The sequence below is a fragment of the Glycine soja genome, chromosome 20 (genome assembly GCF_004193775.1).
Source record: "Glycine soja cultivar W05 chromosome 20, ASM419377v2, whole genome shotgun sequence".
NCBI lineage: Eukaryota > Viridiplantae > Streptophyta > Magnoliopsida > Fabales > Fabaceae > Glycine > Glycine soja.
Window position 1 is genome coordinate 42,441,462 of NC_041021.1, and position 68,059 is coordinate 42,509,520.

Genomic DNA, 68,059 nt, shown 5'->3' on the forward strand with positions numbered 1-68,059 from the left:
TCTCCTCTAAAACATACCATATGCCAAATACCATTGTTGGATGATTATTTTTCGAAAATTTAAGTACAGAGAGCAAATGATATTTGTTTCAAAGATATACGTTCTTCCCTAATTAAAGATTATCTCTTGCCCCAATTGAACGGCCATTTGAAACGGTTGTTTCATCTCTGAAAAGAAAAAGACAAGGAACAAGAGTTTGGAAAAATGGATTTACCTCCTTTAAAGAAGGGGAACGCATTTAAAAAATATATAAAGTATACTTATAAATTTATTAAAATATTTGAACAATTATATGATTAGTTATATATGTAATTAAGTATATGGTTTAATTGTAATTGCTGATTTTCTAATCAACACTTATAATTTTACTTTAATTATCTTTTAAATTACTCTATCTTAAAAGTAAAAAGAAAAAAAAAACAAGAAGAAGATGCGGCTAGGAGAAGAAACTTAACTGTGAATCAACCATCATAAATTCATAGACTTTTTGATTGAAACACTTCTGTCAACATTTTGATTTGGGAATTGACAAAACGAAGGAAGATACAAATTAAAAGAACGAATAAAATATTTCAAGAGAAATTAAAGAAGTTTTAAATTTTAATACTGATATTAGTTTTGAATTCATGGATACATCTTTTCTATCATGGTTAAATTTATTACATTATAAATTAAAATATTGAAGAGTAAAACTTCATTTTCTCAATTAGATATTTTCAATGCTTTTTATCATTAATTATACACTCATTCACTGTTTTTTTTTAATCCAATAAGGATTTAAGATGAAAAATATGGGTAGCCTAAGATTATATGCACATTCCTAAAAAATATTATATGCAAAATAAATAGAAATTAAATATATATTACGTAAATTAATGACTCGCACACACAAATTTTAAATGATTTTTTTAAAAATCACATCAATAAGGTTTGAATGAAAGGAAATTTTGACAAATTAAGTAAAAGGTTAATTTAAAGACTAATTTCAGGTAGACCACATTGATAGGTTGTCCATGATGATCTTCAACCATTAGATCAATCTTTTTATCACATATTTGATCACACCAAACCCTCATCGCAATTTCTTTGGTCATCATCCACAGTTGCTAGAAGCGATTTCTAACCATGACAACATTATAAGATTTGTCATTAACATTGTATGAATATAAATTATATATTTTCTTTTGTGAAATGACAAGGTTTGTCCTTTAAAGGACCTAGAACGGCACATTTCACTTGATTAAAGTTAGTAGAGTTGGGTGATTTTTGTTATACATATAAGGAATTAAGTTGTTGAATAACTTGTAACCATCATGACCCAATCATTTCAATAAAATTAAGGATGGTGGCTTGGTAATTTCAATGTATGATGCTCATTTATAGTTTGAATATTCATGTCATCAGATGAACTAAGTGCAAAAATATTAAATTATTTTAATCTAATAATAATTTGTGCAAGTAATTGTGAAATGACTTTTAAAATAAATTAATAGTGCCTAATGTGATGATTGTTAGAGTTAAAATTGTATTCAAGTCATTGGGGTTATTTAGATTTATTAAAATTAATTTCCTCTCTTCTCACTCCATAAAAAGAGATAATTTGGCAATTACAAATAAAAGTTTAATTTTCTTATTTACGGAAAAGATTGCTGAAGAGGCTCAACCTAGATAATACCTAAGCAGAATGGACTCTAAGTTAGGGGAGGAAGCAGGCAAAAATATCAAATGGGGTTCTTTTTAAAAATTATTTACCTAAATGGGTCTGTTTTGAAATTATTTACCCCATAGGTCTGTTTTATTATTACAAAGCGTCTTCCTGAAGGACGCGTTCCCCGTAAAGCTGACACGTGACAGACTTGGGACATGCCCTACGTACAGGCGCGACGGGTCGTGTTGGGGATCCAGGTGCGACCCAGTTGGGTCACACTTTATTTAATATTTTTTGTATTTTATATATTATTTTTATTTAATATATTTTTATATTATTTTATTTATTTTTTATATTTTATTTAATAATTTCTATATTAAATAAATTCTTAACATTAGTATGATTTTAAAGTCATAAATAATTTTTATATTGTTTTTATTTACTATATTTTTTATATTTTATTTAATATTTATATATTAAATAAATCCTTAATATTAGAAAAAAAATAAAGAAAATATTAAATAAAATATAAAGTATAAAAAGTAAAAAATATTAAATAAAATAATATAAAAAATATTATAAAAACATTCAAGCTAGTAAGAGTGGGATTATAGTTGAGGGAAATTTGGTTTGAGATACATCATCAATTTGACAACTGGAACATTCAAGCTATTATAATTTTTTCTACTCCTGGCAAGGATGACCAAACGATCTTTTAGGATATTTTTTTCTTCTAAATTAACAAATGGGGTAAATTATAAATAAATAGCCAGAAAGAATATGTGTAAGATATTTTCATTAATAAATCATTTTATGATTTTTATTTTTTTTTACTAAAATCCTAAAAAAGTTATATTTTTTTAAAATTCAACTTTGGAGTTTAAAGTCATAAATAATTTTATTTAAAATAATATTTTTTTATTATTTTATTAAATATTTTTTATATTTTTGTATATTATTTTATTTAATATTTTTTACTTTTTTATATTTTATATTTTATTTAATATTTTCTTTATTTTTTTCTAATATTAATGATTTATTTAATATATAAATATTATATAAAATATAAAAAATATAGCAAATAAAAACAATATAAAAAATTATTTATGACTTTAAAATCATACATAATGTTAAGAATTTATTTAATATAGAAACTATTAAATAAAATATAAAAAATAAATAAAATAATATAAAAATATATTAAATAAAAACAATATATAAAATATAAAAAATATTAAATGAAGTGCGACTCAACTGGGTCGCGCCTGGGTCCCCAACACGACCCGTCGCGCCTGTACGCAGGGCGCTTCCCAAGTCTGCCACGTGTCAACTTTACGGGAAACGCGTCCTTCGGGGAGACGCTTTGTAATAAAAAAACAGATTCACGGAGTAAATAATTTCAAAATAGACCCATTTAAGTAAATAATTTGTAAAAAGAATCCCATTTGGTATTTTTGCCGGAGGAAGCATCCCAAACTAACGTAGACTGTGTTTGATGAGCCCCAATGTAGTAACCAGAAAATAAGCACATCTTGTCTTCCCTATCAATAAGAGAAAAAAAAAACTAACAAATTAACAACTATATTTGTTGATAAGAAGAGAAGAATAAGAGAAAAGGAAATAAAAAGTTAATTTGAAAGAGAGGTAAGCTATTTTTCACAACTAATTTTCATTTAAAATGTAACTCACTACTTGTCTCTCTCCCCTCCTAAAATTCTTTTTTTTTTCTAGGGTGGAAACTGAATATATTATTCATTTCTAAAAGCAGAAATTACATCAGATAAAAGAAAAGATGCCACCTGAGGTGGGGCATCCTCTATCCATAAAATTTCTATATCATAAAAAGTCATATTTGCAAGAGTATCAACTAACCTATTTCCTTGTTTTTTTTACAAAATGAATATCAAAATTTCTAACCCCTATACTGAGTGTTCTGCAATCCTCAATAATGTTGCGAAAGTAAGAGTTTAGATACTTCTTTTTGGACTGCTACACCTGAACTAGTTGAAGACAATCAGATTCAATGACAAAATTGGTAAAGGAGAGATCTTTTGCTATTCGAAGAGTCCATCTCACAGCAATAACTTCAGCAACAGGGCAATTCCCCTCAGCATCTCGGCAAACCAGCCCCAGACCAATGCCACACCCTTTTCTGACTGTTGCATCAAAATTTATTTTAATTTCCTCAGTGTCCGTGGGTGGCCTCCAATTGAAAGGGTGATTTTGAGAACTTCTATTATCTCCATTCTTATTCAGGAAAATGACTCAAAAGGTTTTGCTAATGACCAAATGGATGGGAGTTCTCTTGTGTGTTCAAAGGTCCAAGAGTTTCTCCTTCTCCAAATAGATCACAACAAAGCAAAAATCTGTTGCATGAATTCCATATCCTTTGTCTCAAAACAATCTTACATCCATTGATTAAAACCAGAATGACAATTTACCTTTCCATCAAGTTGACTTGAAGACCAGATGGGCCTCACCTCATTGCAGTGTAGGAAAGTATGCTCCACGGTTTCCTCATCTTCTCCACAGCAAGGGCACATGAGGTCAATGCTTTGGATCTTCCTTTGTAAGTTTTTCCTAACTATAAGGATATTTTTGCAAGTCTTCCAAACCATATTTTTACACTTTGGTGCCACATTCACATTCCAAATATTCTGCCAAAACCTCCCCAAAATGGCACTAGTGGATGCCTCATTTGAAGCTTCTTCACAGCCACATGATATCCTGATTTCACTGAATAAGCACCATCTTCAAAATGTTTCCAAACAACCCTATCATCACCTGGAAATTCACTGAGGGGAATAGCCATAATGTTTATGATATCAGATCTGGGGAAAAGCACCAAGAGTGCCCCTTCATCCCAGGTTCTGTCCCTATGGTTTATAAGCTCGAAAGCACGCATGTGCTCCTCTACCTCATCTCTGGGATGGGTTGAGACTTGTTATTTGGGGATGATGGAATCCACTTCTCATTCCAAATATTCAGCTAGAGTCCATTGCCCATTCTCCCAAAAACACTCCATGATGTCCTTTGCCGAGAAGATACTGGTCAACGTGTAGCTGGGATGGGGCCTCTTGTGGCATGAAGAGCCTTTTTGGGAGGGAAGTATTTTGCTTTCAGAACCTTTCTAATGAGGGATTGTGGGTTGTTGAGCAAGCGCCACCATTGTTTAGCCAAAAGAGCCTTTTTGAAACTAGATATCATTCTAAAACCCATGCCACCTTGTTTTTTGGACTTCGCCATTTTCTCCCAAGACTTTCAGTGGATCTCCCTTTCATCTACATTGCCACTCCAAAAAAATTTCACAGTGAGAGCTTCAATCTGGTTACAAACAGAATTCAGAAGCCTAAAACATTCCATGACATAGGAGGGAATGGCTTGGACCACTGCTAAACCCCTACCCGCTGGAGAAAAGAACTTTTCCTTCCACCCTTTAAGCTTCTTCCACACCTTATTCTTGACAAATTGAAACACTTGGGACTTGGACCTACCAATGATGGTGGGGAGGCCCTAGTAAGTCATAGAACCGTTCATCGTCTTTACACCAAGGAGAGTTTGTAGCTCAATCTATTTGGGACTGGGGACATTTTGGCTATAGGACAATTCAGATTTGCCAACATTTACTTTATGACCCGGTGCTACTTCGTAGGTCTTTAGAATGTTGGCCAGAGATAGGATGCCTTCTCCACAGTAGCTCTAATAAAGATGATGTTGTCATTTGCAAAAAACAGATGAGAGATTATTAGAGCTTTGGGACAGATTTGATACCATGGAGATGCTTTCTCTCAATAGCTCTATTAATGAGGGCAGATAAAGTTTCAGAGCAGAGGATAAACAAATAGGGGGAAGGGGGGTCCCTTTGTCTGAGGCCCCTTTGTGGTTCGAAGTCCTTCTGAGGCTGTCCATTGATCATCACCGAAAAGGAAACCTTGGAGACACACACTTTAAGATCAGATATCTCATTTGGGCAAGCATTTGCCTCAAGACACATTCAAGGAAAAATCATTCAATCCAGTTATAGGCCTTGGCTATGTCCACCTTTAGTGCCATCACACCTTTACGACCCCTTCTTTAATTCTTCATGTAGTGGAAAGCTTCAAAAACTACAATAGCATTGCCTGTAATCTGACAATCATGGACAAACACCGCTTGGGTCTCATCAATCAACTCTGGAAGGACTAGTTTCAGCCTATTAGCTATGATTTTTGTGATGATTTGAAACATCACATTGCATAGACTAATAGGTCTGAATTCGGTGGCATGTGATGGTTGTTTCCACTTTGGAATGAGAACAATGTGTGTTTTGTTTATGCCTGAAGGATCTTTGTTGCCGTTGAGGATTTCCAAGGCCAAGCGAGTCACTTCAGCTCCTACAATGTCCCAAAACTGCAGATATAACAAAGCTGGAGTTCCATCCGAACCCGAGCCTTTGTAGAGTGCATCTGGAATAGAGCTGCTTTAACTTCTGCTGCCTGGAAATATGCTTGCCGAGCTTATCTTGCTTGGGGGTCATTTTGTCCTTTAGTACTAAACCTGCCACCTCATCCATCTGTTGGGGATTTGAAGAAGTAAACAGATCATGAAAATAGTGAGAATTATTTTAATTATTTTTTAATCTCTATAGTTTGAAAGTGATATTTTTAGTTTTTATAATTTGTATTTTAATTATCTTTTAATTCTTATTAAAAAAAATATAAAAATAATTAACTATAAATTAATTATAAATTATTTTTTTATTACAAATTATCTTATGATAAATTAGTTATGTATTACTTGTTAATATTTTTGTAGTTAATTATAAATGATAATATTACTCATATAATAAGAATTAAAATGAAATTAAAATATAAAATATAGGACTAAAAAGATCACTTTCAAACTAAAGGAACTTAAAGAAAATTAAAATATAAATTATAAGAACTAAAAAAATCACTTCGAAAATTATAGGAATTAAAAGAGAATTAAAATGTAAATTATAAAAACTAAAAACTATTTTTAAACAATAGGAACCAAAATTGTAAAAATCATGAAATTATAAAGATCAACTGAATAATTTAACTTTAAATTTTTAAGATATTTTATTTTTTGATTGATAATTCTTATAAAAATTTTATAATTAAATGAAATTTAAATTTAAATTTAAAATGTTTTAATTTAACGAGTGAGAGTAATTTTTATTTTCACTTGAGATATCATTCTTCCATGATACGTTATATATATATATATATATTTAAATGGAATCAGTGGTTAGATTTACATTAAATTACATTTATGGCACAGTGTTGTGTTTGGAACTCGGCTAGTTGGCTCGTTGACTTGCTCTGTTCTAATTTTCTTCTCATGTGCCTTTATTCTTCTTATAATCCTATGATAGTTAACCATGTCACACTCAAGGTAATTTTTTTTGCAGATGGCTAGAAAACATACGTGATTGGTGCATTTCACGACAACTATGGTGGGGTCACCAAATACCTGCATGGTATGTCACTTTGGAGGATGATGTGCTTCGGGAATTTGGTGCATATAATGATCATTGGGTAGTGGCAAAAAATGAAGAGGAAGCTCAGAAAGAGGCTAGCCAGAAGTATAATGGAAAGCAGTTCATTTAAGCCAGGATCCTGACGTTCTTGATACATGGTTTTCTGCTGGTCTGTTCCCATTGTCTGTGCTGGGATGGCCTGATGACACAGAGGACCTGAAGACATTCTATCCAACTTCTGTTCTGGAAACTGGCCATGATATCATCTTTTTCTGGGTTGCCCGAATGGTGATGCAAGGATTGAAGTTGGGTGGTGATGTGCCTTTTACAAAGGTGAGGTTACTATCTCATGCAGATCATTTGGTGAGAACTTTATCCTTGTTTGAGCGTAAGGAATGATGTGTTGTTACTTTGTGTTCTCACATGTGAAGTGTGAATTCTGGTCATGCATGCCTAAGAATTTTCTTTTTCTTGTTTTTTTTATGAAAGAAACTTCATTAAGACAGAGGAAGATTACAAAGAGATATAAGAGATCCTCTGCGGGAGAGAGAGAGAGTAAAGAATTAAATCATCATTTAAGGAAAGCTAACCAAGCACTTATGTATAACTTAAAAAATTTGATCAATGACCTTCTCATGGATGTACTTACAAATCCTATGCAGATTTATTTGCATCCCATGGTTCGTGATGCACATGGACGCAAGATGTCCAAGTCCTTAGGGAATGTTGTTGATCCCATTGAAGTGATAAATGGGATATCACTTGAAGGTCTACATAAGAGGTTAGAGGCTGGTAACCTGGACCCCAAAGAACTAGCCATTGCTATAGAGGGTCAGAAGAAGGACTTTCCAAATGGTATTGATGAATGTGGTGTTGATGCTCTCCGTTTTGCACTGGTTTCATACACAGCTCAGGTGTCAATCTCTTTTCAATGTTTTATATGGCTGATTTTTTCACCAAGTATGTCAACTATTGTGATTTAATTGTGCTGTTTTCCTTCATTTCAGTCTGACAAAATTAACCTAGATATTCAAAGGGTGGTTGGGTATCGCCAATGGTGTAATAAACTGTGGAATGCAGTACGATTTGCTATGAGCAAGCTTGGGGATGATTACATCCCTCCTGCCAATTTGATTCCAGATGTTCTCCCATTTAGCTGCAAGTGGATACTCTCAGTGTTAAATAAAACCATATTCAAAACAGTGAAGTCGCTAGAATCATTTGAATTCTCACAAGCTACCACTGCTGTGTATTCTTGGTGGCAGTATCAATTGTGTGATGTATTCATCGAAGTGATTAAGCCTTACTTTACTGGTAATGATCCTAAGTTTGCTTCCGAAAGACGCTTTGCACAAGATACTTTGTGGATGAATTATGGCAGCGCCTTCCTTCAACCAGGGAATGCGAGAGAGCAGAATCTATCATGATATGTGATTATCCATCAACTGTAGAGGTTAGTTTTGCTCTTCAAAATATTATAATATTCAGGCTTTTTGTCTGTTGAAAGTGTCAATCATGACTCAGCTTATTGTACCTCCTATGTTTTTATAATGTGCTATATTTAACTAACATGCTTTGGCTATTCAATAATATGATTTTTTTTTTTTTACATCAGGGCTGGAATAATGAAAAGGTGGAGAATGATATGGACATTATTGAGTCTACTGTTAAGTCTCTCAGGTCAATAGCAAAAGAAAGTTGTGACAGGTATGTGTTAGCAACATTTGCTGTTGTACTAGTCTTAGATTTTCTGCTCTGCTTTGTCTAAATATATCTGGAACTCTCACAAATGAGAAAATATTTTCCAGTAAAATAAGAGTTGCATAAATCTCCCTAAAATAATCAAAGCAAACAAAACATGAAACATTTTTGGTGACTATGGCCTCTGCATGGTACTTTGTTTATCTGTTTCTGTCAATATTAACTTCTCATCTAGTATTGTTATTCGAACTAACTTGCTATGCTGATTTTAAAAATGATGCATATATTGCTAGGTGACCGGCTTTTGTTCTCTGCCTAGCACCGGTGGTTACTGAGATTATTAACAGCCACCAACTAGATATTGCAACATTAGCTAATCTATCCTCTTTGACAGTAAGTTTCTCAGTTGCTCTTGTTTTCTCTTCTCATATCCCCCCTCCTATTTTGTTTCCACTATTTTTTAATTAATCGTATAGCCTGTTTTCAATTCATTTAATTGCCATACTTTTCACTTTTAATGATGATTATATGATTCACAGGTAATCACTGAAAAAGATGCTGTTTCATCTGGATATGCTGATGCTGTTGTAAATGAAAACCTTTCTGTTTATTTAGAGTTTCAAGGAGCTAATTCTGCAGAAGCAGAGGGGAAGATCAAGAAGATAGATGAGCTGCAAAAGTATGTTTTATCTCCAATTATTTTTTAGAATACATTTTAACATGTCAAGTCTTTAGGTATCAATGAAAAGGGGTAGGTGGAAGGAGACCAAATCATTACGTTGAAGGAAATTATTAAAAGGGATTTCATAATGAATAGTATTCCTAAAAATTTGGTTTTTAGCCATTGTGTTGTCTATTATGTGGCCACCTCACTTTGTTTTTGAAGTCTTAAAGTATCATGTTGCAACTAACGCATGTCATTTGCATTTTGACTAATATCCCACCTCGTTGCAAAATATTTGTTAAAAGCTTCAGTTTTTTTTCTTAATGGCTTTCAACTAAAAGACTGGAGTTTCTTTCTATGCAGGCAAATAGAAAGGCTAGAGAAGATGATGAACGCTAAAGGTTATGAAGAGAAGGTTTTGCCAAATATTCGAGAAAAGAACCAGGAGAAGCTAGATTCCCTTAAGCTATTGCTCAAGGAAATGGCTGGTCTGACTCTCTAGCTTCAAAGTATGAACTTTGATTAATTACATGCTTATATATTATTATGGATCTTCAGTTACAGTTCGAACTTGGTATTTTTGTGGCCAAACTAAATATTAATTTTTCCAAATCAATACAAATTTTGATTATCTTTGCCACTGGATTCGGGGAATTGTTTGATCATCGTTGGACCTTAGTCCTGACTAAGAATTTTACAAACTTTTTTTTATGGTTGACAAAGGACTCGAACGTATTGCGGGTTAGGAAACTTCTTTTGTTTCAATAGAATGTTTGAAATTGGTCTTATTCAAACAGAACTACTGTTGGAACGGATAATGCCCCCCCCCCCCCCCAAAAAAAAAATATCTCAATTACGACTATATTTGAATAAATGTTGAAAAAGTTTTGTTGCGAATTCTAATGTTCAAAAAGAATAATAAAGATGGTTGCTTTGAACTAAAAGTTCTTTTAAGAAACTTATTTTTTTAAAATAAGTGTTTTTTTAATAAACTAAGTAGTTTTTTTTTTATGTGCTTTTGTTTAAAATGAGCATTTCTTGTTTTTTTTTTTAAAATCAACTCCTATTTATTTCTCAAAAGTATTTTTTTAAAAAAATACTTATTTTTAAAAAGCACTTGATAAGTTTATTTAAGCTTATTTTTTTAAAAGAAACACTTATTTATAAGATCAAAAAATTATATTTTTTTGATATATTTGTCTAAATTATTTTTAAAGTTTTTGTTTTCTTTTAAGAAATAAATCCTATCTGTTTATGAAAAATATTTTTCTTAAAAGTCTTTATTTTAAATTATTTTTTTAAGTATAAAGGTTCCAGTTATATTTTTAATGTGTTAAGAATGATAATTTTTTATTTATTAAAATTAAACTTTAGAAGACCAATTCTTGTGGCATGAAAAATGAATATGCTTCACATCTGTTTCGTTGGTTAATTAAATCTATTATATAAATAAAAGAATATTTGATTTTATGGGATGTTAATTTCATATTTATTTCTTTCAAATAATTCAATTAATTAATGTGGATTTTATATTTATTCTATTAAATTGATTTAATCATTTCATTAAATCTTAAATTAATTCCTATAATAAAAATATTAATTGATTGACTAAAAAATATATGTTTAATTTTTTATTTAAAAATATTTATATTTACATATTCAATATTATTAATGCATTATTGGAAATATCAATTCAAAAAGGCAATAAATGAATAAATTAAAGCATAATCAAAATTGATAATTAGAGCAATTCTAATTCACAAAATAATATATAAAATTGATACTTCGTCAAAAGTGATATTAAGTAACAGGGGAACAAATTATGTTATTAATACCAAGTATCTACATTAAATGACTATAAACAAAATAATGTAAAATTCACAACACAGGTATATTCTAATTCAAATTATATTAACATCATTTTCAAAATTGAAAAGTTTATGAGTTGCATTACTTGATTTTGAGATTTTTTCTAATAAACATTTTTTTAACTTAAATCAACAATTAATATTAATAATTAAAATAAAACATGTCTTAATCATAAAAAATGATATTTCTAAGTTTGTGGATGAGTTGATTTTATTTTAAAATAATGAATATTAAAAATAATATAATATAGTTGTAGATTAAAATCAGACACTAATAAAGTAATAAATTTAAAATAATAAATAAATCATACTAAAAATATAAAAAACTATTCTTATAAATTATAAAATGTAAATTTAATGTTCATGCTAGACACATGACACTAAGCTAGTTAAATTTATTCAGTATATTAGAGAAATAAGTTAATCAATATAAAATAACATTAAAAGATATCTTGAATTACTTAATTCTAATTTAAAATCTGTTCATTATATATAATTTGTAAATAATTGTCACTTTACATATTTTAATTCATTTCAAATAATTTATCACTTTAAAAAAATAGATAGTAAATTTAAAGGTATTCACCTTTTAAAATGAAATGAGATAATATTGATTGATTTATATTATAATCTTGTTCACTATAAATAAATTGTATTTGAATCGATAAAATTGAGTATGGATAGTATTGGTTTTTGAATAAAAGAGGAATATAGGAGAAGTTCTATTAAAATAGTGAAGATAAAAAAATAAGTTAAAAGCTTTAAAATCAAATTTTCACGTGAAGTGTTTTTTCAAAAATAAGTTATTAAAATACCATTTTTTAAATATGCTATAACTAGTGAAACAAACTCCTATGTTACATAACTAATTTAATCAAACAAACATATAAGATAATCAAATAAGTCATAAATTAATTTACAGTAATACATGTACAACTGTTCCAGCAGAAACATTTGTCTATCTTTTTTCTTTCTCTATCTTGGACTATATGAACACAAGGTGTTTATGGATTATTTTTATTAATTTATTTCTTCTGTCAGACACATGCATAATTAAGTTGGAAAAGTATTTATAATTAATAAAATAATTACAAATATTTATTTTGAAATATCAAATATACACACAAAAAAAACTCTCTTAACATCTTTTTGATCTAATATTTTTTTATGGTCCTTTCTGCTCTAATCTATTTTGGACACCTAAAATGAGCAACCGTACTAGTAAAAAATTATAAGTACGGACACTATTCTACTTGTCCCATACGAACAATCTCTACATTACCCAAAATAGTAAAAAAAAAATCCAATAATTGAGTTAAATTAAATGGAGTAACTCCACAGAGAAACTTCAGCATCGTCAAATTCCACGTCAGCACTTCCATACTCATCACTCCCGAAGCAATGCGTCGGCGACATGAGCACCATGTTCCTCAGATACTCCGGCACCATCCCTTCTTCTTGTTCTTCTTCACGCTCCGTCGCCGTCGCTGCCACCCTCTCCGCCACCGCATCATCATCCTTCCCAGGGCGAAACGCCTCTGCGGCCTCCGCCGCAGCCTTCTGAATGTCCCTGGCCTCCGCCGTCGCCGGCACCGGGAGCCGAGACGCGGAGTCGGCGAAGTTGAGGCAGGCTGACCTTCCCCTCAGCGCGATCGCCGCCACGTCATGCGCACGCGCCGCCATCTCCGCCGTGGGAAAGGTCCCGAGCCAAATCCTGGACTTCTTGTTGGGCTCGCGCACCTCGCACACCCACTTGCCGGAGTCCCGCCTTCTCACGCCGCGGTACACCGGGTGGCGCGTCTCCCGGAACTTCTTCCTCCCGGCGCGTTTCTTGGGATTGCTTGCCGCCAGAAAAAAATCCTCGTCCGACAGCGCCGGTCGGGAGCTTCCTCCCGACCCCGGCGAGGTGGCATCTGGGTCGGAGAAATGATTGATGGAAAACATGTTACTTGGTGAAAAGCTTCGTTCTTTGAAGTTGTTTGAGTGAATGAGACAACGTGTGCAAAAGGGGTAGTTAGTAGTAACTAACGTTGTGCGTGGTTGTTGTTTTGGGAGGGAAAGTGAGTTTAAGGATGTATGAGAGGGTGAGGTTGTGTTTCAAGGAAAGTGTCAACACTATGTGTGTGTCCAGCTAAGTTTATTAGCCAATTCGGATTTGGGGGGCGTGGGAGGTTTGGTCCCACGGTATGGACTATGGTTAAGGAATTGAAAGTGGCGCATGGGTGGGGATTGGTTTGTCTGGAACTGTGGTTTTGACACGTGTGGCTTTGTTTCCAAAATGGGTATTTGTTTTGTTTTTCTAGAACTTGAAATTGGATAAGGATGTTTTGACTGAAAGGGAAAGGGGAAGGTGAAGAGAAGGAGAGTGAGGGAGTGACCATGTATGTGTCTAGCTCGAATCTATTTTTGTCATGGTCAAAGGGTTGGGCTTAGATTCTTTCTGGATTCTGAGGACTAGTAGGGGTTTCTTGCTTGTTTGGTTTTGGGCCTTTTTGTGTGACGTAAAAGGAGGGAAAGTGTTTTTATGTAGCAGGAGACAACTCACGCTACTAGCTATGACTGTTTGATTGAAAATGTTTTATTTTATTGCATGAGATTGTTTTCACAAGCTGGATTTGCGTAGAGAGGTGGTGATGTTTTTGGATCATGGACAGCTCACGCTTGGTGCTCAAACTTCACAACACACATGTTAAAAAAGAGTGAAAACCTAGTTTCTTTATTGGTATTTTATTCAAGTACTACATGCATATGTAACTGCCCAAGTGGCTTTTTCTTGTTTCTTTTTTTGTTGGTCTTTGTGGTTACTAGTTGTTTTTTTCCTTTTCAATTACTTGCTGAAGAGTTTTAATTTTAAATATTACAATCGTTTAAAACAATTCACCTCAAGCTAATATACTGATTAATTTAATGACAAAATCCTTTTTATTACCTTCTTTTTTTGTAGATGCACTGATAACTCATTCATCCCTAATGAAAGAAATCAGGAAAAATAACTCAGGTTTTAAATGGCTTGACCTAGTTTTCACTTTTGGCTAAATCTAAAGAAAATATATAAAAAAATTGAGATGACTATTTGATTTTATCAATACATTTTTTGTATGATTCATACGGGTTATATTTATTTTACAAAAACCACTTGATAGAATAACCAATAGTTGTTGCTCTGAGAAGGGAAAAAAATTATGCTTGATTTCTAAATTGTATATAATTAATAAAATTACTATTAAGAAACGTCTTTTCCTTTAATTTCTTTGGTGAAATTTAAAATACTATAAAAGCAACAAAAAAAAAACGATAAACTAAAATCCTAAATTTATATTATTTACAAGTAGTATTTACCAGCACTTCTTTTTCTGAGTTTGTTTTTGAAGTTAGAAGACCTTATTTGACAATTTTAAAACATGTCATAACGCTACATTATATTTTTCAGAAAAATATTAATGTCAGTCCTTAAAATTAATTTTAAAACATTTAAAATATTAATGTTTTACTTAAAAATATTTAAATAAAATAAATTATTTTAATTTTTTTCACTAAATTTTTATTAATTTTTTTTACTGGACTATTTTAAATATTTTAAAATAATTATAAGGACTAATTTTAACAAACCAAATTTGAATTAGATTTTACGTTCAGGATCATGCATTAAATTTGTGAGATTGACCCAAACACAAGCCCAAACAATGGGAAAATAATAGGAATATTAATTAGTATAAGTTGAAAAAAGAAAAATAAGATTGACTTATAAGAAGAAGAAAAAAAAGTTATGGATAATGCGATTGAGACTAATAAGAAAAAGAGAAGTGAATGACCTTCCAAGCTTTGTTTGACTTGTGCTTCTTTTCCGGATGACATCGCACGCGTCCAAAACACGGTTGACAGTTAATAACCGTTGTTTCATTTTCGAGAACTATTTTATAATAGTAGTACTACTGTTTTGTGTTTTTAAACTGTTACTTTTTTTAAAAAAATAATATTAATAATTATTTTCTTAATCACACCTTATATGTTACAAGTATTTTAAATAAATCCTATGAATAAGTATTTTAAAAATATTTAATAAAATATATTAATATTGAACCATTCAAAATATATGTCACAAATAATGAATAATCTCATAAAAGTCATTCTACACGTGGAAAATATCCATTAACTGTTAGTATGTTATAACTTAATGTATGCACCAATACGGATTAAAAAACTCAAAAACAATATTAGTAAACAAGTAGCGTAATAATTGCAAATGGATATTCTCTTAATTAGTAGATTTTGGATTCTAAAAGAGAGGGAAAGGAGGTAGTATCAAAAAATAAAAAAAGAGTGAGTGAGAGTGACATAATCGGCGGCATTCATTTCCGTTTCCGCGGAAACGCGTAGATTACGTGGATTTGTCTTTACTTTCCTAATCCGAAGCAAACCCATACCAATGGGCTCCCACAATATTTTCTTAGTGGGCCATCGCAAAAACAATTAATTAGATATTTGGGTCCATGCAGCTTCTAGTCGTGTCTCTTCAATTCCTATTAATGGAAGATTACCATTTGACTTTGCAAAGTACGAGATAATGTCTGGTTGTTTATTTCCAATTGCTAACTTTACTTTTAATAAACATCACTGTTTTTTCAAAAAGATGACGTAGAACAGAAGTAAAACAGGTAATTTATTTAAAATGGGGAAATTCTTGATATATTATGAATATAAGTTTATTTTTCATTTTCTTTTTTACTCAATTAAATACTAAAGAGAAATTTTATTCATTTTTCTTATTAGCAAGGCCTATTATATTCCCATATTTATCTACAAATTGGTTGGTAATTAATTGGCTTGGTTGGGTTGGGTTGAGTTGAGTTGGGAAAGATACGATCCAGATTCCAATCACCATCATCTCATTTGGCACTGAGTTTCTATCAAGAACAGGGTGATTATCTATCAGGGTAATAAAACACATATCAGAGTGTGACAGTGACTGGTGGAAAACAAAGCACAAAGCTGAGCATAGGGCCCGGGGAGACCATTTAATTGCGGCTTTTTACCATAAGAAAATTAATTGGGGAGCTACGACCCAATCCTACTATTAATTATCCCAAAACCAAAAGACCATGACCATGCCACTGCCCAATGGCCAACAAGCAAATAAAGGAAAGTCTCTCTTTAGTTGTTCAAGTATCTCTCAATCAACAATTAGAGATTTATTAATTTTTCAAAATGAAAAAATATATATATTTAAAAATTATTCTCTTTTAATATAATCCTTAATCGCATATTTAAACATGATTGTTTATCGATCATATTATATTATTGTTTGTATCTTTTCTATCTTTTGCTTCATGCACTACACTTTTCTTTTTTTGATCGAAAGGGACTTGACAATCCACGTGGCCCTCGTTTCTCAAAGAGTATCAAACTATCAATTACCAATTGTACTGTAACAAACTAATTTTACACATCGAAATTTTATTAAAATTTAAAATAAACACATGCATGTTCGGTTTGATCCTTTCCTTTTCCCAGCCCTTTCCACCCAATATCTACAATACAAGCATTCCGTTATGGCGTAATCTCATAACCAAAGTAACAATCGAAACATGTTCAGCGAAGGCGAAACATGCATTTTACATTGAAATGTAGTTAGTTTTGAAGAGGACAGGGTATTGACTATTCATATATATCATACGTTCAAGAAGCCTGTAAAGATTAAAGCAGCTATTATGGAAGTGTCATAGAATCTCTCTAACTTTATTCTTAGGGTTTGTTTGGTAGTTAAGATATTATAAAAGTGATTAAGATGTAGCATGATAACAACATAATAAAATAAGAAAAGAATAAACTTCAATGAATTCAATTTTATCAAAGGTTTAATCCGCATCATGATACATATCAAATAATAATAGGTGTTGGTGGTAGTAGTGTTGACAATAATAATGGTGATAATGATAACGGTGATAGTGATTATATTGTGGTGCCGACAATAATAAAAACAATGTAAGTGATGGTGACAAGAATGATGCTTGTTGGTGAAGATGCATGGAAGTAGAAGTGACTCCAATAACAACAATAAAGATAAAGATAATAATGAGACTAACCGTTGTGCTGACAACAATAATATAATCAATCTAACCATTCGTGTATTATCATATGCACAATTATTCACTAAAATCATTAAAATCTTTTCATTATCATTGTTGTGGTTGCTACCAACACCAATCCAATATTATTGCTTTAGTTGTAACTAATTTCAAATTGGTTACCGAGTAATCGAATGAAAGTGATAATTAATATGAAAACTAGCACAATAACTTACAAGTAAAGCTTCGATATCATTCAACTTGTTGGGTGATTTGTGGATCACTAGCTATAGTTGGGCTCTTGATTCCAAGTATGGGTCGGTTCTCCAAAGGACGGAGTGGATCGGACGGTCCAATATTAATAATTATCTGGATCTCTTGTATCTTTCTTCCTTGATATCTAATAATATTGTGTTCATTTTGGTGCAATTGATTTCTTGAATTTGGAAGAACCTCTCATATGTCCCTTCAATTGACGCACAGTCTCATATGTCCCGTTAGATTTTTCTAGCACACGAATTAAAAAGAAGAAGACGACAAAATCCATTAAGTAGAAAAATAAAAACTGATCATTATTAAAAATAGAGAGAGAGAGAGCCGGTTGAAGAACAGTTATTACTGTTATCCTTGTGTTAAGTGGTAGGTGAAGGTAGTGGGGGGTGGGTGCAGTGAACCAAATCTATATACATAGCCGTGATATGAGCAGCGCAGTCCTTATCTAGATCTTTTATTTTCGTTTCTTCAATTATGTGTCGTCAGGTCGGCCAAACATCTAATCAACAACGAATAATTCTTAGGAATTGTTAAAAACCAGTCTAGTCAAGGACCCTTTTCAATGCATTTCATTTGTTATAATGAATAATCAAATTCCCAAATATCTTTTCAAAGAGAACGACAAACTCTATGTTTGAATATTGCAGTGAAAAATAAATGATTTTTTTTATCTTGCTTCCCACGGTTGGTTTGCATATAAAATGTGGGTTTGGATTTTAGTTGAAAATATAAGACAAAATTGTAAATTTAATTTTATATTTATCTCAAAATTTAATTATAATCTTCTTATAATTTAATTTACGAATTTGATTCTCAATTTTTTTACTTAAATTTATAACTTTTTACCTACATACAAAATAGAGGAAAGAATAAAATAGTTACCCAAAATGCAATAAGAATATTTATCATTTATCATTTTAAAATTTTAAAATTTTCTTAATAAATATTTTAATCCATCTTTTATAGTTAATTAATGTTATCAAAAAATAGAATAAGATTTTTTATTAGAAAAATAAGAATATCATAATCAATTCTAAAGTACAATTTCAATCGTTGTATAACTAAGTTTGTTCTCTTATTTTTTAAATCTGTCATTCCTATTACATTTCTCTGTTTGTTATAGTTTTTCGTAAAAGAATCACTTCTTTTAAAAATTATTATTTTAAATTTTTTTCATGGGTATGTTTGATAATTTTTTAATAATTAGAAATTTAAAAAATTGATCAAAACCAAGACCTATTTTGAATAATTTCTTACAAAATCACTTGTTTTTTTTATAAAAAAATTTGTTTTTACGACTGTAAATAAACATAAATTAAATTCTATTTTTTTAAAATATCTTTAAAATAATCTTATTATAATTTTTTAAGTATGCCATAAAAGAGAAGTGAGACAATCATTATTCTATCAAGTTTTTCAAGACAAAAGGTTATTACACACATACGGACAAGGTGACTTTACAAAACTCATAAAGACATTGTTTTACTTTTTTCGTTATTTCAACCTGACGAAAAAGAAGTGGGACACACCATAACGTTAAACAAATAAGTGAATGATGTTTGTGTAATTTTCGTTCTATGCAGGTGACACTGCCAATTATACGAGTTTCATGTTCATCAACCACCTTTGCTTTGCCTCCTTTTCTTGTCTTTCTTTACAGAAAAATGACATATACACGTATTAGAAATTTTACATTTTTATCACATAAGATAATTAACTTTATAAAAGTCATTACCAATTCCAAATGTGTACAACTGGGAAATCACGAATGCTGATGAACAGAAAATGTCATCAGAGCATGTAATTAAGACTACGAAAAATTTTAGTATGTGCAAATATTATTTCACTTTCTTGTGTAATTTCTTCCATTTTTTTTATTTTATAAAAGCAATTATACATCATTTATTGAATGACAGGTACATTTTACAGCATCCCTCTCAAATGGAAAACATAAACAGGGTATCAGAATGTAGAATAACAAGTAATAAGACCTCAATCCATACAGTTATTACGTGGAGAAAGTTTTTTTATTTTTTATTTTTAAAGACTTTTAAATAGATTTTGGTTATTTTTTATTTTAATTTTTTCCCTCAATTTTCAAAAAGACAATTTTGTTTTTGTTTTTTTTGGGATTATGAAATTGCTCCTGTATTTTTATTCAGTCTAATTTCAAGTTTTATTTTAAAGAGTAAATAGCATATTCACTTATATTAAAGAAATTTTACATTATGATCTAAACACAAATTAAAATATATAGTGAGACTATTGCTTTCCCATAAAGGCTATAGGAGTTGTAGAGAACCCAAAGGAAACACTGTTTGTATTGATTTTTTGCATGAAGTATATATGCTACCAATTTATCATGAAGACAGGGCATAACATCAATGAGGGTCCGCCATGAGTGAAGCTCGAGAATCTTCCTCAAACAAGTGCGTCATTGTTCCGTCATTAACTAAAACATGAGAACCCTTTTACACCATTGCATCTTTCTTGCAACTAAGTTCTGTTTTACGGCGAGTCTGCGATGGAAAAAAAAATGTCAACATTGAGCTTACAACTATCTTGTAAAGAGTTAGGGATTATAGACTCGATCGATTCATTCAATGCAAAAATATAAAGATTAAATCGAGTGAAATAAATAAATCGAAAAGAGAGAAAACTGAAAACTACCAAAAAACTTATTTAACTGAAAATACATGAAAGTTAAACTGTTCATTTTTTGAACTCCCAGCAAAAGTTATAAATAGTGGTCTTCTTTCGCATAAAAATAAAGGTTATATTGATATTAGAGAATTATAAATTTTATATATTGGGAATGGAAGGGATAATATCAAAATCAAATTTAAGAATAAGTTTTAATGAATTTCTATTTTTGGGGCAAACTTTTTAATTACTTGTTTTCTATATGTACTTAAAAATATTAAAACTGAGTAATAAATATTTTTTGACGTAATATAATGAGGAGCAAGCAGATCTTATTTTTATCATACAGTACTTGTGTATCCATTTATTAAGAAGTAGTTGCTTAACTTTGGAATGCTTGAGTACATTAGTAATTCATTATCAAACACGTACGGTATGAGTTGATTAAGTATTGTATTATATTATTGTTGTATTATTAATTTATTGATCTTAGGATACTTAATTTAAGTCAACTAAATGTATTGGTCTATATCCATTGTATTAATCCTAGTTTTATAATTAAAAGGAAAAGAAAAGATGGGACAGATGAACATTAGAATCCCATATAAATCTAGATAGTAGAATAATCCTCAATTCATCCCTCACTCGACCCCACGATCTGTCACACCCTTCCCTTTTAAGTGGCTAATCTAAACCCAATACAGATTATAACCCTTTAATTAGTGGCTTTAGGGAAAAAATGGAAAAGGGAATAGTTGCCTCTAAGCATCCTTAATTATAAATTAAGAATGTTTTTTTTTTCCTTTCTCAGTTACCTCCAAAGTTTAATAGGTTTTTAGATGCAATCTTGTAAACTAGATTTTAATTTCGGGGAATTAATTTTATTTTAAAATAAATTTTAGTAATTGTATTTTTTGAATATGTTGATAAAAATTACTTTTAAGTGTGTAATTATTAAAATGATATGTTATTAGAGTAATATATTATATATGAAAGGTTTAATTAAGTTTTTCATATTTAAAAAATAGGTCATTTTAGGATTATAATCTAACATTTATTTTTTCAATTAAGTACATGAAAGAAAAAATTTTATATTTCAATTTATTACATGTTGTTGGTCTTCTTTCACCAAGTGACAATATGATCGATGGAGTGTCCGTCACCACGTTTTATTACTAACATCTCATTCCTATCATTACCTTTAATGACGTGATAATGACATGTCAGCAATTAAGCTTAATTACGTGACACTTCGTCTGCTGCATTATTACTTAACAAAAAGAGAGCTTAACTAAGTGACATTTCGTCAATAAAAAATGATAACTGTAAATTTAAGTTATGTTTAAAAGCAAATCTTATAAGTCAATAAAAAATTTTATCCTATTTATTTTTTAAAGATAATTTCTCATTCAAAATAAGAAATACATTAAATTAATAAGATTTTTTTATTGGTAGGAATAAAAAATACTATTTGAAATTTACAATAATCCACCTATCAATTTATCTTGTTTAACCAACTAAACTAGATTAATAAGAAAATATTAAAGTTGAATTAAAAAGTTAATATGCATATATTTAATATTTTTGACAAAGCTAAAAGAGAATCAAACAAGATCAAATGATGAGATATATATTTTGAGTTTAAATGAAGGAAGAGTGAAGAAATACATGACATGTTGTATGTCTACATTGATCATAGATCGTAAAACACCAATTATATATGATTTAAATATGTTTTTCAAATATGAAAAATAGTTTATTTTCAGATTACTTCTTAAAAATTTATTTTTTTTATCAAATAAGTACTTGAAATTTTTTTATGTTTTAATTCATTATCTGTTATTAGTTTCATTCCATTAAGTGATGACGTGACAGACAATGAAGTATCATAAGGAATGTAATGATGTAACACTTGGTCTAAAATGAATCTTAAATAATAATTTGATTAGTTATGAAAAACTTATTTAAGCCTAAAATTAGGAATATATTTTTGTCAGTGAAATTGGTTTTGATTTTTTCACCACATAGCAATAGAATACTGCTTCTATTTTTGGGAATAAATTTTTTTTTTCCTATTCATCAAACATGGGCACAATAATTAGACCCGTTTGCACTCACTGAATATGTGATTAATTCCACTTAATTGGTTTTTGAAAAACGTTGCGATAATTAGTAGGATTGTATTATCTGCTTTCGAATCATGTAATTAACCCAAACAAACCTTGCATAGATTAGCCTAAATAACTCAATTGATGCCTTTAATTATTTTATTATTAAAAAAATTAGACTTAATTGTAAAAATAATCCCCTTATTTTTTCAACTTACTAAATTGATCTTCTTATTTTTTATTTTTTTTTTTCAAATTGATTAGTTAAGTCCTCGAAACAAAATTTGAATGTTGATTATTAGGGAAAAATATTGACCGTTATATATCATTATCTAATTGATCGTTCAATTAATGTATGTTGATTAAACAATTTTTGCTTCGAATCTCAAGAAAAATAGTAGAAAGATTGCAATTTTAACAAAATCTAGGATAACATACAGCATAGTGCTTGCCAAAGCACATATGGTATTGGTGAAAAGGTTCAGAGGCATACCTTTTACATAGATAACTTCTGACAGTAACACCCAGTTAAGAAATTCCAGCCCTTGAGATTCAATCTCTGATAAAGAAACCACTATAGCAGTTTTTACATTAGTCAATGGATCTCGGATTGAATTTCAGGAAAACTGAGAAGAAGGATAGGTCCATCATATACATGTGGTTTCAACGCAGGTAATTTTTTATCAGCTCATGTGAGATTCAAACCATTTAAAAATTTGGTCAGAATGCACACTAGTCATCTCATGGTAAGCAAATTCAAGGTCTAACTCCTCTTGGATGTGAGGCACCGGATTCTTATCCAGCAGAAGAGCTTTCTTCTCCTGAAGAGCCTTTTTCCATTTGATTTGACACCCATCTTTTCCATTTAATTTTCATACACCAATTTAATGACCAATTAGATACTAACACCTAGTTCAATTTTTCTCTAAGGATTTAAATAGTCAATTTAAAAGAAAAAAATTCTAATAATTAATTAAAAAATAGAAAAGTGAGTTGGAAAAATCAGAAAGATTATTTTTACTATTAAGCCAAAAAATTAATGTTCAGGGAGTTGGGAAACTTGAAACTACTCATTATACACACACTGGATGTGCCACAAAATTGATATTGTAAGAGTACTTCGCTACCTGCATCAGATGGCTTACCAACCAAGTCTGTCGTTGCCTTTCAAATTAGTAATCAAAATTGAATGTTCTAAATTTTGGATTTCTTAATAATCGAATATCAATCCTATGCCATATCAATATAGTATCCGTAGATATTATTGTAAAGGATTATCCCATTTGGTCGTCAATATTTTTTTTCAAAATGTTATCATTGTTAACAAATAATGGATATTAAAAAAAATGATTTATAGTTATAATTATATCTTCCTTTTTATATTAAGGCATCTAACTCATTTAATTGAATAAAATGTGAGTTATTATAAATTCTTTAATATTTATTTTTGATTCCCACGAAAATAAATTGTAAGTTATGATGGATTCCTTAATATTTATCTTGACCAAAAATTAAAAAATAGAACGAAAAAAAAACTTAATACACATTCAAACGCTGATTCTTGGTATACTTTATGAACTCATTACGGTGTGCTTTTAGAGGGAAAATAGTGGAAGCAATTCGTTGTATGGAAAAATAGGTGATAGAGGGACAATTGCTCTTTGACTCTCACCTTCCAACCTTTTCCATTTCGCTTCAGCAAAGTTCAACGGGTTAGACCTTCTGCGCATATCAAAACAAAATAGGTAAAGTGTGACAATGAATCTTCCTATCTACGTCTTCCACTAGATTTAAGACATGCAGTCAAATATCTCACCTTTCAACAAGACTGATGAATATATATGAACAAATAAAATAAGAAAAGGCCCTAAAAACTCAACTGTAATAATACTGGTTGAAAAAAATAGCCTTTACATAATCCGGAATGAAACTAATCCTTTCATAAGTCTTGATCATGCATAAAAATAAGATTCTGAAAACATTAAAAGAAGGGAGAGGGAGGGAGGCGGGGCCACACTGCTATTTCCTGCAATTTGACATTCTTATTTAGATTCAATCATTGTGAGTGAAACTTAATTATTCATCCTTTTAAATGAATGTTTGAATTGCACTTAAATATTTTTTTAAAATTTAAATAAGAATTATCTTGAACATTTATTTTTTGTTGAAATCAAACAAGTTAGTTAACTTTTAACTCACCCCAAACCCCTCTTTCAAGTGTTACAGTTATCTCAATGTAACTTAATAAAGTTAAGACTTTTTTTTTTTATATCGAAACTATATAAAATAGTCAACCAATTAAAATCCCTTTTAGATATGAAATTTAAAGTACTAATTACAAAAATAAAAAATATAACAATTTATGATTAAATTATAATATAAAAATATCTATATCATCAATGTATTTTAATTCAACTTTAAATTAATGTTAGGCACAATACAATTGTCTGAGTGAGTTTTTCATCATATGATCTTTTTGTGTAAAAAGTTTCTCACAATATGAAAATAGTATGCTCTTTCTGGATAAAAGAAGAAAAATTGCCAATGTCATTATATCTTATGTAAATATTAAATTACAAATAAGTTTTTCCCCACAGAAGAACATGACAGTCATATCATAATGAGATTGCCATTTTTCTGACCTAATATTCTCTTTTCTTTTCTTTTCTTTTCTTTTCTTCCTAGACGTCTTCTGTGCATTATTAATCATCATTTCATTTACACATATCAATTCTACAAACTTCCCACAATAAAAACATCTCAATTCTACAAACAACATTGATTCTATATTCATGTATCTAAAGTACGGAGTAACAAATTTTCATTTCAACAAAAATATCCTTCCTGCTAATTAATGTCCACCAAATATCCTTTCTAAATTATAAATCCGAAACCAGCATTCTCAGATTATATTGTCATAAAAGAAGATCTAAAGATGCAGCGAAAATTAAGAGAGAAAAAAACTAAACCAAATTAATTAATCTTACATGTAGACAGTTGTATATAAGAGCAATCTTCTTCAAAGTTTCGAGTAAGGTAAAAATTAGATAACTTTCATTGGTTAATCATCTGTTATAATTTCTTTATCGATTTCTAATAACTTCATCAACAATGTACATTGATACCATACCATAAGGAGGAAATTTTCTTCTCACACTCAAACAAACATAATGTTATAACTTGGTGAATTTGGTATACTGACATTTCGTCCTTATCCCAATCAATTTTATTTTATTTTTCGATAATGAGTCAAATAAAAATACTATATCCTAATCAAACATATGAATAGGTAAATATAACAATTGCAGAGGAAAAAAAAAGCCACTGTTCAAATAGAGGCGCCTTGGTCAGATCATCAATATTATCTAACATTCTGTCATAACCGTCGGCAGAAACTTTGCATCATGTCGGCAAATATTGACAATGGAAGGCCTCCAAAAGGTAAATGTCTATGATAGACCAGAGTGCTCTATCTTAATCCATGTTCCAATTTCCACAGCATTTATAAACCTTGTTCTAATTCAAGAAAATCCTTATAGTTGTACACATGGTAGTGGTCACATGTCAATGAGAAGGGATCCATAACCAAAAGAAAAGGAGTGATTGTCATTTTTCAACCGTCGTTGATGCATACCAAAGTTCTTTTTCTTATAATTGTCTGCTCATTGGTCAAGTTTCGGTGAACCCAGAACATTTAGGGATTGAATCCTACTAATAATTAAAAGCAGAAACATATACTATAAATATATCAGGCTACCGACATGAACGTGATGGATATCTTGCTAGAGTAGTAAAATATCTTGTTCCACCAACACACACCCGAAAGAACCTCTAGAATTACATCGATATTTAATGCCAACAAAATCTCTCTTGATTGCACACTGCTGAATGAAAAAGAGAACAATCATTGATTCTTCTAATCTAGCTAATAGAAAAGCATCAAAAGAGAGACGTGTCACTTTGGAATTAATCATTTCCTAATATCTGTTTAAAGAGAAATTCTATAATACCCTCAGAAATTTAAGGGTTTTGATACTATTTTTGAGAAACTCTTCCTTTCTTCCTTGATGTGTTCAAACTCATCCAACTATCGATTCAGAAAACAACTGTAATAAAACTGTTAGATTTCTCTATCGCTCTCTTACGGTATGCCTAATTAATGTCTCCATTAACTTATTTAACTAGTGGCTCAAAAAACAATTGTACCAAAACCCTTACATTTCTCTTCCTAGCATAGCAACTCTCCTGTTTAATGCTGATGCATCAGTTTATAATTTGATATATATGAAGCAAGTTATGATAAGCAGAAACATTGCTGTGTACGGAAACTTTTGGCTCCAGCCTCCAGCCTCCAGGTATATATACATATAACACAAGAGAATAGATACAAGAGTCATTTGTCATATACTATATATCATTCTCCAAAAGGGCTTAGTTAATAGTTACATACACACGAAAGATCCTGAAACTTCTACAAACCGCTAGCACCATCTCAGCAACAAACAAACAGACAAACTGCCAGAAATAGTACTTATTCATTCAATACAAATCTGTCGAAAAAGTACCCAAAAGGGCAATACAAAACCCACACATAAAATCGTCTATGTAATGTATTACCAGGGACTAGGGAGAAAGAAAGAAAGACCCATGACCAAAAGTAGAATCCTTCTAGCTAGCTAGGTTCCCCAAACTGATTAGACCGTACGGAAACTACGAAACTAAGGATCTAAGACACAATGGATCACATAAACCAGCGATGGCATCTCTCACCAAATCCAGCGACGATGAAAGTAACGTCATCTCATCCCTTCACCTTATCGCATTCCATATACACCGCAGCCACCAAAACCGAAATCAGCTTCAAGCCTTCAACCAAGAAAGAGGGCAAACCAAACACAAACACAACCACACACACACAAACAATTTTCTTTTGGACGAGACCACAAGTATTCCCACAATCCCATTAGAGCTCTCCTTCTAAATATTTGACAAGGTTGAACATACATACTCAGGACTCAAACTTAATACTACGTCACACACACTCAAACAAACACAACAGAAATTACCATACACTCACTCACACAAACAAACAACAAACCAGTGATCAAAGGGTATAACTCCAAAGGTTATCTCCATCAGAATTCCCAGGCGAATCATCTGAAGAATAGGAAGTGATCCTAAGGGGACTAACCTGCATTCCCCTGGCCATATCATCGAGCAAATTCGGCATGTTCAACAACTCATCCTCATCAATGTACTCCTCACGCCTCTCCGACATCCCTTGCCCCCCGCCATCATCAGGGTTTACCGTTTCCCCACACTCCTGCGGCGCCCTCACGATCCTAGCCTGCGCGGCGGCCGCGGCCGCGGCGCGAATATCCGTGGCGGACAATGACGCAGGAATCGGGTACGAGAGTATCGAATTGGGGAAGTTAAGGGGCGTGTCGGGACCCTTCAACGCGAGGGCCGCGACATCATAAGCCGCCGCAGCCATTTCGGCTGTCGGGTAAGTCCCCAGCCAAATGCGCTTCGTTTTACGTGGCTCCCTTATCTCCGACACCCACTTTCCGCTCCGGCACCGCGTCCCGCGGTACCGGACGCCTCCGGAGGGTGTCGGAGACGGAGACGACGTCGTAGGAGTTGGCGAAGACGAGGAAGAGATAGCCAAGTTATCAGGGACTTGTATTGGAGGGGGTGGCACGTTTCCAAAAGGGTTGCCATCCATGTAGAATTAGTAGTAGTATTGTAGGCACATAGAAGGAAAGAATGAATGTGGTGGCGTTAGTTCGTTGTTGTGTGGAGATTAAGGAAATTGATAAAAGTGACTGTGGTGTGCGGTCGTTGATAATAATTAAGGGTTTTTGCTTTAAGAGGTGAGAGAGAGAGAGAGAGAGGGAGTTGAAATGAAACCTGAAAGCAATGTTTCTTTTTTTTTTTCTTTCTGTGTTGGGAGGGGTTAATAATAAGTAGTAACAAAAGGGGAACTAAACTGAAACTGAACCAATGGGATAAAGCGTGGGAAACTCGCGGAAGGGACTTTAATTAACGGGTTTTGCTATGCTACACTCTTTTGTATATACGGATGTTGGCATGGTATACTACGAACGTCAAGTTGAGGAGAGGCCACACTATGAACACGTATTAGGCACACAATTTGCAGCAACAAATTAATATATAGCTGTTTACTTGCTGGTCATTGGGAGGATCATGGATTTCACTCATTTTGTACACATGGGGATGGGGTCTCTCTTTATGAGTATTAAATATTAATGACCACATTTTGTGTACGTACTGCAAAAAGAGTGTCACTACTATACCTTTTCTTACCCTTTTCTATCATACACTTCATTGGATTGGATGAGTAAACATCTGATCGAGTGTGTTATGTGATGGATCAGTTAAAGGCACCCGTAGAAAATAAAATACTATTAGTATATTTTTATTGCAAGAAGTATTTAATATATGTATTTATCGTTTTTTAATTGATATTTTTAAGAAACTGATCAGTAGTCATTAGCTTGTGTTTTTCCTCTGTACGTTAAGACTAAATCAAACGTGACCAAGCCTAGCTATTTAAAATACTATCTAGGTCAAGATTTTTTTTAAGACTATAATTAAACACGTTAGGCATCAACTGACAACTATTGAAATGCTTATTCTAACCATAGGTTGTAGGCACAAATGCTATTTTATATATTAAAAGATAGAATTTTGGTTTTGGTAAAGTAAACCCAAAGATATAATTAACTTCTTAATATATTCTTTCTAAAACAATTAAGTGACGTATGTGAAAACTTATTATTGATAATATACACTGCCTTTTTTTTAATAAATATCTTTGTACAATTGCATGTGTTATATTTGATTTTTTTATAAAATATATTTGAATGTGTAGCTTGTTAAAATACCATTTCTAAATAATAAATGAGTGTATATTAACATACACATGTGTATATGTAATACATATATGAAATGTATTATGAAATATGAGATACTTAAACTTTAGCAATATTTTTTAGTCTAACACTTAATAAAATATTGTTAAAAGCTTTAACAATATTTAAAAAATATCATCCCATATGAATAAATATTACTCATAAATATGTTTTTGCGACATTTAAATCTTGGAATAGTGAATTGGTTGGTTTTGTATCCCTATTAACATGGGTTATACACAATATTTTATAAAATAGTATAAAAATATATTAATAACATTATTCATATTTGATAATATTTTTTAATATTGTCAAAAGTATTTAGCAACATTTTTATTAAGTATTAGACAAAAAAATATTATTAAAGTTCATATGTTAATAAATAACATGTTAGGCAAACAAATTAATTTGTGGATTGAAATTGTAAAAAGAATTTTTAATATGACAAATCAATTTTTTTTTGCAGAAATATTAACTTAGCCAATGACAATGGATAATGGAATTCTATCACCATGGCAAAATTAATTAATAAATTTTATATCCCAAGATTTTATTAAAAAATGACGATATCTCAAAATGTAATGAAAAGTATATAGGAGAATTTTATAAATTTTCAATATAGACATTACATTTATTTGATCATAATTGATCATTCTCTTATTATAAGTATTTATCTGCATAATATTAAAACTTATATTCCACTTTGGAGGAACGTATAATAGAAATACTTTCATATTGGATGAGAAATTAAAATAATGAATTTACATTTTTAATATAAAATTTTAATATGAATATGTTTTCACCTATAGTAACAATGAATTACTATTTTCACTATTATAAGTAACAATGAATATGTTTTCACCAATAGTAATTCGTACCCCAATTGATTTGATCGGACTCATTCTCTACCTCAAAAGAACCAAGACATCAAATCCTGATTAAGAAAAATAAAATATAAAATAAACAGAAACATATAAAGACAAAAATTATTGACATAATAACTTTACCAATAATTATGTAAGCTAAACTTTCTCTCAGAACTTCTTTTAAAAGTTAGGAGGTCATTTGTGTCTTTGGTCAAATTAATTTTAACTTTATTTCCAAATTCAAGATTTTTTTTCTTTATTTACCTCAAAGAAGCAAGGCAACAAATTTTTTTAAAGAAATAAAATTAACTATTAAGATAAGTACAAAAGTTTACTTTAAAAACTCTATATATTAATATAATGAGGAATGCTGACAACATTCAACTAATTATGAACATGAAATGTAAGTTTAGTGTAATTCATTGATGCATCACCACGACAAATATATATCTCGATAATAATATATTTATCATTTAACATCCTTAAGTTATTATATAATTATTCATCTACGACATGGCACTCTTCCATTCCATCCACCGCTTAATTATCGTAGAATAGATTGATTATTATTCTATATGAAGTATATTCAAAACTCTGTTTTCTAATGGTGGCATTTTCTCGAAAATCTTAGTTGCAACAAAAAGACATTAACGACGACAGCTTCTCGCAGGCAACTAAATTCAACCCATATTGGTATTCTCATTATTGATTGATGGAAAAGGAAAGATCAGTCACTAGAAGTTCAATTGAGAGTTCGAAGAAGAAATGGCCTTCGAACTCAGGACTGGAGCCAGTTAGAAAGTATAGAAATCAAAAAAGGAGAAATATCTTTATTCGAATTCCGACAATGAACGACACTTGCCGATGCTTTCCATGCCAAAGATGATACCCAATGCGTAGTTGAAGGAAAAGAGAAAAAGTAAAAACTAAACAAATAAAACCAAACAAGATTATAATATTTTTTTTTCATGCCCTGAATTTTTAATAAAAGACTATAAAACCCTTAATATATATTTGATGAATACCTCTTTTCCATTTTGTTTTCTGTATAAGATTTGTAACTAGAAGTCTAGAATTGTAGAGGCTATTTTTAGAAGATTTTAAACCTTACAGGATACGGAGAAAACCTTGAGATAAATTAAGTAGAGGCGACTATTGAAATTTAGTTTTTTTTTCCAATGATATTTAGAAAAAAAGAGGTATAGTTATTAATTAAAAATTAATAACTGGATTCAGTATTTCTCACATTTGTAACATATCTTGAAAGATTTACTATTAAAATAAATAGACATTTTATTTAATTATTTATTCAATTGAATGAAATCTTTCATTTTTATTTTTAATTAATATATAGTTTTTTTTACCAACATTAAATACAATAAGATATTTTTTAAATTGTTATAAAATAATAATATTATGCTTATTAATATAATTTTGAAGAATTTTAAAATTAAAATACTCAATTGAATTACCCAGACCCAAAATTGAATTACCCTAACATCTATAACTCATCCAGTTTTTTTTCCATGGAATTACTAACTATGAAGTGTTAAGTCTGCTTTAAATGGTTAGTATATATGTGAAATTTACTTTGAGTTCTCTGTGAATTGCACTAAACTTAAAAATAAAATAAAAAAGACATACAGAAAAAACTTACTTAAGTTGAAGAAGAGTTCACATGCAAACCATATTCATGCACTGGGCTTAATTTGTATTTGTGTTAGTTGTAGGAAGATTTGTTTACTTGAATTATTGTTCAAAGTCTATAGACTATGTGTAACAAGCTTAATCTGTATTTGTATTAGTTTTAGAAAGAAAAAAAGTGTACACTTGGATTGCAAAATATCTTGTTGTTAAATTAACATATTTTGTTATACACTTGGATTTGTTGAATTTAAAAGAGTTAAAAAAAAAGACACCAAATAGAGATTTTTCTAGAAAAGTGCTATTTGAGTGCAACTTAGATAGGACTTGTTTAGGAAAACTCTTTCTAAATGTTATTTCATTTAATGGTTATTCAATTAAGTGTTTTCAAATTTAATAATTCAAATAGTGCTTCCAAAATAAGCACTTTCTGAGGACAACTTAGATAACACTTTCTCAGAAACTATATATTTCAGATAACACTTAATAACTATCTTGTTAAGAAAGAAAAAAAAATTGTATGAATGCATTTATAGTGTTGAGCCTCTTGTTATAATTAGGAGACTAAAGGATTGAGCTAGGCTTTTGACCCTTGTGAGTTAGGCGAGATTTACGTAGGTGTAATTGAGTCTAGGAAAAGAACTTGGTGCTAATGGATGATTGACCTACATGTAAATCGTGGTGCAGTAACTCATATGGCTAGCTATCGGAGAATTATATGTGTGTGTTGAGCTTCTGTTGAACTTATAGCCTGTTTGGAAATCCATTCATCCATCTCTAAAAGTACATTTATTGCAAAAGTTACAAAGGAGTTGCTTCTTCTTATGGAAGTTCGACAAACATCTACTCATTCTAAACCGTTATGTAAACAAGCTATTAATGGGATAAATATCCAATTTAGTCTTTAAATTTGTAAAATAGTAACATTTGGGTCCTTAAATTTTGAAAAAATAAAATTATCTTTCAATTTGTAAAAAGACCGATAAATTCGTCCCATCGTCTATTTCTTCTGTTAACACAAATGGGGCAGCCTACGTGATATTATTGGACTACTTTGATATTGAGAAATTATGCTAAGTGAGCTTGGATGGATGATTTTGTCAATTTGGACAAATTTTCCTTTTTTTTTTTACAACAACAAAGTAACCATTAATTGATATCCATCAACGGTTGCTTGAGTACCATCTTCAGCATCAACAACCAACATTATTCAAATCATCAGACATTTGTAACATTATTCAAATCATCAGACATTTCAATTTCCTTGTTAAGGTTAGTATCAATACCTTCAACTTCATCCTTAGTTTGATTCACCACAACCTTGTTAAGCACACCACCTACTATATTCAAAAAAATCATCCACTATATGCTCATAGTAGACATGCACATATTTGTCAGGATGAGCCATACCTATGTGGCACATGTGTAAGATATCTCTGTCATTCTCCAATTGAAGCAACACACCATCCCCATTACTGCTAGGATCCAAAAAATACACATGGAAAATCGTTGATAACCTCCACAACATTTCCACAAGTAAAAAACAATCCACATTGTTACCAAATCCACTTCACAATTCTCCCAAACATAGAACTCAACATCCTCATATTTCAATGCACCATGATCATCCCTTCTAAATCTACCCTTGTGGTGCATAATAAGATTGATGGGATCAGACATCCAACAAACCATGAAAAGATTAACATGATTAATTTCTTTACATACAAGACCATTTACTTAAGCACCAACACAAAGACACAATTTTTATAAGCAACAACATGATGATTTCAATATCTAAACTAATATCAATACCAATTGTCAAATTTTTATATCGAAAACAAAGTGCACCCACACTTTAATAGGAACATATCAATACAAACCTTAAACCCTAATTATGTTATAGAAATGAAAAATAATAGCTTTTTCAACATCATAAATGTATTCTTGTACAAACAACCACGAAAAAAGTTCAAGACACAGCCATGCACTGCCAAACAACTTCCAAAAAAAATATGAATAGTCTAGTATCAAATGCTTATCTTTTGATCAAATTGACGAAGAACGATTGGTTTCATCTTCAAATGTAGGTCAAAGCACAATTGTCAACGACAACTTTCCACTCATTTGAGGGTTTGTCTCTCCCTCTAACTCTCACTCTCACTCAAAGAAGACATGAACACCAAAAGATAGAACTAGTAGGCATTGGTGAGAATGCATGAGTAACAAAGGTTTATTTCATTTTGTATTATCCATGCTTTAAAAAAATGAAAATTTGTCCAAATTGACAAATTAGTCCATCGAAATTTCAACTGACAATTTCATCCATCAAAGTCAACAATTCACTCAACACAATTTCTCATTATCAAAATTGTCCAATAATATCACATAAAATTGTGTCATTTGTGTTAACAGAAAAAATAGACGGTAGAACGAATTTTTTGATCTTTTTACAAATTAAGGGATACAATTTTATTTTTAAAAAAATTTAAGGATCCAAGTTTCAATGTCTTATGAACTCAATAAGTTAAGCATTTATCCAAAACAATTGACATACAATACCTTAGGGTGTGTTTGGTTTGTATTTTCATTTTCTGTTTTCATTTCATGTTTTCATTTTTTAAAAACTGTTTTCATTTTCAAAAGATTATAATTCTGAAAACATGTTTGGTTTGACTTCTTGTTTTCTGTTTTCATGAAACAAAAATACTGAAAATTTATGGTATATTGACTTCTTGTCTTTTTGTATTTTTAGATTTGCTTAAAATTATATTCATTGTCATCGCAATTTCATTTTACCCGAAATGAGGTTTCTGTTCTCAACTAAAAACACTGAAAATGAGAATTTATTGTTTTCATTTTCTAGTTGTTTCCTGTTTTCATTTTCACTGAAAATGTTTTTAGAAATCCAACCAAACGCGTTTTCATCACCATTTCCTGTTTTCAGTGAAAATGAAAATAGAAAATAATCAAACCAAACACCCCCTTAATTTTTCGTGAATCTTTAATGGTCTTAAAGGCGATCCTAGATGATAAGTTTAACTCATCAAATTTTGAATTAATAATTACAACTTTATATTTTCCTTTAATATACATCTCTTATTTTAAATAAATGAAAATTTAAAAACAATTTACGAAGCATCGAGTGAAAATTGCTCATCGACATATTCTCGTAGTCAATAGGCTCATATTTTAATTTAATCATAAAAATGGACTCCCCTGTTAACCATAAACGGATAGGCAAAGAAAAGATCATTAAGGAATCCTAAACAAGTCGATTGAGACTAAATTAACGATCTAATAATGTCACGTAAACTGCGCGTTTGTATTAACGAAAAAAATAAATGATGAGACGAATTTGTCAGTCTTTTGACAAATTAAGGAATAAAATTTTGTTTTTGAAAATTCAATCGAAGTAGTGTCAGCGCCTTGTAAATTATGTCAATTATTTAAAGGGTAATCAATCATATCATTATTATACCGTTGTTGGCAAAAGCAAAATATCTTTGGGAATATAATTTATTTTCTCTCTTTTCTTTTGGGAGTGCGGTGAAATCATAAAAAATCTGCACGGTACATTTTGCGATCATTTTCAGCTTCTGTTATTGGTTGCTGAGTTTTGCCTCCCTGGTCCACACATTATACATTATGCTTGGATAGTCTCATGCCCATCTGGAATATATCCATTGTCTCTAACAACTTAGCATTTCTCATTTCGTTGGCGTAGGTTTTTTTTTTTACTTCACGTACAGTGTATTATTATAATACTACTACGTAGAAAACAATCATTTTTGAGTTATGTAAAATTATCATAATGATAAAACTTCTAAATAATTACATATCACTTGATTAAATTAAAATAATCTTTTATCATAATACAACAAACAACAAATCTCTTATTGCTCCATACCTAGTGTCCCCTTGCCCACACCCTAATCACGTGGATACACGTATGTTTATTTGCCACCTATTATTTCAGGTTAAGATGGAGGGCCACCCCCAAAATCAAGTGAAAGAAAGGACAAAAAAAAGAAGAAAAAAAAATGTCTTGGTCAAGCAAAATCAAGCAACCTGCGACCCCCACAGTCTTAATTAAGTATCTACAAAAGGTAACCGAATCATATCTGCAAGAGTTTGCCTTTTATTTATGATTTTATATTCATTTAATTTTTTGTTAAATTATTAAAGAATGAAACTATTAAGATTTAAATAATTTATAAGAAACTATAAATTCAACCTCATTGTGGTCACGAACTCACGATACTACAAAAAATATTATTAAATGCTTTAATTATAACTATTTTTATAAAAAAAAACCATTTTTTATGATTGTAAAAATCTATTTAAGAACATAAAAAAAATAACAAATTTATTTAAAGAAAAGTTATATCTGAATTGAATGGTTGAAAATATGAAGAACGAAAAGGCAACTTAGAAGTATTGCGTTCCAACCAATCAGCACTGATATTGCTTTGTTCTATGCGTGTGCACGAAATTTTCACCAATTGCCAGTTTGTCCAGTTATTTTTTTGTCTGACTTGATGTTTTGCTTTTAGAACATTGGTGATAGTATAAAAATAGTAAAATAGATTTGGAGAGTGGAGTAAATCTTATATTTATGTAGAGAATCGATCCAATCATTTCTGTTAATAGTGTGTGGCACTTACTGACTGAGCCAAGTGGATGCCAAATTGATTTCGCAAGTAACTATTGGCCCACACCTGGGTCACTACATTCTTCTTCTTCTTTTTCTATATTTTTGGTATCATAACAAATATATTATTGTACTTTACATAATATTCAGTTCCCATACTTAATATGTTTTTAGCCTTGAATTTTAATATTTTGTAAAGGTATTTGTCTAAGTTATAATTTTTTAAAAAATAAAAAGCATATTAGATAATAATGTAAGCATTTAACATTTTAATATTTTAAAATAAGTTTTTTATGCACAATCGATATATATATAATAATATAAAGTTTTTTTTATCAATCTTACAGATTTATTTATTAGTTAAATTATACATTACCTTGTCATTTATTTATTATTTTTGAATAACTATGATAAAAATAAGCAAACTACTTTTTAACACAAACTCCCCTCTCCCCCGCCCTCAAGGCTCAAACTAGTAAGGACACACAAAAAAGATATGGGTGTCTGTCATGTTAAATTGCCAAACTGATCAATTGGTGTTTCAATAATGTATAAAGCCATATTTACCTGACTTCTGGGCTTTGACCATGCCATATTAAAAAAGAAAGTGACATTTGACCTTGACCTAATTAACTTTACCCAGAAAAGCAAAACAGTAACTACAATTTCGTATATCACGATACGTATGCTCTAGGTTAAACAGTAGAAAGTAGGTTTTTTTTTACGCAAGTGTACCTGTGATAACCTATATAATTATGGAAACTTTTCTTATCTGCATCTGTACTGAGTATTACTCACTTCCACCCCGTACATGTTTCTTTATTGAGAAGATTAACTTATTTAATGTAATAAGATTTTGTATGTACTCTAAATATAGTAAGCATATATTATTGATCGAATAAAATAAAGGGTCCAACTTAATTACTAATCAATTCACACTGCTGAAGAAATCGATCGATAAAAAAATTGATATGACAATCACGATATGATGCATTAGAAATCAAGATGATAATTTATTGACGACACTTTATGTTTTAACTTTCCACTTTTGATTATTTGACTAGTATATTAAGAATATTTATTAACATTTTCCTAAAATAGAATAAGCTTTTTAAGGTATTAAACGAATTTGCGTTGGGAAAGAAATTGCATGTAAGTTTAGTGTATTATTATCATATCAATTGTATTACCCTATAATTTATTTATTTATTTTTCATATGTATGATTTCAAATATATTCTCCCAAAATAAAAATGGATAACAAAAGGTGTTCTACTTTAGATGTACCTTGCGATATAAGGGTATAATTAAGTAAAATTCATGTAAAAGAAATTTCCCTCTTGATTTGAGGAGAAAACGGGATGAGGAAAAAATCCAAATGACAAATTTGTGTATATTAATATGTCAACTTCATTTTATCATATCATAAAGATTTAAATATCATTTGATATAATTATACATTTTTCTCATTTTCTTTTTATTATTATTTTTCTCTATATCCTAAGAAATTATAATGGGAGTAGAGAGAGAAGAAAAACAACTCGATCATATGCTAGAAAAAGCATAAAATTATAGTTAGGATCGAGTCCTCAAACTCAGACAATGGTTTAACAGTACATTAATATTATATCTTCAACCATCAAATGATGCTTCCTTTGGCGCAACCAATAAGGAAATGATCGTCCTCTTCACAGTTTTGAACATCATCCTTCTCTTGTTGCATTTCTTTGTTTATTTGGGTCATGTCATGGTGCTTTTCAAAATGATTATAACTACGATTCTCTTCGGAGCACAAACTTTTGTCTCTCTGTAAAGACTGTAACCGTCAGCTTCTTTCAAAGCTTGATTAATTCCAATGAAATAAGGGAAAATTAATTAATACTCTTAAAATATTGATCCGCTTCTCACTTTCTGCAGATTCTGATGTACGTACTCTATGAACTTCCCCAAAGGTAAAATGTTATTCGAGGTTTCTGGTCTAGCTCTGTGCATTGGTTTGTCTTATGTCTTCTTTTAACATGCTGTGTCCGCGTGTGGTGCCAAAAGGAAGCACAGACGTACGTTGTTGGTGGGAAGTCATATTATTGTTTATTTGGAACACTTGCTCTGATAGTATGTGTGCTAATTTTGCTGGAAAACTGTGATGGTAGGTAGAATATATTTATGTTATGTGAATATAGATAGAGTTGGATGTATGTTCAATGTAAAAATAGTACCCTTGATATCTATTTGTTGTTTTTGGTCCAAATCTCTAGTCTGTCTGTCACAAATTTGTGTATGTCCTGAGAAATAGTACGTGCAAAGGTACTAATTGGATGATCAACTTTATTTCATGGAGGGTATTCACATTGAGAAGTGTGTGTATAGTGAAAGAATGTGAGGTAGGGAAGCATAGGCCTCGTTAATAGGATTAAGGGCCTAAAAAACCCGTTATACAGTGCATTTATATTATGCAGAAAGTGGGGTTTTTTTAACGAGGGAATCTGATATTAAAACATCAAGAAGATCAAATGGTTACACTATCCATACATATACAGTATATTTTTTCAAAAAATCAGAGATACACAAAGATCGTGAGTATCTTTTTTGGTATTAATCTCCCTATTTATTAGAAAAAAAGATATGAGTAATCTCAAGGTTGACCAAAAAAAAATAAGTAAAATCTTATCAATAATTATTTTTGTCAAAGATCAAATTTAAATATTATCTTATTCAACTTTAATTTCAACATATTAATTATATACTTTAGTTATATACTTCCATTGTAAATTAGTTACAAATCTTATAAGATAACTTTATTGACTTTAGTACTTTACCTTAAAAAGTCATACTAATTATAATTTTTAATTAATGTAAAAAAATTAAAATGGAGTGCAATAATATTAAATCCTTCATTTATAGGAACCATTATATTTTAAATTGAAAATTTAAATATCTATGTATGGTTTTGATTTTGCTATGTAGAAACAGCAAGTTGATACACTTGTTCTTTGAGTTTTCATACCTATTATTCCTGCAGCTTCAAGTTTTCTATTATACGTGCAAGTCTGCAACTTTTCCTTTTTTCTTCTCTCTTGTTGCTATGACGGGAAAACATAAAACATTCCTTAAATAAATTTGTACTAGTAATGGAAAATAAAAATGGTACTTTTGAAAAAATTCAATGAGTTCCAGCATAAACAAATATCTTATTGATAGGATTCAACTGTACAGAAAATAAATTATGGAAGTATGTGATGCTTCAGAATTTAATTTCCAGAAAGATGAAAACCTTGCAAATTTCTATAATTTAATTTTCGGTAAGATGAATCCAGCCATGTGTATTGAAATGTTTTTAGAGAAAGATTACAAAAAACACAGAAAGTGTAGTTAAAAAATGGGGAGTACATAAAGAAATTTCCATTAATAAATAGCAACATGTCCATTTAGTTTTTCCAAATTTACCGCTTCGAAAATTCAAGAGCATGGAAGGGGGCCTTTAATAGGTGAGAATAAACAAGCATAAAGCCCATAAGCCCATCACGGTGCTTGAGTTTTTTTTTTTTTTTAGTTTTTCTTCTTTTTAAAAACAGAAAATGTATTATCTGATTATTTTTTTAAAAAAAAGCTAAGCAATTTAATTTTTAAAAAGGAAATGAAGCTGTCAAATAAAATTGTGTTACATCTCAAAAAATATTTGAGTATAATTTTTCTGCGGGTTTGCAAATATAACAAAACATATTATTTTCATTGCCTCTAGCACAATCAGCCAATAGTATTGACACAAAAAACTATTATTATTGTTATTCTCATTATCATTACACAAAAATATCCTCAAAATAATTTTAATATGATAAAATATTTTTAAATGAATTTATTTGAAACAAAAAGTTGGTAAAAAAAAATTGATTGTTATTTTTAAAAATTTTGAAATTATCAAGTAAAAGTAATCCAAAATGAGGTGCTCTTAAGTTTTGTCAAAAAATAAATACATGATTGAAAGGTAAAACTTATTTAAGATTGTTGTCTAAATTCTTTGACAAAATTTAACATCAAATAATTTAACTGATACTTTACACTTGTAACATAATAACTATTTGTCTATTTATTTATTTTTGTTGAAAGCAAAATATCTCCATCATAGAAGTAAATTTTATCTTTTTCAGTATTTTTTTTATAGGCAGGGCCAAAAAATATATATTATTATTTGATTAAGTTCAGATCTTTTAGATTGTATAAAATATCTTATTAACACATTAAATAATATAATTCAATATAGTAGGCAATACATCGCAACAATTTATTGCATACTAACATTATATTTTATGATTTTTTTGGTGTAGTAAGTTCCAAACCAGAACTCATCATTGTTGGTTAACATTATATTTTATAATTGAATTCAAGTAGCAAATTTTATTAGATGTGTTTTTGTTTATTAAATAAGTAAATAAATTTTTTTAAAACAAGACTTAAATACCTTTTTATTTCTTGTAATTTGGTATTTTTTATTTTTTGTCCTTATATAGTTATTATTTATTTCTAGTCCTTATAGTTTCATTTTTTTTTAGTTTTTAAAATACTTTAGGTAAAATTTTTAATGATTTTTTTATGTAAAGTGTTATAAGGATAAAAAATAAAATAAATATAATTTATAAAGACTCAAAATAAAAATAATTTTATAAAGATGAAAAATAAAAAAAAATCTTTAAATTTATAAGGATTAAAAAAGTATGCAAACAAAAAAAGTGTTTAATAATTAATTATTTAATGAAAAAGAAGAAAAACAAAATTATGCACTAACAAAATAATTTTTTTATATAATTATCTGATAAATTTATTAATTTTAAAAATAAGTGATACTTTCCATACATATACAAAAGTTTGGATAAGAAGACAAAAGTGACCACCGAGAAAACTAGAGGCAGATAGCCGAAAGAGGATTTGATTTTTTGTGTTGTGAAGTTGAACCTAATTCGCCGCCACAAATTGCTGCTATTTGTTTCCTCACTCACAAACAAAACATTAGAATAATATTTTATCATCGTCATCATTCCATGGAGTCCATGACGGTGATTAGATCAACCTTCCTAATTTCCAGGACCAAGAACCCATTTTCCCTCTCAACATCATGATGCTTTCCGTGAAACCCCCAGCTCCAGAGCCGCCATAGCCGAATCTCACCCTGAGTTGCTCGACCTGGCTTACAATGGGAGCTTAATTTTGGTCCAGATGAAGCGGTTCGGCCCTGTCCCTTATTGGAACCACCCATGTTTCTGAGGATTCCGCCATGGAGGTGAACGCGTGGTGCGTGCTTTGAGGCCAGAGAATGTCGTTGTTGAGGTAAGCACAACTTCACAAGCACTGCTATTATATTATTCATTCACTTTCATTCTCCAAAACATTAGATTATCATATGGAATTAAGGAATCACATCCCCAAAAATATTATAAGAATGTTATTTCAATTTAGTCATTTTAGAAAAAATTTAAAAATAAGTCATAATATGTAGTGAAAATGGGTTATATATATATATAGAAAATAACTTTTGTTTTCACGAGAATACGAGATATCTATTCATCTCCTCCTCATGAAAATAAAAATTACTTAAAACATCGTAATGTAACTTTACGCGAAATAATGTATATATTTTTATAACCCTCTAACAAACGTGAAAATATTTATTTTTACCTTCACATCTTCAGAAATAAAAGAAAATGATGGAAAACAAATTGAGAAGTTAAATGCCCATTGTTAATGGCGGAGGGAAGTTTAGAATAATTAATGCACGGATTGAGAAAATAAAGTACCTTCATGACTTCTTGTCTCATCATGCTACGGTTCGAGAGGCTTCAAGCATAGTTTGTCATATTGTTAATTGCATTGAGAAGTGGAACACTCACTACTCATTTTTATACAGAGTAAACTAATTCTTTTACTCATCTACCCATATTCTAATCATTTGAGGACATTATTATACTGTTTCATTAGCATGTCGGGCAGAATTGAGTAAAATTGCATTCATGCATGCCTTCTTACATGATGTCATGGTGAAGTAGTCTGAAATTTCTAACGACAGTGTGTTTGATTATCAAGAAAGTTATTAGTTTGATGAGGATGAACAAAAAAATTGGGAGATGAAAAGGGAAAGAACAGTAAGTTGAAATAAAAGGATTTTGGCATTGTCCTTTCTAGATAATTAACAACTATCTTATGGATATAATAATACATGATGTAATAACAATGTTATCATAAGAATGTTTGTTTTATCTACGTTAGTCATTTACATTTGTGTGTGTAAGAGAAAGATACATAATTCAATATGATATTCATGAAATGTATGTCAGAGTTTGCGATAGTAGATATTTCAAAATCTAAAGAGTCAAATATTGTTAGTTGCAGGAAGCAAGTTCGGATGATGGTATATATTTCAACTTTATGAGCAATTAAGTTTTTCATGCCCTTCCTTATTGTCACCTCTCATACATGAACGAGACACTGTAAGTCTTTCTTTTGTCTATTTCACTTTGAATGTTTTCCTCTTTGGGTCCTTCTAAATATGTAAAATTATAATCATTTCAATTTTTTTTTTTATAAATGCCTCATCTTAAAAAATAGTTTAAGCCTAGATAAATGTTGGACCACCTCATTGAGAAGTTATTGCATAAATAAATATCTTTCATTCAAGTTGTATGTATGAGCCCATGACTAACTATCCCTGACTAAAATATTGTTACACTTATAATATCTTTTTGCATGTAATTGATCCAACAAATACAAGTAAAAAATGGTGGTTTGTGCAGTATCTTGCATGGTCATTGAAGCGGAGCAAAGCTGTGAATAACAGTAAAAACGTTGTGGGTGTCATTGGAAAAGGCCATATGAACGGTGTAATATATGCATTGTTATCCGACACAGGAAATTTGAGGTTTCGAGACCTTGTAGGGAAAGATTCATATGATGGAGGTTCTAGTGGTTGGATTGATGATCTAATCAAGAGCTTAGTGAGGGACACAATCATTATGGGCCTTATATGAATTAGTAAATGGAGGAACATGAAGCAGGCCCATTTAGTTTTTCATCTTTTATTATAATTTCCAAGATTAAAAAAATAAAGAGCAATAGATATAAGCTAAGAGATTTTTGTTGTACCTCGCATACAGTAGGCGGGCGTGGTTCATTTTTATAAAGAAATAGGAAAAAAGAAGGAAAGAATGGGATTGTGTTAGATTAATTGATGTTTTCCAAACAAATATTATGCACAAGTAAAACTTTCCACTGATTAAATATAAAAATGAAAATATTATGATTTATATTATTTATATATCACTTTCTATGATATTGTTTTTAATTTTTATTTATCACATTATATCATGTCATGTTTCTTAGTTTTATTATATAAAAAATGTACAAATTACAGTGTCTCACATTTTATCTATTTGTACATTTGACCAATGAAACAGATTCAAATATCTCTTTTACTAAACTTTTTTCAAATTTTATGGACGATTGAAGTTGAAGTGCTAGAATGAAAGCTTTATGACAATTACTTTGAAACTTTGAGGAATTTGAACTTGACTTGCTAGAATGAAAGCTTCCTCACTATGACAATTACTTTGAAAATTTGAGGAATTTGAACTTGAAGTGCTATAACTTAATGATCCTATTAAAAGATCTTTCATAAAACCAAAACACTATAAATATTATAAAATATTGCAACAAATTTATCCAATAATAAATAATCTTATTTTTCACATAGTCCAATATGATAAAAAGAAAAACAAGTTTAATGTTGAAACAGTTAACTAGTAACTCTCGCTATGCCTCAGAGTTGTTAACTCAAACTATACTTGGTACAAATTTTTCTTTTGCTTAATCATATTTTTAGTTTTTTTATGTATCATAATTGTGTGATTTTCATCCTCGAATTTCAATGGTGCAAAATTAATCTTTCAAGTATATAATTGTACAACTTTGATTTGTATATTGACCTTCCATTTTGATCTTTCAGGTCCATTTTTTTTTATTTCTTTCTTGGTCCTTCTAATAAAAAAATGTCATTAGAAATTACTATTGTTTCCTTCCTTTGTTAGTTTTTTTGTTAAAGAACCATTTGTTTTAATTGAAATTTAATAGAAAAAATTATTTCAATATTTTAAAAAAATGTACAATAATAATAATAAACGAGCGATTATCTATTTTGAGTCATTTTTTAGAAATAAAATATCAATATGAGTCTCTTCCAAAATAATCTACTCACATGTGTCTCTTTTGACAATCAATTAAAATTATATGTATAATCAACATATTTATAGAAAATATGTCATGTCATATTTTCCTTAAACCTATCAGTTACATATTTTTCTTAAACCTATCAGTTAATCTGTAAATTTCGATCAATCAATGGTTAAAAGAGACTAATGTTAGTATTTTGTTTATAAAAATGATCTAAAATGTTTAATTATTTAGTAATAAACCTCGTATACAAGAGTAGAGTGATTATATATATATATATATATATATATATATATATATATATATATATATATATATATTTATATATATATATAAGAGAAAAATTGACAATTGTTTGACGTGGATCTTATATGTTTTGTTTTTAAGGCAGGTCCATGCATAAAAAAATTAGAGCATTTCTCCCACATAACATGGTGGATGATTGGATATCATATTTTTAAGGAAAATGAAAGTAACTTTATATTCAGAGGTTTGTATTCATAAATATTTTGTGAAATTTTAACTTTGCAACAAATTCCTCCCAATGTCCGGGCACAGGCCGCAGATAGTTTATATTATGAAACACAATGTGGTATTCAAGATCCTACTTATGGTTGTTATGGAATTATCTCTCAACTTGTTCAACAAATCCATAGTACAGAAACTGAGTTAGCCAAAATTCAAGCTCAAATTAGCATTCTCAGGCTCCAAAACCCAACAGTTGAATATGAATCAAATTTCGATGTCTTGTTTGCACATAGCATGGGCCTGTTTCAGTTTGGACGCAATTTCCTTTCAAAATTTTTATGGATGCAAGGTTGTCTGGGGATTTTTAATTTCTGCTTGATATAATAGAATGCATTATTTGTGCTAAAGATTGAATTAAATAAAACAATTCATCTACCTTGAAGATTTGTTGTTTCTTTTTCGTTTTCCCAACAAACTTTAAATAATAAAAGGAAAGAATGATTGGCAATCGTCCCAGGCCTCAGAAAAAAAAGAAAGATTGGCAATCGTTATGGGAAAAATAATTGCAGGATTTGATTGATAAACTATAATCTATTAGTAATTTATACTTAATTACTTAAAGCAACTCCAACCGTGTTGCTTAAATGTAAAGTTAGATTATTTAACAAGCCCTTTCATGATATTTTAAAAAAACCTTTCATTCAGAATGTTTGTAAATGAATTGAAAAAAAAAACACTTTTTTAGAATAAAGTAGAGTTTCATTCAAATCAATTACATGTAACTTTTGTGTTAAAAACAAATGCAATTATCATCAACTAGTCTGTAAAATTGTTTTAATTTAACCTTTTTGTCTAGTTTGAATATTGAAAATATTATTTATAGTCTTTAAAAAAATTTGTAACTTGAATTTTAATTCTTACTTAATCAGTGCTCACTCAAATTTAAATCTTAGAAAGGTTATTTGTGGTATTTTAAAAAAAATTAACAAAATGTGTATATAAATACATTTTGTATATAATAAATATATAAATTCATTCTATTTATATAATAATTTATAATCTTAGTATATTAGTCTGTGGATTGACAGCATTTTGTTACTAATTTTAACTATAAATTATAAATTTTAGTGGTATAAAATAAATATTTATTTTATGTTATGTTGCCAATGCACAAATTAATATACTAGTTTATAAGTCATTTCCGCGTTAAAGATAAATTGCGACGGTACACATCAAATTTTCATTATCTTTTCTAACTATTAATTTATTATGCGAATATTCTAGTTATTAAATATATTATAAAAATAATTGCAAACCTAACAACTTGGTTTTAAATTATTAATGTATATATAAATTTCAATATAATCAATTACAATACAAATGACTTTTACATAAAAAAATTAATTGGCATGTTCTTTTTTCTTATTTTATATACTTATTCCAAATTAATACATTGAAATTTTCTTTTACTTTAAATGCTTTTTTTAAAATTGATATATTGAGTATAGTTGATTGTACAAGTCAAACTCCAATTATCATTCTAACTATTTATCCAGTATGCAAATATTCTAGTTATTAAATGTATTATACAAATCATTGCAAACCTAACAACTTGATTTTAAATTATTAATGTATACATCAATTTAAATATAATTAATAATTAATTCTTTTTATAAAAAAATTAATTGCATATTTATTACTTATTTTATATGTTTATTCCAAATTAATATATAGAATACTTCTTTTACTTTGTTAGTTTCCCCAAATTAATATATTGGATATTAATATATTTAAATTTATTATGCTGTGGAAGTCAAACTTGATTTCTCATTATTGACTACAAATTTATTATGCTTACATATCATGCAACTATTTTATTGATTTTTTTAAATATTGAAAATATAAACAATTAATCTATAGAAATATAATTAATTACAATATAAAGTCATTTACATAAAAAAAACTTATATGAATATTAAAATATATTTTGATAATTACTTACACAAAATCAATTTTAATTACAAATTTCTAAATAACATTCTTTGTCAAAATTAATTTCTAATTTTTTATCCGAACAAAATTTACATATCTATAAACTCATATTTACTTTTTGACAAAAATATTTACTTTAAATTTTACATAATCACATTGATTTAAAATCAATTTCACATCCATTCAAAAAAAAAAATCACAAACAAATACAAACATGTTTAAGAATTAAGAGTTTTCTTTTTAGTTGATATATCTTTTAAAAAGTTTAACAAAAAAACTTATAACATTTTTTCTTTATTTTAAATAAATTATTTTTTTATCAGTTTTCAAATAAATTAATCTAAATCCAGAAAAAAAAATCTGTGGATATATATGTTTTGTCATAACATGGTTGATGCAATAAAAAATAAATAAAATAAGAAAATAGTTTGCAAAATTAAAAAAGGGCATTTAGGCAGAAAATAAAATAAACACACACACACACACACACATATATATATATATATATATATGCTTATGAGTTTCCTGAGATCCGCATCTTTGTCTTGGTCAACACCAAAAATATCTGTTGCTCTCTGCTCTGCTTAGGGTTCCAACTTCCAACCCAACACTTATCGTTCTCATGCAACAAGGTGATCCATCGTTCTCGGATTCCTTCAATTCCCATCTTCAATTTTCATCTTTCATCTCTGTTTTTCATTCGAAATTTGTTCTTTTCGCTTCTTTTTCAACTTTTAGGGAAAACCGAGATCTGAGATCTGGAACCCAAATTCCAGGTTTTGATTCTCTGTTACCCTCTGTTCTATGAGATTCTCCCTAACCATTTGGTGTTGAAGCTCTTTCTGTTCTACGAAGTATGCTTCGTGCTCTCCTTTTTTGCATGCCGATTTTTTTTTCTCCATTAGTTAGATTTAATCCCTTTGTATTTTTTTTAATGGATTTTGGTTGTAATAATAACTTCTATTTCAATTTGCGATACTGTTAGTTTGTATGTGCTTGAGCTTGATTATATAGTTTTTCTTTTTAAAAATAAAATAAAATTTAGATGTGGGTTGGGTGGTGGTATAGAAACTGTCAGAAGAGTAACATAACTTTTGTTGTTTGTGTTGGAAATTGTTTACTGTTCTTTTTCTTTTGCAAAATTTGATGCTTAATTTTCTCATGAATGATGTGTAATAGCGGTATTAGGTTATAACATTTGCAGAAGCTTCAAGGAGTGTTTGTATTCTCGAGTTGACTTGAGAGAATTTTCTCTGTTTGATAATTGCGCAGTTATGCTTATCCATGTTACACAGGGTGACTTCGAGTATTGAGTATTTCTTAACTTGTGTTCAGGGAAAATGAGGCCTATTTTCTGTGGAAATTTTGAATATGATGCCCGGCAGTCAGAGCTGGAGCGGCTTTTTAGACGATATGGGAAGGTTGATAGGGTGGATATGAAGTCTGGTAAGTTTTTTCCTTTTTCTTTTCATTCTCTTATTGTAAATTGTATATTTTAGGGTGGATGACTTAATAGCCGTCAATCCTTTTGTTTATTTTTGTTGGTTGGATTGGGGTTGGGGGATTATCCTGGAGCAGATATTTGAGATTGAACTTGGACTTTTAGGTGTTTATTAATTAAGTGGTTTTCGGATGGGTCATCAAGCTTACAAGCAATTGAATTTTGAAACTTAAAAGATGTTTTTTTCTTAAAATTGAGCAGATTCGATCATTTTAAACAGGCGAGTTTATTGTGTGTAATAGTTTTTTTTTTTCCATTAGATTGTGGCCTTGTGTGGTTCAATCCACTTGTTGAAAGGAAAATGAGATTATTGTTACTTAGGAACTGTGAACTGGACTGAATTAATAACTATGGTATTGAATTCAGTTATTAAATATAAATTATATATTATCATCTATATATACTCCAGAGAAATTGAGGACGAGTTACTGGGTCTAGGATAAGCAATGTCATGTTAACATGACATGGCTGTTTAAAATAACAAATTGGTTGATTTATAATTAAAACTTTTAACTTGTGAACTGGACAAGTACCTCAATGATTTGCCATCCTGAGCATGAACATTAAGTTCTAGACGAGAGTAACATTCACAAGTTGCACATTCGCAATTGGACCTTTAAGACATCCAGCAGCATGGGAGCAGCAGCAGAGAAGTTATCTGACATATGGCTTGACAACTTTCCTCTGGTTCAGCAGCTAGATAGTATCTTCCAAGATTGGTGATTCAGTTTCAGGAGTTGGACCTTGGTGTACAGCTTCTTGTTGAGCATTCGTGGGGATCAAGATATCTTTTAAGTAAAAATCATCTTTTTTGAAGCATCGACCCCCATACTCAACGTTTTCTTTGACGCAGGATTATCTTGGCATATCCATTTACTCCCAAGCCAATGGGTGGGCTTTTCAGAAATCCATTTCCTGCCTGTGATGTACATCTTCTTCTTTTAATGAAGAATTGTTCAATTTGATCTGCAATGGCACACCTGTTCCACGTATTCATCGGTCACATTTGCCTTTCAATTTTTGTGCCTTTGCCCAGCCCACTTTTGGACATGTTTTGAGGTTGAAATATTGCCAACCTCACAGCAGAGGCAGCAGAATGGATGGAGAAGGCACTCACTTTCCATTGACCATCCATGAGACCTACACTTTTGGGTTCTTGTTCTTGACACCAATTTGTTTACTTATCAAGGTCTGTTGCTAATTTTATTGGTCAAATTAGTTTCTAGAAATAAGGAGGTTTACCAAAATTTTAATTTCGAGTAGTAACTGTTGAGATTTTTGTGCATGGCAGAAGGGTCAGTTGTCACATCAGACGTCAAGTGTTTGTTGATTGGACTAATTGACTGAAATGTCGTTTCTCAGTTTAATGATAAATTTAATTTAATATCAAAATGAGAAAACTTTGCATGGTCTGTAGGTTTTGCTTTTATCTATATGGAAGACGAGAGAGATGCTGAGGCTGCTATTCGTGCTCTTGATCGAGTAGAATTTGGTCGGAAGGGACGCAGACTCCGTGTGGAATGGACAAAGGTAACACATCATTAGTCTTTTTCTATTAGAATGTTGTTTTCATCCATTATGTTTTCTTCATCATTACACATTTACATATACTTTGTTGCAGCATGAACGTGGTGTTAGAAAGCCTGCTAGTTCAAGAAGATCTTCAGCTAATGGGAGGCCATCAAAGACCTTGTTTGTAATTAATTTTGATACATACCATACCAGAACAAGGGACTTGGAGAGGCACTTTGAACCATATGGAAAGATAGTTAGTGTGAGGATCAGAAGGAATTTTGCTTTTGTTCAATATGAATCAGAGGATGATGCTAGCAGAGCACTGGAAGCTACAAATATGAGGTGAGTTAATGTATTTGGATATTTGTTTCAAACAGTTAAGCATTTCTGTTTCATGTTTCTTTCAAATCTGTCATTGGCCACTAGTCATTGTATGACCAATTGACCATTGTTAGCAGATTTGGGTTTTTTGGCTTGGTCTTTCTGTATACCTGTGTCCTTTAGCCAGTTAGTTTTATGGCCAAATGATATTTTATCATGTTAATTTTAAGTTCTAGTCAGTTTTACCTTCCGGTATATTTTTTTATTGGCTTACCACTGTTATGATAACACTTTTTCTTTTTCTTCCAACAGCAAGTTACTGGATCGAGTTATTTCTGTTGAATTTGCTGTTAAAGATGATGATGATAGGAGAAATGGATATAGCCCTGAGAGAGGCCGTGATCGTCACCGTGATAGAAGCCGTGATGGAAGGCGATCTCCTAGTCCTTATCGTAGAGAAAGGGGTAGTCCTGATTATGGCCGTGGGCCCAGTCCATATCAGAGAGAGAGGGGCAGCCCTGACTATGGCCGTGACCGTGACCGTAGCCGTAGCAGAAGCCCCCCTAGGAGGGAGAGAGCTAGCCCTGCTTATGGGCGTAGAAGCCTTAGTCCACATAGAAGAGAAAGGGAGGGTTCTGAACCTGTTCGTGACTCCAGCCGCAGTCCTTATCACAAAGAGCGAGGGAGAACTGACCATGGTATTTCTCCTTCTCAGAGTCCAGAAGGAAGAGGGAAGAAAAGCCCCCAAAATGGTCATGGTTCTAGCCGTAGTCCTCATGATACTGGGAAGACTAGCCCTGAAAATGGACTTGGCTCCGGAAGTCCTGATGAAAAAGGGAATCCCAGCCCTTACAATGGTTATGGAGGGAGCCCAAATAATATGCCTGATCCCAGGGACAGTCCCAATTATGGCGGTCCTGAAAGTCCCATGCATGAAAGATACCGCAGGTTTGCAAACATCTAACTATTTCTTAGAGTTTGTTATTCCTGTTTATTTTCTTCAGCCTTCTGTAATCTTCATTGTTTTAATTGTGTTCATTTTTGATAATGTAGCCAGTCACCCCCTGCAGAAGAATGACTGCAGTCTTTGATGAAGAAGCCGGAAGGGCCAACTGATTGTAGTTCTGTTTCATGGCTGGACTAAAAATTTCATTTAAGCAATTTATTTTAGTGTAGTAGTGATAGCTCTGAAACTTGTGTTGCGACGACTTAGTCCTTTATTTGTTTAGTTAGTTTCATATTTCTTTGTCAGCTTAGTATTGTAGAATCTTTGTTTACAGTAAAGAAAGATGGTACTATATCTTTTGATTAATATTGGCGAACTTATAGATGTTGGCAATGTCGCTAAAATCCTCGGGTGCCCTTGAACCATTCCAACATAATTGGCCGCCATTTTATTGCAAGACGGTTGCTGAATTTGAGGTTGGACAAACTCGCTTATCATCCTAAAAACCACTTACTCTGTGGAACGGGATTTTAGAAATAAGTAGAACCGTAAGACCTAAAAGCAATTCTAACAATATAGTTATTTTGGCTAATGGAGAAATTCTGATAATTCAAGGCAATTGTTTTGTTATATTCTTGATCATGTATTAGCTCCAAAGGCTAGGTGAGGGATGCGATTCGTGGTCCTAGGTTAAAGAAAAACCATATTGGATTAAAAGTGAGAAAAGTCACACTTATCATGTCTCTAAGGCTGTGTTCGTCTGGTGTAAAAGAAAAGGAGAGAAAATATGAGAAATGAAAATAAATGAAAAGAGAAGAAAGACAGATGAAAGAGAGTAGAATGTAAGATTATTTGTAAAAGTGAAAGAAGGGTGAAATGAGAGGGAAGATTTGAGCTAAATTGATATAATAGGTAATAATTTTTTTTTAAATCAAGCATTTGTCAAATTCCAATTTTACCCGTGTTTTTATTTTTGATAAAAACACATCTTATTCTCAGTGAAAGTAGGCATGCTATCATTAGTTTAATGTAAATTTAAATATATTGATTATATGTAACGCATTCATTCGAAATGTAACTTGCGTTTTTCATATAAAAAACCTTATTTTCCTAATTATTTATTTTTCATATGATAATATACACTTTTTCCTTTAAACCTTATTTATTATATATACTCCCTCGGATCTTATATATTGGTCACTTTCAACCAAATCATCAAGACCAAAGAAGAGAAGTTAAGTCATTAAATATGTCCGAAAATAAGTTTTCAATTATACCCTAATATAATTACACATTCAACTAATTACACTAATAATTAATTAAATCCTTAGCCTAAATTATCATCTCACATTCTCTCTCTTTCACGTCATTATTAATATTCACTCATTACTTACTATCTCCATCAATGGATATGGACTAATAGTAACCTTCAATCTCAATATTTCTCTTCGCTAATAATGAAGTGTTGAAAATAGTATAAAGGATAGAATTCGAAAATCATTATTAATAGGTTAGTTAGTAACTTATAAATAGGATCACATATTCATTTTAGAATATGACCAATATATAGGATCGGAGGGAGTATAATCTATTTTTTCTATGCATAAATTCACTCATTGTAATGACATATTCGATTCATTTGTTGCATATTCAAATATTTGCTTGATAATTAACATATTTGAATTTGAGATGCACATATTTGATTTGATTAAAAATGTGGCTCTTCTCCTAAGCTTGTCTTACGAGTAAGGGTTAATTTCGGTAAGAAGTAATACGGTGTAGTTTTTTTTCGCATCTCATCTCAGTTTTGAGAAGAAAGTTGTAAGTGTGAATTTCATCCAATTCGTACTAATTTCACTGTTCATTTCATCTCTACCGAACAAGTAAAATTATTTCTTTCTTCCCTTTTATTTCGCATTTACACTTTTGCTTCTTTTCTTTCATATGTTGAAAGCGTTCATCCTACCTAGTACGAAGAGACTTTGGTTCATGAAAGTCTTGTCACGATCCTGGTTCAAGGGTTACTAACATGATCAAAAGTTTTTGGTCTAAACTTTATTCATTACTGTAAAATGAAAAAAGATAGGCAAATACTCAAACAGTGTTTATACTTCTATCAGCCATTCCTTTAAATATATTATTTGATTATTTCAACTAGTGATCCCTTTATTATTTCAGGTGTTGGGTGAGAATATGATACACGTACACCCGTACGTGTATCACTGCTCTTGTAAAATACAACAATATTTGGTCTCTTCACTCCTTCAATTCATCGAGGCTTTCTCTCTTCCCTCAAACATCAAACATCAAACGTTTCCAACCAACTCAGCAAACACATTTGCTTTAGATCAAATTGTTTTCGGCTACATCATCAAAATACTTAAGAGACCTATATATACTCATTAAAAATACGAATTTAGAAACTAAAATTTTCATATTCACTCCTAGAAAATTAAAATTAGTTACAGAACAATATATGTGTAATTCTAAAAAAAATGTTATTGAAATTTGGTGACTAATGAAATATTAGTAAGGAAAAAATATTTTTCTATCAGTTTTAAACTGTATTGGTCAATATTGCAATTTCATTATTTTTTTAATAGTGATTGTTGTCAGTGATTATATCATTGAAATACTGACAGTGACAGAGAAGTAACAATAATTAAAGACCTATATTCATCAAAAATACAGTTTTAAAAACTAAAACTTGCATTTTCTTCGTCCAAATCTTTATGATTCAAAGTTTAAACATTATTTAATATAAAAAGACGGCTTCAACTAAAAATTTAGCCAGTAAAAAGTAAACCCTGATTCAAAGATCTCACCATTCAATATAAAAAAATTATAAAAAAGTGCAAGAAGCCTTACTATGAATATTACAAATAGCGTGAAAAAAATAATTTTTTTGAAGATGTGAGAACGTACTCTTTCATAAAATATGAAATATTCCTTCCACGTTTAGAAAATTATAATTTATGTGGATCCTTGTCCGTATCAATTGGACACTTCAGCACCTTGAGTGAGCGCTCACGTTTTCCTCTCTAATGACAGTCACAAAGATATTAAAAGACTTGGAAAATCTCTATTAATATGTCACAAACAAAAACAAATTATACAAGTCAATTTGATACTATATTCAATTTAAAAGTGTACAAGTCAATTTCATTTATTTATTGTTCATTCGTATTTAATGTGGAACTTTCTTTGTTAACATTTGTCACTCAACATCCTCTTTAGCTGTTCTGTCTCCAAAAATGGCAATTGACCAACATAATTGACTTGGTTAGCTAGCATATAAATATTTGTATTGCTTGGTGAAACTTAAACATCTTGCCATGAATCAATCGCTTCCATTTTCGGGAAAAGTGGTTATACATTTTTAAATGAACTAGCGGTACGCATGTGTGGTGATCTGAGTGGAAGAGGCTTAAACATGTATATGATCTTTGAGATTTTTGTTTTAGTCTATGACAATAGTCTATATTACTAAGTTAGAGGATATATAGTGTTGGAGAAGAAAGAATTAATGGTTAAATTACTAACTTTCTAATGTGATTACTATCCACATTTCAAAGTATGCAACGTTTGAAACCCCGTTGATTTTTTAAAATAGAGTAAAATCGATTTTGTACCTATCTAACTTTTACCACTCACCGACTCCTTCATTATCAAAGAAACAAAAACAACCGAATCGGTTAAATCTGCTCATGTTTGCACTTAGAACACATTGACAATGAAACTCGTCTTTTTGTTATCTTGTGCGGACAAAGAGCAAGAAGGAAAGTATTGTAGATAAAGATGCTCAAGGAGGGTGGGATTGGTTGATTCGTCTTTCAAAAGTGAGGCACAAAGCAACACAATGGTATCTCTGGATGCTTCAGATACTACATTGTGGTTGAACAAACCGTTAAGTAGCCTTGTCCTCAAGCTTTGTTCCCTGCTACGAAGCAGACAAATTTGAGTTGTCAATAAAGCAATATATTAAACCCCTAATACTGATGCACAATTCCTTATATATCAAGGGTGAACATTGACGAACTCTAATGGGCTCTTGGCTTTTGGTTTGCTTACAAAAATGTATATTACTGTCCAAGGAAAAACCTTTGTTTTGGAGCAGCACTAACCCTTAATACAACAGAAACTGCACACTCTCAATTTGGATTATCCTCCCTCTCATGTCTTTTAGCATATGCGTAAGTTAGAATTTGAACTAAAACAACAGGGTTTTACTTTGATTGGACTTGATTTTGGACCTTCCAAGAACCAAAAAAACTAACAAATCTCCAACATCTAAATCTTAGTCTTCCAAAGTGGATATGGCCCTCTTCACAAAGTAGACCGGTCGAGATCCTGAACGCTTCCACCCCTCCAAAAGTGCGTCAAGTGCTAATTTTTTTGTTTTTGAATTTTGTTGGGTGTTCACTTATCTTTTGGTCCTTCTAGTGAAAAGTCGAAGACTAATTCCTAAGTAAACATAGACTCTTCTTAAAAAAAATCATCTTTTCTCAACAAATAACTGATATAAAAATTCAATACCTGACTATATACTTAACAAATATAATTAACTACAAATCATACATCATAGCGAAACATGTTCTCGGACAGATTTGACGCCCATATTCCCACCCAAAATCTCCTATAAAAGCCCCAAGACAAGCCTGTGCTCAACCCCCTCCCGTTCACCCTATAATCCTCTCTATCTCTCTCTTTCTTTCTCGGTTCAACTTTCACGTGTTCTCTAAACCACTCTTTTCTTGACACACACACACACAAAAAGCAGAAAATATGTGTCATATAACTTCCCACCTCCCCTGCAAATGCAACTCAAACCCGGAGTATGTAGTTTCAATGAAACCCCCAGAGGCAGACATGATGATCACCAACCCCTTGATCCAAAAGGACATAACAGTAACACTAACAACACTCCATGAAGAAAAAAACGACCCAAGAACAATGCAAACCCATCATCATGTCTTGAAAGAACTCATTTCAATATGCAAGATAGCCTTCCCCATGATCCTCACCGGTCTCTTGCTCTACTGCCGTTCCATGATCTCCATGCTCTTCCTGGGCCGCCTCGGCGAGCTGGCCTTAGCCGGCGGCTCACTCGCCGTGGGCTTCGCCAACATCAGCGGCTACTCTATCCTCTCCGGCCTCGCCGTCGGAATGGAATCCATTTGCGGACAAGCCTACGGTGCCAAAAAGTTCTCCCTCCTCGGCCTCTGCTTACAAAGAACCATTCTCTTGCTCCTCTTCACTTGTATCCCAATCTCTCTCCTTTGGCTCTACATGAAGCATATCCTTCTATTATGTGGCCAAGACGAGGCTATCGCCACACAAGCCCAATCATATCTTCTTTATTCCATCCCTGACCTCTTAGCACAATCTTTTTTACACCCTTTAAGAATTTACCTTCGAAGCCAATCCATTACTCTGCCTCTCACTCTTTGTGCCACTTTCTCAATTCTCCTCCATATTCCTATCAACTACCTTCTCGTTTCCCACCTCAATTGGGGAATCAAAGGCGTGGCTCTCAGCGGGGTTTGGACTAACCTCAACCTCGTAGCTTCTTTGATTCTCTACATAGTCTTCTCTGGCACCCATAAGAAAACATGGGGAGGCTTTTCTTTCGAGTGTTTTACACAATGGAAATCGCTCCTCAATTTGGCTATCCCAAGCTGCATTTCCGTGTGCCTAGAATGGTGGTGGTATGAGATCATGATTTTGTTATGCGGGTTGTTGGTGAATCCTAGAGCAACCGTGGCCTCCATGGGGATTTTGATTCAAACAACTTCCTTGCTCTACATTTTCCCATCGTCAATAAGCTTCAGCGTGTCCACAAGAGTTGGCAACAAATTAGGCGCGCAAAAGCCCTCGAAGGCAAAATTTTCTTCCATAGTTGGCCTCTCTTGCAGCTTCATGTTAGGTGTTTTCGCTTTGGTTTTCACCATTCTGGTTAGGAACATTTGGGCCAACATGTTCACACAAGACAAGGAGATAATAACTTTGACCTCATTTGTGCTACCGGTTATAGGACTCTGCGAACTCGGAAACTGTCCTCAAACAACGGGGTGTGGAGTGCTGAGAGGCACAGCAAGGCCTAAAGTTGGTGCCAACATTAACTTAGGTTGTTTCTATCTTGTGGGAATGCCTGTGGCGGTTTGGCTTGGTTTTTTCGCAGGGTTTGATTTTCAAGGGTTGTGGCTTGGGTTACTTGCGGCTCAGGGGTCTTGTGCAGTGACCATGTTGGTGGTTCTGAGTCGAACGGATTGGGATGCTGAGGCTCTAAGGGCAAAGAAACTAACCAGTGTTGTTGTTGATGACAGCAAGGAGGTTGGTGCAGAGAAGCCACCGAAAGCTGAAATCAAGGAAGATTCTTTATTATCATTAGCTGATTCAGATGAAGATAAACAATCGTGGGTTTCAACTTTTTGGTAATCTCGGTTTTTGTTGGTCAGGAACAAAAACCAAAAGGGAAAAATCAAACAAGACAAAGGGAGAGAGAGAAATCTATCAGGAATTTTGTCTTTAGCTGTATAGGGAAGGAGAGGGTAGTGACAGAGGATGACTTTTTCTTTTTTATATAATTTTAGATCACATGGGTGGATCGAGGAATTTAACTACAATAATAATGTTACAAATTTTTCACGTAAATATCGTCGTTACAGTTGTTGTTGTTTCTCTTTTATTCGTCATCAGTTAATTAACTTGCACGTTATATACAACTAATATTGCTTATTTAACTCGTGGTGTTTCCTAAATGTTTTGTCTTCTTTCCTATGTTCGGGGTAATTAAAAGAAACCACAATATAGACAGCTACAAGCAGATTATATATACTTGTTGCTTAACCTCACTTGCCTACGCTGTTTAGTTTTCTATTTAGCAAATTACAATAAAAAAATAAAAACAATATTTTTTTAAATAAAGCCTTACTTAAAACATATGCCTTTCACTCCACACAATAAGAATTTATTTATGTCCTTAAATTGACTTTGGAGTTTTCCATTTTTTTATTATTAATTTGATGAGTGCAAGCTCAATTTGCTTTCTGTATATATGTTCGGTAGCGTTGAGATCAAACTCAATTCTTTCAGAACAGTAGCAGCCACTTATTTTTAGGCATGAATCACTCATTATTGTAACCCTGTTCGACATTGGATATGAAATAGTGCATTATATTACCGATGTAAAGCAGTACAAGGTTTTGTTTAACTATTTTCAGTTTGTCACCATTCAACTACTGATGTATTAATTCTGTTATATGCTAAAAGGAAAATGAACCTTTCAATCTCTTTCTCCGTTTCACACCATTTTCACTCATGTAAATGACGTGTTTTAAAGCTATGATGTGTCGATGTGATATGTGATTGAAATTTGAAAGAAGAGAGATTAAAAAAAGCATAAAGTGAGTGTGATAATTATGAAAGAATTAGAACTCAAGCTAAAATCTTTGGTCCTATAATCACAATGCCATGAAACTTTAAGCTGCAATTGATTAGTGCATTATTACGTGTAAGAGACTATTGAGAAAACTTTGCACCCGTACACATGATTGATGACAGAAACACACAGAAAGCACACCAAAAAAGAAATGATAGACATAGAATTCACATGATTCAGTATCTCATGTATACTATCACAGAAATACTCCAACAACAAAGATTTATTATCTCAAATAAGATTACAAATTTGTAAAATCTTATATAAAAAAGACCTTCCTAAGTTTCCATAGTTAATAGTCATGATGAATGGTAAACTGTCACTTCTCATGTTCCTCAACAAGAGACTCTTCATGTTCAAGCGATCTTGTTTCGTTGTAAATTCATCACTTTTTCTATTTATTGTGTTTAATGCTTCTTTACAAGCTCCTTCCATATAATGGTAGCGTATTTTTTCCAAGAGCGAAATTAATTACTCTTCACATTTTTAAGACATGCATTTGAAAACTGACAACTCTTCTTTAAAGAACAAATAATATTAGTAATTCCAAGAATACAACACTTGCCTATGCATGAGAAGAGAAACACAACAATTCTCCTCCTTTTGTACTTATTATTGGAAATATTAGTTGTTTTTTTAACCAAGCAGAGATACAAGTCAAATAAATTATTACGAAATTTGGATCATTTGTGCTTTGTGCCATTTAGAATTGCACCCATAAATGTCTCATCTGCCGAATCTAGTTGCCAAAAAATAAGATGGGGGATCGTAGCAAAAGCGGAACCACACTGACAATTTAGAATGCACGATCACTCATGAGGTAGAGTTTGACCAATTGATGTAAGGATTTTCTATTTGTTCAAGGCTCACATTCCGGACGAGGATATGAAAATGACATTAAACGAAGTACAATATGATTTCAATGCTCAAGGAGAAATTTTTGTCGCCAAGTTAGCAAGTCCAAGGAGTCCCCTCTGAGTCATTTGAGAGAGAAGATTGGTTTTTTGAGTATAAAATGTGAAGAACTTCAAATTCAAACCAAAAGAGTATTCAAAGCATAAAATTGGGTTGCCACTTCCGGACGCCAGCTAGTAAAGTGACCTTTGATGACTTGGTTTTCCTATCCTCCTCCTATGGTTAGTGTGCCTTGTGTGTGTGATCTGGTTTATTATTAATAAATATATAGAATAAGATGGATATGATTTTCTGTATTATTATTATTATAATTATTAATTTATAGAATAAGATGCATCAGAAAACCATGGATTATACAAGAAATGGGATTGCAAACTTTATGGAGATAGCTGTTTCAGAGAATATCGATCATACAAAAGAGTGAAAACTGCACTGCTGCATGTCAAGTTGCAATTTTATTTAATGGGTCCAGCAGATTCTGATCAAAGATTAATTAAGCTAAATCAGCTGTAACATTATTTTCTTTGTTGCTTGCATTATTAATTGACAGTTATAAGTAAGCTAAGACACTTTCATTTTTTTTGTTGGAGATCTCCTGATCTACATATAGTCTTGAAATATGGGAATCAAAGTTTATCTTTCTTTCATCTGTTGCTTTCTCAAAAAGAGAATGAAGATGATTTGAAATATTGGATGATCAATTATGTTAATTCCTTTTCTACGGAGCAAATGCGAAAGGACAAGTATATGCTTTCAATATACATTGACATGTTACACGATGTAATCATTTGGTTTGGTCACTTATCCCTATTGTGACGCTTTTTGGTTCGCCAATTATTTACAAAGCATCTCAAGTACAAATAATGAACTTTTCTAGAAAATTTTCAACCATATTACACAAAATTGTTGAAATTTTATGTTTCAAATAATTAATGAATCTTAATATTAAAACAATTATAATAGTTATTTATTAATAGTAAGATTTATTTTATGTTTAAGTGAGTCGGTTAGACTATTAATATATTATAAAAAAGTTGTAATCCTTAATATATGAAACAATCGTGTATAATTTATCTCTTCTTTATCTAAAGAATTACAAAGACTTCATTAAAAAATAAATAATCTTCCCTTTAAAAAAAATCATAATGTAATTGTTGTTATTTGTGATGGATTATCATAAAGATCTTGTAATAATTATAAAAAAAAAAAAACTCTTAAATAAATATCAACTATGAATCTAACTATTGTATTTTATCTTTAATAATCAAACATGCTAAAAATTTTATGAATTTTGGTGTATGTTATAGAATATGTACTAATGAATTTTTGTGTGCGCACGAAGAATAACGAATATTAAAGTTATTAAAGATTAAAATCCCAATATAATTGGCTAGAGATGATTAAGTTTGGTCAGTGTTAGTGGTAATTAACTTAAGTGACCATGTGTGATAAAAGATGATTTTTTTTTTAACTTTTGTGCCCCAGGTATATCCAAAGCATCTCAATTATAAAATAATACTAAAAATTTAGGCAGGTTAAATGTCAATAATGTTATACGGAATTGGCTAGAGATTTAAGTTTGGTCAGTGTTAGTGGGTACTGGACCATGTGCGACAAAAGCAGTTATTATTGTTATTTCACCCAATTCGATCATTTTCATATTATATGGACTTGGTCCGGCATCAAACGACAGCACTAACCTATTAATCAGAAAGTTTGAGTAACATAACACTGATAAGGTAGTGACGTCGATATTTTAGGATACCAAACTACACATCATGAAAGCAAAGTAAGAACCACGTAGAAGTACTACTAATATATTTTCTAATATATCTTTATTTAGTTATAATTTATTGAAAATGTGAAATTCATTAAATAACAAGTGAGAAGTTTAAATCTTTTTAATTTAAAAAAATTCCATAATAATAAAATGTGTTTAAAAAAAAGTATATTATATAATGCGTGACACTAGTATCTCATTAGGAAGACTAAGAAACGCGCAGAAATAATTTATATATTGACTTGTTTGGGTTGCAAGTTAATATTATAAATTACTGGTACAGAAATCATCTGTGGTGCTTTATATATATATATATATATATATATATATATATATATAAGTCAATTTTATATAAACCTATATAATATATTTATCAAATTTATAAACGACAAAGAAATTCCGTCAAATGATTGCTTCGAACTGGAATGGTTGAAATTTTACAATTTGACTTTTAGATAGTTTGTTTTATCGTACACATCATGTTAGTCATTTGGCATGCTTGTGTTGAAATTAAAACGGCTTCTAATTGAAATTAGGATCACTGTGGCTATTCAATGAACACCGCATTTTAATTAAAAAACTTCATTTAAAAAGAGAGAAGGAAAAAAAAGAAAGTTGAATAACCATGCTGCACATGGTCTAACTACGTCACGCAACATGCAGTTAAGAGGAAAAACATACAGAAGTCTTATAAGAGAGAACGGAATGTTTATTCAAAGTCATTAACACGCTAATTTTCATTTACTTTGAGATTTTTACATTCTCAACTGATTAGAAATGACTCTAAATAGAACCAAGGTAGTATTTTAATATGGGAAGTCTAAGCTTGGCCCAAAATCTAAACGATCCCTTATGATATTTTTGATAAAACATAATGTGACAACTAATTAGTACTCCACATATATAACTGCAAATTCTATTTTTCATTAACTTACTAAATACATTGAAGTATATTCAATGAATATATACAAGTTCAAGGAATAGCAACTAATTAATTGTTAACGAAGAAGCAGCTAACAAATATATTTATTTTGATATATGAAATAAAGAAAATCTCATATTTGTTACTCTTCAAAACACCTTAATTTAATTGAAGTTTCATTTTTAACCACTCTTTTTTTTTATTCTTAATTGATGTCAAGTTTCAATAAAGGATAATCTAAAAAAAATTAAATGAAATTGCTACAAGTTAAATGATACTAATTAATTTTTTTCAATCAGTACAATTTTTTTTTCCATATTAAAGATATAAGGTTAGCTTGACAGGAAAAAAGGAAAAGAAAAATCCTTCCCTTATAACAAATTAAAAAGAAACATTTTAAAACAAAGACTTGAAGTATTTTTATAAACTTAAATTTAAAACTTTATTATCTTTACTATTTGTTTTTCAATGTGTTCAAAATCTTCATTCGGGGAATGGGAAAGTAAGAAGGATTAGGATGACAACTGAATTATTCACCTAGTTCTGCGTACTGATCGACTTTGACTGATGAGAGACATTTGTGTTAGCTTTCGGGACCAGTTTTCTCTATTTGAATTTCTGTTGCACAATAGGATAAGCCTGGCTCTCTCTTGGCGGGTTTGTGGTTGCAACCCAGGTGTAATGTCTATTTATATATGTCAACTATTCACTTGAACAATGATAAAAACAATTTTGATTTTTATCTAAATTTTATTAGTTTGACCCCTAATTCTAAGCGTTTAATTTATATATACTAACAATATGATCAACTAATCAAACATCTTACTAAAAATAACTTTTAACTACAAACAGTTTTAAAATAATTTTATAAAAATAAAAAATAATCATAGATGACAATTTTTTATTAATTGATGCTGACACTGATACACTATCGCTATCCTTTCTCTAATTGTAACCATAGACTAAAATATAATGGAAGCCTACAAGATGGATTATGGTAGTAGTAGTAGTACGTAAGCTAGATAGAGATAAAGAACATCTACGTAGATGAAGCTCTCTCGGGGTATCCTTTAAATCTCCAAACAAAAATGTGATATATTTTTTTTTATAGTGTTTTTGCTACTTTTTGCAATTAAGGTGTCAACTTAATTAGACCTCTTGGTGGTGATGAAAAGGTAAAACTTGTATCTATACATAATCTAGCAATTAGTCTGATAATATCTCTCTTTCCTACAGTATTTGGTAGGAGACGATTCTTCTCTCATGGTCAACTTTAAACACAAGTGTTTCTCTTAATAACCAGAATTTAAATTATAATCCGTCATCATGTGGATGATTAGTCCCTCCTCGACAATTTATATATGTTTGTCATCTAAGAATCATTTTTTTTTCTTACTAATATTTTACAACGGACTCTTTAACGATCTAAACCTTGCAAGCAAACCATCACTATATATGTATGAAGTCAAGGCATATATGCATTACATTTGATCTCTGAAAAGTAAATACAGAGAAAACGAGTCTTTATGATCGAATAGGTCATAATGTTTTACCATAACGAAGTTGAGCGAGCTAGATACCATTCATTAGTTAGTCTTGAGTTTGATTGCGTGAACCAAATGAATTCTCTTAAAATTGGTAGCATAATCTGTGATTAGTAAAAGCTATCTTTTCTTTTATCCTCTGCTGAGTTGTTATGAGAATTTATTATGTAAACCAATTATTATGCAGATTTTTTAATATAAAAAGATATTTGTAAATTTATGTGTGCTTAAAATGTTCTTAGTATTAAGTAAATCAATAATTAATTAAGTAACCAATAATTCCTTCTGATTAGTCAATTCTTAAACTATTTTTAAAATTATATATTTTAACCTTGTAATTCTTTTAGTTGTAATTTATAGCAATTTCATTGTATTTTGTTTGAAGAAAGTTAAGAATCGATTAAAATTAATAAATTAAAAACTTCCTTTAATTCAATAATTAATTAAATATAATATTAATTTAATTGATGTAGAGATTTATAAAAACACATATTATAAAATGAAAATATATAATAAAATATCTGTAGTAACTATTTTATTATTTTTAAGAATGAGGTGAGCAGTTAAATTGTATTTCGCAACATAATTTCTCATTTTATTATCCTAAACATAAAGGATTTAGATTGTCTCGATAGACGTGGTGGATCTTGCGCATCCGGATTAAAAATATACGAGACCGTACAACTCAGAATTATGCTTTTGCATTAATATAGCACACGTGCAGAATGGAGGTATGTTAAGCAGTCATGTATGTAAAACAAAGGAAGCTGTCACCAATGTTCTCCAAGACCATTATTAGAATACGTTGTCCAAATAAATTTTTTTATCAAACGTTAAATTTATTTTTATTAATATCATTTATATCGAATAAAACTCAAATAATTAATATATACTTAAATATGTTTTTAATCCTTTAAATTTAAAACACTTTTAGTTTTGATTTTTCAATTTTTTTTCTATTTAATCTCTAAAATTAAAAAAATGTTATTTTTAGTCATTGGAGTGGATTTGAAAGACTAAAAGTAATAAATTTTTAGTCCTCCAAAATAATGTTAAGAACTAAAAATAATATTTGATTAATTTAAGAGATTATAAAATGTAATCTTTTAAACCAAAACAAAAAAAAAATTAACTTTAAAAAACTAAAAGTATATTTAAGACACTAATATAATATTATGAATTTATATTAGTAAAATAACTTGTTACATTAATATTTAAAATATTAAACAATATATTATTATTTGCAATAGTTATTCTGATTTCAAGTTTGTTGAATCAGTATCGCAGTTGGAGTATTGTCTATCTTAACTCACAAGGGTCTAGTTGCATCACTTAAAAATTATAAATACTATTTTCTCTTAATCCATCAAGTTTATCACATTGTTAGGCTTTGTGCATTTAAGATATTGTCCGCCTCAAATTTCATATATAGGTCTCAATTATATTATATTCTTAAAAGCCATGCCAATGAATTAAGAGAAGAGAATGATATGTATAACAATTGGCTTTGATTTTTTAAAGATGAGACTTTTCTAATGCATCATAAACACTAATAATAAAACTACTTATTAATTCAATTTTACTAACCAATTTTTAAGATATTGATTAAAAAAAGTATTTACTGTAGAAATCATATGAGAACGTTAGAAAAGTCATGAATAACGCATATTTACATATTTTAATATTCTTTTAATTTCTTAACTAATACTATAAAGACACTTATTTAACATTTATCTTATTAATATGATAAGATTATATTATTAATATAAATTTATTTGTTAGACAAAATTATTTAAGATTTTTTTTTAATTTTTTAAGTAATACTATAAAGCCAACGATTTGTTAGATTTTGCGTGCATCAAAGGGTTTTTTCTCACCAAAAAAGGTTTCTTTTTTAAATAAAATATTATATTAATAATAAAAAATGTATTGTCATGTAATTATAAACTATCTATAATAATTAAGATTATTGAGTTATACAAAATATTTTAAAATTCAATCTAAAATATTTTTTTATTAGTTAATAGTATAATTTATATATATAAATTAAGCACGCGTTATTCTTATTTTCATAGAATTACTATGAGAAGGGTAAAAAAACTGAAAGGGAATAATTTTATTAGCGTAATTAATAATATAAAGACTTCTACTTTGCGTATAAGTGTACAAGTATTGATTACAAAGTGATGCTTCTCTTGCATAAGCATATGAATTGATTTCAGTGTTATTAATTTTGATAGATACTAGCAAGGTTGAACTTGCACATACTGCCTGGCTAGCTACCAAGTTATTAATATTGATAATTATTATTAACTATTAATATTCATATTTTTGCTTCTGCATTATACCTGGGACACATGCTAGCTGTGTTATAGGCCTTAGGCACCTAAACATATGTATATTAAAAAAATTGAGACAGAAAACAAAATAATCGGAACTGAGATTGAAATTCCCGTTATGGAACAGCTTCCCAAGTCTTTAGTTCCATCTCACCATAAAACAAGGCATACGCACACGGCACATCCATGTTGGTTATATACATCTACATAATCTAAACACACACACATTTTTAAATGATTAAAATTAAAAGATAAATGTACATTAATTTTTTAAGTATAGTCATGTAACTTTTAATCTTAATATTAAATATTTACATATGATTGTATGACCTAAAGTTAGATTTTATACATTTTTAAAATGAGAATTGTTCTTATGGATGAGAGAGTGGCATTGGATCACTAACACCAAACAAAACCAAAATGTACCTAAATATTTAGCTACTATTAACCTATAGCTAATTATCATTTCTGAAGAAGTTTAATGTAGAGTTATAATTAATGCTTTTATATCGTTCAAAAGAAAAGGTAATATTATTTGAGAGCGAGGGCATTGGATCACCAAACCCAAATAAGCCAAAATATACCTAAATATTTAGGTACTGTTTAACTTTAGCCCCAGATATCATTTCTTAAGAGAATTGATGTAGCTTACACGTTTATATATATCACTGTTTTATTTGCAGGCTTTTATGTATCAGTAAAAGACTTTCCAGTCCCCTTTAATTTATATTCCATGTTTATATTTGTAGAGGCTACAAAAAAATAGTTTAAATAATCCATATCCATCTATCTAGAATTACAAACATCACTATATAATAAAGTCAATAGACTAAATAAAAAATCATGCATCAATTGTATATATGATGCTGATTATCATGTTCAATGTTGTAATCGATCATATATCTCAGCGCGCACCAGTGGACAGCAGAAATGAGGAGCATTACGGGATAAGTGGCAACAACGTAGGATGTGGCTTCCTCTCATGCAGACAAAAGTTGGCCACGGTAACGAAGCCAGGCTCGGTAACCGAACCTAGCTACATGGTCAACGTACTATATAAATGGTGGCTCATAGATAAGGAAGGAGGAGTGGAGTGGATATAGGGTTGGTTTGGCCTTTGAATATGAGACAGGTGCTTTTTTAGGACCTTCTTTGGCTACCCGGGAATTCCGTGTCAACTCAACATAGGGAAACTAAACCACAATTCCGGCCTTTACAAACACTACTTTGCACTTTCCATAAAGTCACCCTAACCCTACTCTTTCAACTTAAGTCATCACACGCCTTTGCACTTTTTTTAGCATGTTATTATCACAACAGCCACTGTGACATTCGTACCAATGGAGTTCATCAGTCTGGTGGAATAAGGGATAAGTCTCATAAATCATAATGCGTGTCTGCATATCTATTATCTATTATGTCAAAAATTAATATACTATAATAATTTTTAATTATAATTTTTGAATTCTGTTCAACATACTAAAGATGATAAAATTAAAAACAAATTAAATAATATAACTAAAAATAAAAATAATTAATTGTCATAGAAAAATTATAATAATTTTGACTTTTTGAAAAAATATTTTTTCTCCTCCCTTTTTCATAAATTGTCTTCTC

General features: G+C 30.5%; 5 protein-coding genes and 1 pseudogene across 6 annotated transcripts; 4 read left to right on the forward strand and 2 right to left on the reverse strand.

Annotated features, from left to right (window-relative positions):
* Positions 1-6,922: 6,922 nt before the first annotated feature.
* Positions 6,923-10,140, forward strand: LOC114402129 (annotated as a pseudogene).
* A 2,320-nt stretch (positions 10,141-12,460) lies between these two features.
* Positions 12,461-13,731, reverse strand: LOC114402690 (dehydration-responsive element-binding protein 1E-like). The gene has a single exon (XM_028365341.1). It carries the CDS (start codon positions 13,305-13,307, stop codon positions 12,684-12,686), a length of 624 nt encoding a protein of 207 aa, XP_028221142.1. The 5' UTR covers positions 13,308-13,731; the 3' UTR covers positions 12,461-12,683.
* Positions 13,732-26,833: 13,102 nt separating this feature from the next.
* LOC114402295 (ethylene-responsive transcription factor ERF027-like) lies at positions 26,834-28,509 on the reverse strand. Its single transcript, XM_028364812.1, has one exon. It carries the CDS (start codon positions 28,175-28,177, stop codon positions 27,557-27,559), a length of 621 nt encoding a protein of 206 aa, XP_028220613.1. The 5' UTR covers positions 28,178-28,509; the 3' UTR covers positions 26,834-27,556.
* A 13,108-nt stretch (positions 28,510-41,617) lies between these two features.
* Positions 41,618-43,862, forward strand: LOC114402130 (the record flags this gene model as incomplete). Its single annotated transcript, XM_028364652.1, has 3 exons — positions 41,618-41,800; positions 42,943-43,023; positions 43,327-43,862. Coding segments are annotated over 3 exons (498 nt in total), but the record flags the coding sequence as incomplete, so codon positions are not given.
* Positions 43,863-47,736: 3,874 nt separating this feature from the next.
* Positions 47,737-51,905, forward strand: LOC114403117 (serine/arginine-rich splicing factor RS40-like). Of its 2 annotated transcripts, none has more exons than XM_028365875.1 (6): positions 47,737-47,850; positions 48,554-48,664; positions 50,137-50,249; positions 50,341-50,576; positions 50,868-51,503; positions 51,609-51,905. In XM_028365875.1, the coding sequence occupies exons 1-6, from the start codon at positions 47,841-47,843 to the stop codon at positions 51,631-51,633; spliced, it is 1,131 nt and encodes a 376-aa protein (XP_028221676.1). In that variant the 5' UTR covers positions 47,737-47,840; the 3' UTR covers positions 51,634-51,905. The 2 variants fall into 2 exon arrangements, with proteins under 2 accessions (XP_028221676.1, XP_028221677.1); XM_028365876.1 differs by lacking the exon at positions 47,737-47,850 and adding an exon at positions 49,573-49,908.
* A 4,184-nt stretch (positions 51,906-56,089) lies between these two features.
* LOC114402699 (protein DETOXIFICATION 49-like) lies at positions 56,090-58,155 on the forward strand. The gene has a single exon (XM_028365352.1). The coding sequence runs from the start codon at positions 56,287-56,289 to the stop codon at positions 57,937-57,939; it is 1,653 nt and encodes a 550-aa protein (XP_028221153.1). The 5' UTR covers positions 56,090-56,286; the 3' UTR covers positions 57,940-58,155.
* Positions 58,156-68,059: the final 9,904 nt, after the last annotated feature.

Bases quoted from the DNA above. Each gene is read 5' to 3' on its own strand.
- LOC114403117 (XM_028365875.1), top strand. The intron at 48,665-50,136 runs GTAAGTTTTTTC...CATGGTCTGTAG, and splicing joins TAGGGTGGATATGAAGTCTG to GTTTTGCTTTTATCTATATG. The intron at 50,577-50,867 runs GTGAGTTAATGT...TTCTTCCAACAG, and splicing joins CTGGAAGCTACAAATATGAG to CAAGTTACTGGATCGAGTTA.
- LOC114402295 (XM_028364812.1), bottom strand. From the start codon at position 28,177: ATGGATGGCAACCCTTTTGGAAACGTGCCACCCCCTCCAATACAAGTC.
- LOC114402690 (XM_028365341.1), bottom strand. From the start codon at position 13,307: ATGTTTTCCATCAATCATTTCTCCGACCCAGATGCCACCTCGCCGGGG.
- LOC114402699 (XM_028365352.1), top strand. From the start codon at position 56,287: ATGTGTCATATAACTTCCCACCTCCCCTGCAAATGCAACTCAAACCCG.